Genomic DNA, 69,202 nt, shown 5'->3' with positions numbered 1-69,202 from the left:
GCTCATCCCCACCCGCCCGGCCGACCGCCGCCTCTCCAAGGTGGAGACGCTGCGCCTGGCGTCCAGCTACATCTCGCACCTGGCCAACGTGCTGCTGCTGCAGCAGCGCCGGCAGGACGAGGCGGCCGCCGCCGAGCAGCCCTGTCCGCAGCCCTGCCCGCAGCCCTGTCCGCAGCCCTGTCCGCAACCCTGCCCGCAGCCCTGTCCGGAGCCCGCTCAGCCCCCGCAGCCCTGCCCGCAGCCCTGTTCGCCACCAGGAGCCTCCGCGCCTCGGTCCATCTGCACCTTCTGCCTCAGCGACCAGCGGCAGCGGGTAAGGGCCGGCTCCCGGACGCCTCCTGCGGCTCTGTTGGGGAGGGTGGTTATTGGTATCCCCCGCTGGTTTGAAATTGAACCAGCCAAGGGTTCAGTGCTGTCCTTGGTACCTCCTAACCTGTATTTTTATCCATCGAACAGCACCGAGAAAAAGAGAAACCATCACCTGGTCCAGCCGTAACCGGACTCTGAACAGGCTGAGGGTCTCGCACCACTCCTGCTCTGACTGTACCACTGCACTGGGTAACATCGCCTCACTCGTGCTGCATGTTTACATTTAGATAGCACAGTCCTAAAAGAGTTACTTTTTAAGCCTATGCACTTTGTTTCATATTGTGAGGGGTTTTTTCAGGGTGTTTTGCGAATGAAATTCGCTGCCTCTGTTGAGACGGTTGCACCTGGTGCGGCAGCTATTTTAGCGCGAGAAATGTTAAACCTCAGCAGCCAAGCCCTGATCCTGATGCCTCCTAAACCTGTGTCGCATGATGAAACTTGAACTTCCAAACACACGGTGTCCCCTGTCAGGGGAAGCTGCAGTGAACACGCCGTGCCCTACGCCTCCAGCCCAGCCCGGGCTGCACGCAGCGCTGCCGCCCACTCCTCCAGCTGCACGCCAGTCCCCGGGGACAGGGGCCGATGCCGACAGCTGACATGCTTGAGAGGTCTCAGCGATGCTGGAAGATTATTTTGAGGTGTTCACAGAAAGTCGGAAAACTTCCAGCGAAAGCAGCCCGGTTGGCTGTGCACAGGCGCTGCAACACGGGATGTATCCAGCACAGGAGAGGAAAGGGGAGAAGTGCAGTGTAAGCGATGCTCTTTTCTTATTAACAGGGCGAGTCGTGCCAGTCCTTTAAATAGCACAGGATATTCCTACATCTGCCGGGCAAGGAGGGTTTCCCAAGGGCTTTTACCCATCACCCAGGTAGTTCCATAACTGCCCCGTACATCACTGAGGTTGTTTATCTCCCCTCAGTTTACTAACTTGTATACTTTTTTTCAGAAGTAACTGTAAAAGGCAAATAAGATTTTCTGTTTTCAGGTTTGGACATTAGTGAAGCAGCAAGCTAAAATCTTAAACCCCAGTAATGCTGAGGTTTAAGAAACACAGAGATAGGTTAATTTTGCAATGTTTTTTATAGCTATTTGTAATACAATTAATTAGGCTTTAATTAATCTAAACTCGTTATTTGGGGAGGCACTCTGTAACTGTAACCACTCCAAGTGCTGCAAGGAAAACTTTCCTTTTTCCTCCCCTGATGCCATCTGTGCAGTGCTCCTGGCCAGCCTTGCTGCTCTGGCCAAACTTGAGGGCTGAAGAAGCAGCTCTGTGTTGTTCACTTTCTTTTCTATAGAGAGTTTTCTCTCCTTGCCCTACATAAGTGCAAAGCAAAATCTGGCAGTCGTTATGAAGAACTTGGCAAGAGCAAGGTTGTGGTGTACTCCTACACAACTTCACCTTTTCAGTTTCCCTTTTTTCCTGCTCAACATACAGCGGCCACTTTTTCTGTGGCACAATGAGGAAAAATCTGCTGTACCTACAGAAATGCAGTGAGCTCTTCCTTTGAATTCTAACAAGGCAAAATCCCAGCAATTCCACATCACATCAAGTCTCTTCAGTTATTAAAAGCTACAGGTTGTATTTTCCTGGATTGAGAGGAGATTCTTGTTTTTAGGTTTCTATCATTAATCTTTTTTTTAATGGGGAACTTTCAATTGCTGCCAGATCATGGTCTTTGCTTTGGCACTGATTTGTGAAGCTGGAACTCTTTATAGCTTTGTACAGTGTTTTTTAATTTTTGTGTTGTGTCAGCCTCTGTGTGTGGGTATAGAGCTCTACAAACATACCTTCCTGGATTTATTTTTTTTAATCAATTTGAAAAAAATTGTTTTTTAAAAAGTCATTTGCTTCACAATTAAAGCTGATCTTACAGTTCAGCCCAACATTCTTATGAACACATTAAACCAAAACATCTGACCTCTTTATAGACAATTAACACTAATTTATTCATTTAGCTGTATCATTTCATATGATACCCTAAAATGGCAAAACATAATGCAGTTTCAAACAATTCTAGGAAAATTTTGCATTGAGTATGCTCTGAATTTTGAATTTTGTAGGAAAGACAATAAAATTATTTATTTCAGGTTTTCAAAATGCTGTGATTTTTTTGCAGTTTTAAGAGTTTTTTAGTGTTGCTCTTGGCAAATGAAATATATTTGGATTTAATAAGATATCTTTATACTTAGTTATTAAAGGAAATGAGTACAAAATGTGAGGTCCATTTTTGTACCAAAGTATGAGCTGAAATCTCACAACTCGAAACTCTCATAAATAGTTTCTACAATCCTATAGGAATTTGATGTTCTCCCTCTAATGAGGATTTTATCTCCCTAGTTTTGCAAAGGGTTTATACCAAATACTTTTCAATGACAAAAGCAGGAGCAGGCCCTAATAACTTAGCCTTCTCTCCTGTTTAATGTGGCTCAGTGTACCATTAAATTCTCTCTTTACTCAGGATAAACTGTTGAATTCAACTGGGCTTGGAGATTTTCTCAGGGTTTCAATTACTAAATAATGCAGGAGTTTCAGTAACACTGATTGATCATGGCAGAAATTAGACCCCAGAGCACTGTGGCCCAAATATTTATGGTATAGACAGATAATGTCTATCCAAAGCAATTATAACCGTGATTTCTCTGAGGAACATTTATATATGTGTAACTCTGTGTATTTAAATGAGGAAAATTGGGGACAAGTCCTTAACTTTGCTGAAATTTATTTGTAATGTAAAACTTCTCTAACCCCAGGAGCAGAAAAAAAAAAAGATACAGGATTGAGCTGTTACTCTGTGATGGATTTTCTATAAATCAAGGGAAATAAAGAATTTAATTTCTGGAGACACAGATGAATTGGGAACTTGGATTGCACATTTAAAGAGCTCATCATCATTAGGTGTTTTACTGAGTTTTTACTGTATGAACTTGTGTGTCTTATCAGTCCTATTTTTTAATCATGGAGCAGCGTTATTCATGGCATGCAAAATATAAAAGTCAAAATCTTGAGGGTGTCTGAGAGCAAGTACCTCACTTGAGGTAATTGACCAATGAGGCATTGGAATGATGTGAGTTTTTCCAGAGGTGCCAAACAGCCCCTTGTTCTGCAGATATTGGGGGTTTGACTTACTTGTGAGCACATTCTGTTCTGTATGTATGAACAGAGGCATGCCTGATGCCAATCCCAGCTTTGTTTTCCTGTAAACACTTGGCTATTCAATTTATGATGCATTAATAAAGCAGAAACAGTGAGATATACACCATTTGGTCTCAGATCCTATTAAATTATTGTTAAAATAATCCAAGCATAGTACTTTGTGTAAATCATTGTACATAGCCTGCTACATCACTGTATAAAAACAGTACCAAGCAAAGTGAATAAATCATGTTGTTTGATTTTACAGGTTAAGTTTAAAGAAGCATTTGAACATAGTTCTTAGTTATCTATGAATTAATCATAATGTAAGTCAAAGTAGTTTCATATGTTGCCTTCTATTTTCATTGCTGTTCTACAAAACAGAAGTTTCCTTTCATGGAAAATCTGCTTCTTTACAAAAATCTGTATTTGTTTGCAAAATGTGATTACATTTGCTAAAATAAACTATTTTTGTTACTAATTTAAACAATAAACTGCAAACACTAAGCTGGAAGTTCTCTTCCATAGCCATCTCAAGATACAAGTATTTAATTATTTTCTTTACCTTTTTCAAATCTATCTCTCCAAGATTTCAGCAGCATACTGACATGTGTATGAATGCACCATGTGTGTGCATTGGCAGGAGAGAAGGGAGGTGGGTGGAAGCTTGGGAAAACGAAAAGTGAGCTCCTCTGCTCAGGGCCTGAACAATATCCTAAGTGCCAAACACAGGAGGAGATGGAGGGAGGGAAAGGATGGGGCAAAACAGAGGGAGAAGAAAGGAAGAGAATTCATCAGTGGAAGTTCATCAGGGCAGATGAACAAAAGAGCCTGGAGTGTGAGCAGTCCCTGCCATGTTTCTGTGCTCTAGCCTGTTGCACTGAGAGAATAACACCAAAATTTATATAAAACTTAAACTGACTGCCTAAATAACACCTTTGAAAAGAGAGAATGACGTCTTGATTAATAGTAAGAGCTACTGAATAATACAAGGCGAGGAGAAAGAATTTATGTAAAATTAGCTAAAATAGACAGCATGCTACAAAGGCAAGAGATCTGGGAGATCTCTTACACCAGGAATCCTTTGAAGGTTGAAGAAAAATGTTTTGAATGAATCAACATGTGGCGTGTGAGGGAAGAAAAGAAAATTATTACTGAGATAAAAAATACCATAGAGTTTCATGAAAGCCTAGGGGGGAAAAACCCATTTCTTAATAGTGAGAAGAACTAAACTGGCTGCTCTGGATGTATTTCTTCAAAAACCTTCTCAAAACTTGAATATACATTCATATCCAGGCAGCCCAGGTTCTATTTCAAGTGAAATCCTTTAGCAGTTACAACATAATACAAAGTTTTAGAAACCTTGAAGATTCATCCCACTTTTGACATTGTACAGCAAAGAACACAGGCTTCCTCAGAAGAGGAAGGAGAAAGAGAAGGCATGGATGAATAAAGAGTAACCAGCAGCCCACCACAGAGGATATTCCCCATGAAGCCAAGAAATCTCTCTCTTTGTAAGGATTTGACATCTTGATAGAAGTAAACTATGGTGAACCAAAAAAAAAATATCTCTGTTTTGGTGATAGATAAAATGTAGCAAAATACTTAAGACAAAAGTTGCATTAGAAAGGCCTTATCTACTCTCTTTCATTTAGGTCATTCACATCACAGAAGTGTTGTGAGATTTTAATTAACAATTTGGAAATCGCTATGTGTTCTTCCAAAGGAGGAGCCAATATAAATAAGACAATTACACTGAAATGGGTGATGGAACAAGGAAGTGATAAAAGTAATTCTACTTGTAATGGCATCTCTCTCCAACATCTTATTGTGTTTCCTTCACATTATTAAAATAAGCCCTACTTTCCAAGCATATGTATGCAGATCATTTTTAAATGCAAAGATTGCACGAACAGGTAATTATTTCAATAAGACAGTGGAGTTTGGTGGGAAGGGTAGGCATCTGTCAGGCCCAGATAAGATCAGACAGCTGTGCTCTATCCTGAAAGGGTGCCATGAAGCTCAGTTTTCCTAGGGAAATAACATCTTCGGTATGAAAAGCAGCAAAATGAAGTCTCCAAACAAATAAGTAGAGAAAACGTGAACTCTCAGAGCTCATTTTAATATAAAATACCAACTCTATATCAGGTGAAAAGATACAGCATGAGAAAAGGATAACAACATCTTTACTAAACAGTAAAAAATAAAGAGCAGGAGAATCTTTTCACTCTTTAGTCTCAAATTAATCCCTTATATTAAAAAAAAAAGGTGACTAGCAACAATAATCTCTGCAGAGAGCCACTGGGACAGCACGGGGGTTGGGACACAGGACACCCAGGACAGGCTGTAGGAAGTGGGATGGTTAAAATGGGGCCAAGAAGGTGGAAATCCAACAGCAGTCTCACAACATCTCCATGGAATGGTAAAGCCAGGCTTTCCCAAGGGACACACAATGAAAGCACAAGCAGCAAAAAGCACAAAATGCAATAATTGAATCTTTATTTTCTTTTACTTAAGGAAGAAAGCTTCTCACCACAAGCACTGGAACACTTCTCACAGTTAAGCACTGGAACAGGTCAGCCAGGGAGGCTGTGGAAACCTCTTCCTTGAGAGCCTCAGAACTTGACAGAGTGAGGGCCCAGTTGGGTCTAACTTTGAAGTCAGCCTTGCTTTGAAAATGGAAGATATATCAAATAACTCAAAAAGTCCTTTTCAATCTAATTTTTCCCATGATTTTATGAAATGATGAGCTTAGGGCTCTCTGGAAAGAAAATTTGTAGAATAAAATAAAAAGAAAAATGCAAGGACTTCACAGGAAAAACCCAAACTTTTGGTCATGCCAGGATCTATTATGCCAGACAAGATGAGGGGCATCCAGGTATGCTTATCAAGAGGGGAGCAAAAAAGATTCCTGGAGAAAGCAGAAACCCAATAGGCCTATAAAGGGGATTAAAAAAAATAGCAACAGTCAAGATTCCCTGAATTTTGTCTGAAACATCTGGCTGGGTGGGAAATCTGTTAAAAGTTGTAACTTAGAAGAATATTAGAAGTAGAGAAGTATCTTAACTACTGTGTCTGTGCAAACGAAATGATGGAAGGGACTTGAGATTGTGAATGCCAAACTAGGTAACAGTGAAAGAGGATATCTGTACCTTAACTAATAAATGTCTCCCAAAGACATCAGCAGCAGTGTAAAAAGAATAACAAAAATAAAAATAAAAATAACAAAAGTAACAAAAGTAACAAAAGTAACAAAAATAACAAAAATAATAAAAATAAGTGATGCTGAAGCTTTCAAGGGTAACATTTAAAGAACCTGTGGTGCTTCTAGTACTTGGAGCCTGAGAATATACTAAATACATGCATATACCACAATTAGAGTGTCAGAAATGCACAACAGAAGTTTTAGCATTGTGGAAAGAGGTATAACAAAGTGATTCAAGATATATCCATGGGAAATAGGCACCAGGCTGTAGGGAGCAAGGTCCTATTGTGTGTTGTTTTGTTACCACTGCAACCGATTATTTTTATTTGCCACACTGCTCAAAGAAAACCTGAGTGGAAAAGACAGGCTTTAATAACAGGTGCTGTGAAAGATAACAGGATAAGTGACAGTTTCTGGCTGATGTAAGAGGCAGTCTCTGGAACTCTCAGTATCTACAGCAGTGTGAAACACCAACCCTGGAGCAGCCAAGCATAGGTCAGGCACACTGAAGCACAAGCAGTGGCCAGCAAGACAGTCCTGAAGAGAAACAGCCAACAGCAGCAACCCACAACGTTCCTGCGCTGCACAAAACCGAGCTGAAACCAGCCAGAGGCAGCAGGAAAATCAAAGACCACTTTTCTGCTACATAAAACATGTTAGTGCTTATTTTAGCCTCTGCAATGAGATGGAGCAGAAACAAAATGTACGTTATGGGGAGCCTCTGCATTCCAGCAAATGCCGCAACATTGCCGTGTCCTCCATCACACAATCCTTTGGCACATGGCAGCTGTCACCAACGTATTGCAAATGAGCAGATCCTCTTCTCTGCAGGAATTGTTTCTCTCTGCCATCTTGGTGTGCTTGCCCCTCCTCAAGTGGCTCAGCTTTGGGAAATGCACAGGAAAAATTATTTGAAATATCACCACTGTTAGGAAAACACCGCCGCTCTTGAAATGTTTTAATTAAGATGGTTAAGCTGTTTAATTAAAACTATTTAAAAGGCCTATTCTCATTTTCATTATGAACTTTAGAGATCTTATGGCCTCAAAGAGTACAAAGGGGTCCAAAAGTCTCCATAATGTAAATAAGAATTAGTGAATTTACTTTTACTGGCATTATTTATAGTTAGTGATCTTCTCATGTTAGCTTAATTATCATGTGATTCTAAAAGGCTAATAATTTCACTCCATTACTCTCCAGATCTGCTTCTCTTTTACAAGTAGTTTAACAGATGCAAAAAAAAATAAATTAAAAAAGTAAAAAGAAAAATTAAGAGTCAAAGTAATGCAGAAAATCAAAGCTGTTAAAAGAAGGCTGGGCATTTGCTGAACCAGTGATTCAGAATTTGTTGCTCACCACCTCCATCTGCTGAAAGTTTCTGCCTGTACCAGAAGAAACAGGTCAAATGTTGTAGGTACCACTGCTCCTGGACAGAAAACAGCTTAAAATATATCAGTAGCAGTTCCAAAGAATGTGTTGGTTCTGGTGGGTGAGGCTCTGGTTTCTTTTGCCAGCTCTGCTAGTCCCTTATTCTGCCACAGACAATGACAATGCCTTCTAAAACTGTACAGTCAGGTAATGCTGGAATTTACCTCTTAATATCCAAACTCATCTGACTTTCAACAAGATTGGGGTCTTCGAAAATGAAACTAAGGCTTTATGGGGGAAAATTTGCTAGGATTCAGATGCTGAATAAAAATCACAATGCATACAAAAATCAACATCTACACACACACACAAACCCCTCCTGTGCATGTACTTCCAGATCAACCATGACCCGAACCACACAAGAACTGAACAGTGTGGAAAGGAGCAGGAACAGAGGGACCATCTTTGTGTATTCCAAATTGAGAAAATGATCAAAATAATGCAGAATAATTTGAAGGGATGGACATCAGCTAAGAAGTGATGAACAGAGAATATGTTTGCTACCAGCCTACTTCCACGAAGACACAACTCATTCTCTATCCCTGCTGAACAAGGGCAGACATGTAGAGGGAGGAGAAGCTGGGAAAGACACTCTGCTCAGTGTGTTTTCTCCTTTTGCCACTCCCAAGACATAGAATTGAAATGAACATTTCAGTAACTTAGCTAAAAGCAGCACATTCTGCAATTTCCACTGAGCTGGTCCCCAACACACAACTGCTGTTCCACAACCAAATGTCAGCACAGCAGCTGAGCCACACTCAGGCCTGGGAGGGAAAGGGAGAGCTCAGGAGCCTGGAAGGAAAAGGGAAATCTCAGTGCTGACCAAGGAAAATAACAAAATACACCTTCTGTTTGGCTGCTTGATGACATGGGGTACATGGTTTGAGTTTCCTTGTGAATCCCTGTCAACTACCAAGCAGAATTGGAATATTACACCAGATAATGTCCCAGTCCCAGTCTTCTTTCAGGATTGGTACTCCATTATGCTCCCACTTTAGGTGGAAATGAAACCCACAGCCCACTTTGCCTCAATATGTAAGGATAGGTTTCTAATAACTCTGTGTCACCTTGGAAAATTAAAATAGTACCTCTTGTTCTGATTGTATATGAAAGTATAGCTAAAACAAATTTCATGGCACTGATTAAGTGTCGCGTTCACTAAACTTTCCAATCCCATTACGGATCTTTCTATATTGGTGTTTGCGGAGGCTGCACGGTGAGTAAGAAAAATCAGATTTCAGGTGCTCACAAGCATGACAAATAGGCACTGAAGTGGCCTTGAGCACTGTGATGTAGTAACAGAGAGGAAATTGAAGCATTCAATATTCTGAGGTGTCTGAGCCCTCTGCAGATGGCTCTTGGATAGCTGTTCGTAGTGTAGCAAAAAGAAATCATCTGTTTTGTGAGGGCTTGTTGTTTATTTTGCTTTGACACTGCCAAAATAAATAATTTTAATGCAGGCAGCATAATATGAGTAACAATAATACACACACTAACTTGCAGCTCTTACTTTAGGTGCTCATCTCTAAATGAAATCAATGCAAGATTTAGCAAGTCTTTCATACAGTAACAAATCTCCAGTTCCAGGAGACTACTTTACATTTCTGTGTTAATTAGGAGCTTTGTGGAATTTAATTCAAGGTTGCTGACAGAAAGGCTTGTGATGAGGGGTATTTTAAACCCATGACTGACAGTAACAGCAGTGCTGCAGTTTATTGCCTTAGTTGGACTATGTGTTCTGTCCATCTTCATACCCCACCATTTCATTAAATAACTTGATGCTTAATAGCTCACGAAAAAAAAATATATTTCTGTATGTTAATCTTTGTACCATTCTGTATTTTATAATTGGATGAATAATTAAAATGCAGAAATTGAATTACATGCTTTTATTTTGGGGCCTTTTTCTATCTGGCAAGTAGACCTGTGGAAAGACATTAATTCATAGTTGAATGGATGATCTGAAAATATTTATACGCTATATAATCCATTTAGATATTCACTTGCAGTGAATGAAGACAATATCAGTAGGTATCTGATAATTAGGTGTCATTAGCACATGCATAAAGATAAATTTTAATCTGTTATACTGCACTGAAATTATTAAGGTTTAGTATTTTTAAATTAAGAGCTTCACTGCTTTAGATTTTCATATATATGGAGGTGCTGCAATTCTGAAATAAATTCTAGTATTAAAGAAATCACAAAATAATAGAATAGTGGTATTTCCTCTTTAAATTGTCAGGCACGGCAATTGTGAGTCCCAGCAAAAATTTCTGATTTTTTAACACAAATCTCCCTGATCTTCCAACAAAAATAATTCTGTATCTTCAAATAAAATTAACTCAGATTAGCTTGTAGGTTTCATCAAACATGTAGAACACAGACCAGAACAACAAATTGGCCATTAATCAGTAATATGCACAGGTGTGACCCTGCAAAGGTCAACAGTCAGGCACTTTGTTCAAGTATGGAAAGTTAAAAATAGCCTGTGCCAGTGTAGTTTATATAAATTGGTGATGTACAGTTGCCTTTGACGGTGAGTGAGAGTGAAAAAGTGTATTTAATTACCTCAAATTTAATTGACCTGTAAAGGAGAAAAATATGAAATATGAACAATCCAGCAGCTTTATGAAAGAAATGAAGTGGTACTTTATAAGACTGTTAGAATTTCTATTGATTTTGTGAATAATCGTGTCCTTGATTATTTTATCTCTTTCCACACATTCAGCCATCCTCTGCAAATGAAATTTAATTATTGTTTAGACAGAATCTGAGCACATCCTCAAGCAAAATAGTATAACTAGCAATGGCACAACAATTTGACAGCTCCCTGCAGCAGTACACAGAATCCATCCAAAATCGGATTGTGTCCCAGCGTGCTGCAAAACTACACTTTGCTGCCTCTCCTTGTGCTATCAGACAAAGCCAAGCCAGCCAAAGGATGAAATTAGGTAGCTGTTGGTGGAATTCCTGTTCCTCCCTCAAAGCCAGCACTGTCATACTTAGAGTGCTTTAGCACCAAGCCTGACTCCCTGCTGGTGGCCCTGTCCTTCAGGAGCACAGAGTGAGCTCTGTGTCCCTGCTCAGCGAGGAAGAGCTGAATTAATTGCCAGAAGGAAAGCAGCACGTGCAGGATCGGTGGCTTGGTAGCCACCAGGACACCCCAATATCACAGGGCTTGTGCAATGCAGGTCACAACACTGAGCTGATGCTTCAGACTGGCTGAAGACTCAGGCTGGTATCACAGCAACAGTAATGCCAAGATCTTGTCCAAAGTGGGAAAACCCACTTAATTTTGAGATATTCTTCATGGCTTCTTTCAGAGGAAGAAGAGTTCTTTCAAATGCACCAAACACTGTGCCCAGCCATGACATTTCTGTAAAGGTTGCAGGAGTACAAACAAGAGCTGGACTCAGCAGCTGCCTGTCATCCATGCCAGTTCTGGATGCCAGCATAGAAGACTGATTTAAAATTGCATGATGTGGTACATTTAAAATGTACATCAAAAACCTGAATTTATACAGGCTGGATTCATCCCTAATTTTATAAGTACATCTTGTTACATTTTCCAGGCAGCTTAACCTTTTGAAACTACTACCTATTAGTGGGCCAAAACCAATCTTTTAGGTTTAGAAGGGGTTTAAATTCAAAATATACTTGGCACTTCTGTTTCAAGTAAAGATTAAAAGCTGGTAAAAAAGAGTCTCACACTGAGCTAAACCAACCCGAGAATGGTGTTATAAATATGCAGAGGCTACGGGGAATAAAAACAAAAAAACCCAACCCTTTCTTTCAGCAAAAAAAGCTGCTTCCTTCTCAGGATCAAATGTGATCCAAGAGAAAATGGTGAAAACTATAAAAAATTACACAGAATGAGAGTCTGCAGCAAAATATAGAAATATTCTTCAGTAATATGTGAGAGAACAAGGAAATAAGCATCAGTTCTAGTTTGAGACACCCAAGTTAATACCTAAATACTCACCAAGATGACCATACTCAAAGCCTGAGTAAAGATATCAAACTGCAATAAGACCGAGGAATGGATATCAGTGAACCTAAAGGGAAAGTAAAGCTTGATGTTCTCAATTTGAACATGTCTAACAGTCACCATTAATAAAGTCTGATAGCATGATTTCTCTAACAAACCTAATTCAGGCTTGAAAAGAGAAAATACACTGTGTGTGTTTTGAAAGGTAGAACAGAGTCACTTGGGAGCTACAAATTCACGAGTATGACCTCGGTAGTTTGTGAGTCTTTAGAACATACTTTGAAAGGTTTGATATAATGCAGATAAATGGAGATAAAAAGGATGGTCCTGTACAATGACCAGAAGAGGTTTTATTTGTACATTTTCTCAAGAGAGAAAGTACAAAGGAGAAAAAAATAAAAAGAAAAAAAAGAAAAAAAAGAAAACCAGAACAAGACTCTACCCATACTTGTAGGCAAATGAGCATATGCAAGTGGAAGCTGGAGCCCTGGAGTTTTCTGTAATATTCCATGTGCAGCTGTGAATGCTTGCACTAATGCCAGTTAATCTGCAGAGCTATGGGCTGAGGGAAGGCAGTGTTGGCCACAGCACTGGAGTCATCTACTACTCTTCAAACACTGAAACCGAATCCTTCACATCCTCCTGGGCTCCACCAGAAGGGAGCAGATGGAGCCTCACTAAGCTGCTCGTTCAAACACAAATGCAAAATAAAGCAGTAAACATTAGGGTTTTGACACAATACCAAAGCAGAGGAACAGCAATAGTTTTAGTAAAAGTGCTTCTCACTTAAACCTTTCTCTGATGTTTCCAGTAGAGTGAGAGTTCATGGCTTAAACCAGGACTAGCAGCATACAATTAAATCCGAGTAAACATGGTTTATATTAAAAAGCAATTAAAGCTAAAGAAAAGACCCTTTGCAATGGCATAGTCTGACTCTGCTTTTATTTGATACACCAATTTCAAGCAGCTCTGCAATTTGTTGTTTGCATCCTTGCAATTAAGGCTCATCCCTGACATCCTGCACTAAGATGATGCCTTTCAGCTTGCTTTTGGTTTGTTTTTTTTGGAAAGGTCTGACAATTTTCTCTTTCATTCCTACTCCAGATGAAATATGGATTTTTTTCTCTTTCCAGCAGTCAAAGCTTTAGAGAACAAATAAAATGAGGATGAAAAGTTCTTCTTGCTCAGCTTTTTAATTAAAAGGTTTTTCTGCTTTAATTTTCTTTCTTTCTTTTTTTTCTTTTTTTTTTTTTAATTCATTGAACTCATGTAGGGTCAGTAGTAAATGGGCCATTCAAGTATCTCTTCTTCCTGAAACCATAGCAGAAAGCATCCATCCCTTTGGGATAAACAAGCTGAAAGAAGACTTTCTTTTGTTTCTCTTTCCCATGACTGAAGTGAAATTGCTTGCACCACTGGATTATAACTTCATTTTAAGAGTTTTCTTAATAAACATAAAGTAGGATTCAGACTACACAGAAAGATAGATAGGACAGAAAAGGAGAAGGGATCCACAAGGAGAATAAACCTCAAAAGAATTTTCTCCTACTTGGTGGATATCTTATTCTAAATCTGACATCCTTCCTCCTCACAGAGCAATTCTGACTGCAAACCTTTCCAAACCATCTCTTTCAAGCTGAGGGACATTTTCACACCATTTTGTGATCTGATGCATTCCAGCCACTCACAGGTGGCCTCACTCTTTGTTAGGATGCATTCCTGCCTCACTTTATTAAGTACCTTGAGGATATTACTTGTTGCAATACAGTTGGGCAAAGAAGAGAATGTGAAACAAAGTCTTGATTCTGAATTCCCTGGCCAATCTTGTCATTCAAATAGAAATAAAGAGTAGGGAATAAATCCAGAGAGGAAAAACAGAACACAGTTTTTTGTGCTTATTCAAAGGATAATGATGTCCTAGGGGAGACAATAAAAGAAAATGAAGCTGTATGAAGGACACCTCCAGTACATCTCGTAAACCTTGTAGGAAAGCACAACAAAATCAATAATAAAAAACTATTTGTGAGCTTGCTAAATAAAGCAAGCTAGGAACAAGACCTTTGAAATGCACGTATTGTAAACTGAGTTCTAATACTTCAAAATAATTATTCATAATCCAGGTTGAGATTCAAGAAGGATATTTACCCAGTGCTTACCTCTTCTTTTGTGCAACCTGACTTCCTATAAATGATCAGGGAAAGAGAAACATGGCAAAGCTGTTCAGCATAGTGCACACCATGTACTGTTCTGCACAAAACAATGCCTGCATTTGCCCAAAAGCTGTGTGAGTGTTTAAGGAACATCATCCATGTGCTGTTTTGATCTGCATGGATTGTTACTCCTGTTAAACCTTGGTGATTTTTATGTAAGAGGAACAGCAAAATGAAAGTGCAGAATACCAGTCTCATGCTGCACTGTTTCACAAATATACTGGCTACACAGAGTCCAGAAGCATCCCAAAATCAACCTTTTGTAGCAGATATAACAGTGTATTTTATATATTCTACTAATTTAAAAGGGACAATCAGATTTTCATCTGATTATAACAATTATCTCTTTGTGCTGAAACTAAGCACAATGGAAATAGTCTAAATGGATTTTGGAAAGAGTGGGACAAAGTCACAGAGTGATCTGGAGTAATGCTTGACAGAATGGCAGGAAGGAATCTACAGGTTTGCTATAAAATATATGTATTAAAGAGAAAAAAAACAACAAACCAACACATACCTCTAGCCCAGTACTTCGGCACATAAAACAACTTATCATTAATGATCACAATACACCCCTCTCAGTTTTAAAAGACAAGTTCCTAAATACTTATGCAATGCTTTGAACTCTGAAAGTCTTTTAATTGAAAGAGACCTGCACACCTCAGCAGTACTTAAATGTTTTCAGGTAATCCAAAATTCATCTGAAAGTTCAAAGAGATTCATGTATAAAGTATTGGCATTTCAAGTGACCAACTCTTAACCTGTCAAATTATATATCTTAAAAACTACAGCAAAAATCTCTTTTTAGAATACTCTGGTCTGGTCATGCATTGCAGTTTATCAATAGCAGTAAAGCTTGGCAAACACAGAAGCTGTGGTTGAAGTTCATGTCAATATAACACAAGGTCCAGGAAAGACTTGCTGTCTCACTAAAAGCTTTTCTAAAGATTTAACTAGAAAAATGCTAATGCTATTGTAAGATTTCTCTGCACTGCACCCACATTCATCCTGCAAGAGCTTCCTGCACATTCTCACAGAAGTTAAGCATAAATGTAAGTAATGAATACAAAACAAAAAGTCCTTCTGCAGTACTACAATAAGCACAGCATTTACATTTCAGGAACTGCTGAATGATAACAATCATAACTCTGAAATTATTTACTGCAAAATGTGGGCCACTAAAATAACTCTAAATACACAATTCTCAAGTGCAAGAAAAGTTCAAGGAGAAAACCCCTAGGTTCTTATTCCTGCATCATATATTATAAATTAAAAATTAGTTTTATCCAAGTCTTAGAACATTTAATAATTACATTTCCATCTTCTATTTTTCCCTTGAGGTGTGCTTCATTACACAGGTGCACAACTGAGTAGGGATGCTCTGACTGACCTCTCCGTTCTCCTAAGAGTCCAAGATGAATTCCCACTTACTATAAATGATCAAAGTTTTATGGACTAATGACAGTTTAAAGTACTTTTTTTTCCCCACTTTTACTGCAGTCCTGTCATTAAGACTAACAATCTAAAGTAGCTAAGAGAATGAGTAAGCAAGATGATTTACACAGATGATAGTGCAATGGTAAGAAGTGGGGAAAGATCCTTTCAGATTTTTTTGTAGCTGAAGCATTAAAAAGATTTACACCAAGGTCTTTAAGTGAAAAGAGAGCATTGCCAAAGAGGTCTGGCAAGCTCTTCTATCAATAAAATACTTTGCCCCATAAATTTAACCAAACTCTCAGCTTAAAACCTGATTAGCACTACAAGGACCTTGCCTTGTTACCAGAGAAGCCCACCAGCCCAGTATCCAAAGGGTCTGATAAAAATCAGACAAAATAGCAACACTTCTATAAAATTTTCACCACCATGGCATCTCCCATACTTTTTATTTTCCCACGATGCTACGTACAAAAGCTTAGAAAATATTTAGCATGAGAAAGCACAGGCTCTAATATATAACAAAGTCATATTGAAATTACTTAGGGCTGGGCACAGCAGTAAAAACTTGTATGTTTCTGTACCTGGCTGATCTGTACCTTTATAGCAAGACTTACAAAAATCATGCCATAGGGTTTAACTTCTTTCAGAATGCTCTTCAGAAATAGGTCAATTTAGAACAAGCTTGTATCTTTTCCATAATCCAAGTCCTACTATTTTTGTTCTTCATCAGAAATAGCCTGAATCAGACCTGAGTTCAGGCGTAGGGCAGGTTCCCATCAAGGTTTAATTTTATGGCTGTACCAGTACATGCATTTGACATTTGAAAGCAGAAGTATTTAATACAGTTCACAACAAAATTGCAAGGCAAAATCACAGAAAGAAAACTGGAGGTTTGCTGTTGCTCAGTATAACAGAACATTATTTGTTTGGTGCTAAAAATGGGCTTAAGGTTGTAAGCCATGAGTGTTTTGACAGTCCTTGCTTCCAGATCAGCTGTTCATGACATTTCCATCAGCTATCAACTTGGATTGCAGCCCATCCAGATCTAGAAAACAGGTGCCATCTAGTTTTGGACTTCACCCAAAAGGAGTAGGGAAGATACTCATATATGTCCTCACCCTCACCCTGAAAGTCTGAATAAAGTGATAAACTTTATATAGGGAGCTCCAACAGTCAGATTGTAGCAGGAAGAAATGCAAGGGGCCAAAGGGGTGAACAAGCAAAAGGGCCTGTTGATTTCTTGGTCTTTTTATGGCACAGCAGCACAGGTATTTCTGCTGAGGGCAGCAGGTTGTGCCCATGCAGACATCTCTGAGCCAAATTCTTTAATTTCCAAACAGATACAAACAAATCCATAGAAATCCACTTGGAGGGAAGCCAGGTTTGCCTATTGACCAAGGCCCATGTCCTGTGCAATTCTACTCTGAATCAGGACACAGCCTTGGATAACTGGTCCATCATAGTAGTGCTGAGTTTCTATGGAAAAGGTTGATAAGCAGCTGGATATCATTCAGTAATTGTTGTGCTCCTTTAACCAAACAAGGCTGGAAGACAAAGCCACCAAAAACGGAGGAACCTCCCATAACCAACACCCTTCCCAGACCACTGCTGTGATTTGGCAGTCCACAGGCAGCCAGAAGTGTCAGGAATTTAAACAATTCTGGTTACATAAAGGTTACAAACCTTGCTGGCAGCATTTACAAACACAGAAAGAGGCAGATCCCATTCCTCTTTCTGCTCAGCCTTTCCTCAACCAAACTTTAGCACTTGCAGGTCCAGTTTCCAATTCTCCAATTTTCACCCAGGTCTCAGACTAAGTACTGGACACTTGTAGTGTCACAAAATCCAGGTATTGGCATGGTAAAATAACACCAAAAAAATTAATAGGGAGCCAACATGCATCGAAGAAAAGTCAGCCTACAAGTCTTACTCCAAATATTTTATCTTCATCAAAGAATTTATTCCTCTATCCAACCACAGATATTATCTACTGCTGCCTAAAATACAGTTAGTGTTTCTAACAGTATTCTGATTGAGATATAGAAAAAACCACTGAAGGTTAATCATGAAAGTGCTTGCCAGTGTTCTTTCTTGGTCAGAATTATCAGTTTTATCAAATAAATTCACTATTTCAAATTATAGGAGAATCTGTGCCAGCATTGCATGTATTCATTTAAAAACAAACGCTCACATGTGCATAGGAAGCTCCAAAAATGGATTTGTCCTAAGCAAGAAACAGGACAGAATGTGACCTTCATGGCAACAAATATTCAACTGAATGCAGAGATTTTAAGCTGTTTTAGGAAAATGCTTGTTTCACATTCAGCAGTTTGGAGAGGGACTCCTATTCTGCAAATGCAACTACATCAGCTCTCCAATGGCAGATGGCAGGAGTGATCATAAACAGAATGATTTTACTTTCTGGTCAGCATCCAGTTGTCAGGATTTTTTTATAGGTTCCTTTTTCATTGAAATGAAGGAAGAGCTGCATCGATTTCTTCATTCACATACAAAATATATAGGAAAAATTAGGAAGAAATTCTCATAGAAACACAGCATCTTCCCTCTCACTCCCTGCCTTAGCATCTTGTACAGCAGCCTGGGAAACCAAAACAGGTCATGCATTGAAAAACAGTTTTCAGAACAATTCATTAAAAGCACTGAAGAGTGCTTGTTGCTTTCATGTTCTCCCCCAATGATGCGTTGACTGCACATCATGTATGCAAGCGTATATTCCTTACAGACCTGGTCCCAAGAGAGAGTTAAAAGTGGGAAGACATATTATTCATCCAAGTATGAGAAGTTAAAAACGTTCAGAGGGGATTACAAATGTCATTTTTCCCACTGATTCACTTTCATGCTAAGTCCTGTTCACTGCACACGTTCTCACAACCATCCCCTTTGGCTGCATAATTGTAGAACCATCTCAATCCCAACTGTCTTCCTTGAGGGAAATGCAGAATATTTCTCTTGTTTTCAGTGCTTTGGGAAAGACACAAAACCTATTTATACAGAAATTGTTTCTTCTCTCCCATGTTTTTCCTCTCACGTGAAATACAACTTTTACATCCTGCCTGTATGAGTTGTGTACAACTGTGATTTATAGCACTTGTTTCATCCACTTTCATTGCAGTATTTTTTTAACTCCGAACAATTTTTTGTTTGTTTTGTTCGACTTTGTATTTCAATTACTGGGTTTTCTCCTACAGCCTATGAATTTAAAGAAGCTATGGGAGTGACACTATTTGTTACAGAGGCCTGTTGTCAGTAGATGGCAGCATGTGGCTGCTTAGCACACAGACTGCCAAAATTCTTACCGGGGAAACAAACTCCCAGACATCTTTGTAGACTCCTATCCCTACATACCTTTTCCAGCAAAATACTGCAGTCATGTCTCTTACAAAATCCTTCAGGGTCTGAGTCAAACTATGCAGTTTTCCTTGATTCTTGGTTTGGTGTTTGGTTGAGGATTTTTTTTTTTCCCCAAACAAAAGTGCAGGAGAAATTAAAATATTTCTGTAAAGCAGAGATAATCTGGACAAAGTCTCTTGGTACAGATGCTCAGAAAGGCTTGTAAATTTGGAATTCCAGCCCTGTATCTGAAGTTCAAGACATCAGTTCTAGCAACAAAACCAATTTTTTTATCCTTGCCTCTTCACAGCTTTTGACTACACAGGGTACTTTCCTGCTGTCAAACCATAAGCACACATATATAATATTTCCTCTCTTCCCTACCTGTATAAAAGGATGTAGCAGTGTATCCAGGACTATAGAACTAACAAAATTTCAAATAATGAATTCCAAAATTTCACTCCTCTCTTGACTGGTTTTTCATACAATAATTTAAATGGAAACAAATCCCAAGTTAGTACCATGTACATATTTAATTCCCTCTAAATTCCTAATTCTTTACATTCCCAGAACCAAAATGGGCTTGAGAAATGTACACAGCTATTTGCTCTTGCAATCTACACTTTGCTTCTCTGAGTAATTAATTATATTAAATGCTGTGGGCAACATAACAAAAGTGTATTTCTGTATGCAAGGTTTATTTCAATTTATGTGATGTGGTTCTTTCAGGTTAGGAAATTTAGGGTATATTCAAAACAGAGTTTTCACAGTGGATAGAAACAACCTCTCTCCTACCTGGATACATCCCTTTCACTTTCTGGCAATGTAGAAGCTTTAAAGTGTATTTTTCTGAAAATTTTATAAAAGTGGTAAGAATCCACAAACAGCTCATGCATCCCCCTGTGCCATATTGGTTCTACAGCCAGAATTACTTGGTCATTTCAAAATAAATGCTAGAGAAACAAGAAGCTATTTTAGGTTGCTGGTGTGTTTTTCTTACCTGACATGATTTCATTAGCCTTATTCTGTCCCTCAGAAGCAGCTAAAATTCCACTTTTTCGTCGTTGCAAGTAGGAGCTGCTTCAGCACTGTGGGGAAAGAAAACTCTTTTGTCAAACAACATAGTGCTTTTAAATTACAACATATCACACAATTGATCACAATAAAACAAGGCCTCAGAAGGGCCCTCCGACACATGAGAGCTCACAGATGTTTTTTAAAGCAGCAAGTCCATTTGTTTTGAGCCTGTGAGGGTATGGCTCCCAGGGCAGAGGCAGGAGAGCTGGAGTGCACTGATGGAAGCACTGCCTGTGAATCCTGTGCTCCTGGGGAGGCTCATCTGCTTCAGCCACAGGCTCCTTCAAGCCTCTGAGCTCTGAGCACCCAGATCAGGGCCTCTCCCTCCCCAGTCCTGCTGCCCCAGGACTCCCAGTGTCTGTCAGGAGGAGTGTGTGCTCCCCCAAGCTTCCCCTGGCAGCTCCTCAGATTATTTAATCTCCAGAAGTCCATCTGTCAAGGAACAGAAGTTGAAACCAGCTGCTCATCCATGGAGAGCATCGCTAGGCAATTATTGCCATAGACTATCTCAAAAAGTCACAATTTCAATATGCCTTTGAAATTTGGTGTGCTTTGAGTTGCAATAGATGAACTACAAAGAAGACTGCAAAAACCTTTTGTATTGCTAGGCAGTATTAATAGAGTAAAATGATGGTGGGATTTAAAGATCCCAAGGTAATGACAATTAAAATGGCATCAATTATAGCAAAGAATGGCAGTAAAAGATCTGCATCAACCTAAAAGTGTAAATACAGGGAAACCCAGGACATTTTCTACTTCTCCAGGTTCTAATGCTGCCACAATATTTCCTACTTGCACCTATTGTTCTGCAGTTTCTGTGCACACCTTATATGCAACATGGCAACTGACAACACAGTTCTTTATGTCTTTGATAAATATTCTTCCCATCCTTTGATTTCTTTTTCATGACCTCTTTTTTCCTTATTACCTTACCATTAATCTCTATGTCCTCTCTGATTTCTCCCTCCAGGTGTTTTCTCCTATATTTCTTCAGATCTTAATAAATTTGATGTATAATAACACTGGGGTGAGGGAAGGATCTTCTCTGAAGCAGCCTTTAAGAAAGATAAGGTTAAAAGAGGGGCAACAGGATCTAATGTCATTATATATTTAAATAGTGCTAATAGTGCATGTGCAGGCATGCCAGAATTCACCAGCTGTCCCTAAAGGTACAAGCCAGCTTTCTGCCTGCTCACATTATAGCCCAGTTTAACCTCTGCTGGAACATATCTCAGCACAAATGGATTGTAAAACCTCCTTCCCTACAACCAGTCTAATTTATCTGCCTTCAGAAATGTTTGGAGTTTTTCTGTAGAGAAATTCAAAGATTACACTCAAAGTTACAGAAAATTAACACAGTAGAAGTTTAATAGTTGAGTTAAAGCAGAGTGGAAGAAGTACCATAACAGAAGAATCTTCATAGATTATCTATATGTATATGGAAGATATAGCTGTATATTTATATATATAATCTAAATATTACAGATATTTATATATATATATACACATATATCTATATAATAAAATTGATAATATTTTCTGTGGATAAACTACGATGCCATCAAAATAAGCAGAATTTGACATAAATTTGAATGGGAATTCATACATGGGAAATAGTTCTGGACATGGAAACATGCAAGAAATTAAGGCACAATTTAGCAGAGGCAATAAGATAATTGTGCTGTGTCCAGCTAAAAGAACAGCCATTGAGTTGCAGGTAATGATATCTGATCTAGACAGTTTCAGATGTTTAGGTTAATTGGCATTTAAATTCAGCTAGAAAACAACAGATCAAAATTTATGAGTCACATTCTCACCCTCTGACCTCACTATTAAGAAGCAAATATAGTACCTACAAATGAGAAAGAGAATTAATTTCTAGAGAAGTGTGCGAATAGGAAGAATATATTTAATTTTGGAAATGCTCATATGGATGTTCAACTTCTAGTGTTTGCAACTAGCTTTTTCAGGCTACAACATGTAACACTTGATTGAGTCTGTGTCTGGAAAGGATTTAGTCTTGTCTTGAATAACCTTCTGGCAGCCTGCTGTGCCTGTACCTCCCAGTTTTCCTTCAGACCTTCAGCAAAAGAAGTTTGGTATCATAAAAAATTTCCTTTAAATTCTAGTCAGACGAGCAGGTATTTGGTTAGAGCTTTTTCCAGCCAAGAGAAATTATATGGCTGCTCATTTATAAGTATCCTTTAGCTCCAGAGCCCTTATAATTTGTTTAGGTTTATAACATACATCATGTATCACCTTCAGTGATCTTCCATAGCTGTGCCAGATGCCATCATTGGAAGACTTTGGCAATGAAGTACCTTCAGTTCAGCAATCCAGCCAGACTCAGTAGTGAGTGCTGTCCTGATGAAGTCTCTGTTACAGACACAGAAACCTCAGGCAAGATTTAACTTTGGAAAATTGTTGGAAACCTGGTTTGTGTGGCAGTACTGGAGGTGGAAATACAATTTACACTTCATACACTATATAGCAAACACTAGCACAGCTAGAAGGTTAGAGCTGCTCCACATCAAGAACAAAATACTTCACTCTTCTGTTTAAGCCTTCATAATTTTACTGTTAAAATAAAATGTCTCAGGTTTCACCCAGTCTTTCATAATGTATTTTCTGACACTGCCTGCATAGGCAGCCCATGTCCTTATGCAAGCTCCTGTACCTACAAAACTATTTCATTTATCTGTTTATAAAACAACTTCTCAGTTCTGACACTGCCAGAAAAGTTTCAAATAAAGCATCTGTCCTTCTTGTACTTTCCCTGCATTCACCAGTGCTTTGGAAATGAAGCCACATCTCAAAAATCAGGCCTGGATTACAAAAAGGTAGTGCAGAAGCCAGCAGTGATGCACTGGGCTTCAAAAGCACAAAAGGTCTGAAGATTATTTTTAATAACCTGGCCTCATCTTGAAGGAGAAGTAGAAATTAAAAAGGAGAAAAAAAAAAAGAAAAAAAAAAGATGAGGAATGAGATAATCAGCGTAGATAAACCAAAGGAATGATTTGATGCATTTTGCTCTGCAGTCAAATTATTGGGTACATAACACTCACACTCAGGGTCACTTTAAGCAACTTCTAACAGGCACAAAGAGATTTGGGAAGCAGGGGACGCACCATGTAAAAGTACAAACCAATTCACTACTGTCCAGTCCACAAAAACAATTGCTAGGAATAATGAGCTACCAATCCAATCCTTGAGAAGTTCACTGCTTCAGAGGTGACTCCAGATCACTGCTCCAAACAACATTTGCCAGCCAGGAAGATCATGTGAGGAGACTCTTCTCTATTTATCCTTGGGACAAGGTTGAACCTTGGTGATGCAGAGCTGCCATCTTAGCTTGTTTTCTTCTTAGAACTATGTATTTTTCCATGGTTTTTTTTCCTTTCAAATACTTAAGCTGCCAATTATGCCCTTCTCACCAACTTTATCTCTACAGTTTCACCTTGTTTCATTGCACAGCTCTATTCTGTGTAGGCTTTTCCAGCTCTTGCCATCAGGTCAGCAGGTTTCTCAGAAGTCTTAGCTGGGGCTGCACAAACGTTGCTGGATCTTGGATCAGACAGCTGAACCACTGGGAGGAGGGTTACAGTGACAACAGACTATTCCAGAAAACTATTGGCATTCTCTTATGAAGAGCCATCGCTTTTATTGTCAGATCACGTTGCTGCGAGGGAGCAGAGAGCAGCAGCACACACTTAATAAAATAAAATAACCTCTTTGCATCTCATTCAACTCTGACACAGCAGTGAGAGCAGCAGAGGATTCACACAAAAGCAGACAGAAGTACGTAACAGACCTCTTCATTTGCACTAAGAAGTTAAGCAACAATAAGCCTACTTAGGCCTGCAGATGGTTCAGTGCCTATAATGCTTGGCTTGGGTTTTAATGCAGAAATATCAAAAGCTGTTAGTGGCAATGCTGAATGACCTCCTGCCTACAGTCAGTGATTTGCTTTTAATACTGAACACGATCTACAGAGTGACTGATCATATTTTGAGTCTCATTAGGCAGTCACAAATGGAAGGGAAGAGGCACTAGCTAACTCTCTCTGCCCTGCTGAGCAATAGCAGGATAAAGCACTTCCAGCCCTCACAGATAAGAACCTGCACACTCTGGGAATGCAGCAGCAAGAAAAGTTTGGTGTGTGCAAACAGCCTAGGCAACATGTGCCAGATGTGACACTGCAGGAAAAGCACAGGAAATAAAAAAGTCATCATGGATATAACAACCTTCTGTGTGGCACTCTGTCCCTCTGGTGAGATGAAGAAATTTCCATATCCTACCAGGCAATCACATCTATCTGCATGACCCCACTGCTTTGTTCAGTTGAACAGCTAAATGTTTTCCATCTTTTCTCAGATGGAAGGCTCTCAAAATGACACAATATTCCAATACTGTAAATCTATGTCAACTTATAAATTGTATGTTATCTGAGGAATTCCTCTTGACCCCTGAAAAGAAATCCATAAACCTCTGGACATCAGGTCAGACAAACAGAGCAGACATAAAACTCCTCACTATAACTATTTTTTTTCTCTTTTTAAGGTCCCAGCACCCATCTACTCCTTACAGTAAAAGCTGTCTTGCAAAACCAACTCTGTAAAGCACTTTGATTTTATCCTGAAAACTGGTTGTCACAGAAAATTAACTATGCTAAGTGTATCTAGAAAATTGTCACAAATACTGTCACCTTGAGGAAATTGCAATTACTAAACAAGGATCCCTGGTAACTTCAAAGCTTTTGGACATAACTTTGAAGAAGTCTGTGTATGTCAGATTTCACCTGTCTATATTTATGTCCACTATTGCCCTGAAATGACTGGAGCATCACTACTGATGAGAAAGAACAGAGCACCACCTGTTTATACCAATTGGTTTTGACTCCTACAATGAATTTTGAAAACACTATTGAAAATTTCTACTTGCTGCACTTAAATATTTGCAGTCTACAATGTGCCTTAATGATGAGAAAATAAGGAGGGAATTACATGATGGCACAAAATCCCGATCTTTTATAAATTACTTAATCCCACAAATCTTGTTTTCCTTAATCCATTACTTTTTTGATGACACTGGCTGACTGAAAAGTTACAGTAGCACTTGCCTCCACTAATCATTGGATCAAAGAAGTCTGATAAGGTTTTAATTTTGGGAACACTACTGAAGAATGCCTTTTGATTTGAGAAACCTAACTTTTCTCATCTAGATATTTTCTTGTCTTCTTCCCTCCTGATTCCACTCTCAAAAGAAAAATTGATCTGTCAAATCTTTCTTTCTATAACTGAAACTTTTAAAATTGGCAGAGGCTTTCATGGGTCTTTTCAACTTAGTTTTACAACCATAAAAAATTGACAGATCTCTGCAAGAAAAATGAGAGCATGATAGATTTGTCAAAGACTCAGTGGATAAAAATGAATGCAACAAGACATATATATGCCTCTTTCTGCTGTAAGTGAAAGAAAAGCTCTTCAGAGTCCACCAACAGGAACAATCTGTTCCTCATCCCTCAGTCACACCAAGTTTACGGCTTTGTCTCCCCATGAGCAGAGGGAGGATGTCTCCTGCTCAGTCCAGCAGCACAAGGCCTGGAGATATTGATGATACCCCAAGATGCAATTTTGGACTCCTATACTCTCAAAGCCAACTAGGCTGATTTCTACCGCACTCTCCAGAGCAAATTTGCTCTGTTCCAGTTCTCTAGAAGGTTATGTAACTTTCCCTGCTGTATTGCAATTTTCATACAGGTATCTATGCCCTGAGCTGGATGGTAAAATCTGAGATCAACACAGAACAAACTGTGCTGTGACCTTATACAAGAATTCAATAGGTCCCTCAAAAATCACTGTTTCTCCCCTTAGATAACCCAGCTGGTCTCAACTGAACCATTTTTAGACATCTTGCCCTTATTGAGATGGGTTTCAGAACAAAAGGCAAAGTTAAACAGCATTGACTGGAATACTTGGCAACTTAATTAGAAACTCATGCCCATGTCCTGAGTTTCTGGTCAAATGAAAAACAAAAACAATTTCCCCAAGCCAGGCTTATTCAAACACATTTCCTTTATATATATATATTATTATTTTTAATTTTTTATTTATTTTTTTTTTTATTTTAAGCACCTGGTCTCCAGAGATCACAGACTTTTTGAAAAATATCCCAGGAAATGAAAACCAAAAAACAACATAAACTACCTTGTTTCACAGAAGACTCCTGAGGCCCTCTGATTTATTCCAATGCTGAACAGAGCACCTTTGCAGCAACTTTGCCAGTTCTCCAAAACAACTGTGCCAGAAACTAAAGTTTGCCTTTCTCACACTCCACATCCTTAGAGGGAAGCTGTTTCTCCAAAAGGTCAAACAAAGCATTTCTTTCAAGTTCCTCAGTGGTTCTGGTCTGGATTCTAAAGAAAAAGAGGTTTGTGTTGGTTCCCCACTCCTGAATAAACCTTCCAAAGGTAATTCCCTCCTCCCCCAACAGCAGTGACCACACCTGGCCCAGAAGGGGAAAGTGAAGGAATTGTGCTTTTCTCCATCTCTGCTTCCTGGTGACAAGATTACAGGCAGCATCTGAGAAACACAATTTCCTTCCAAGTGGCCTGACATGAGGAAAGCTCCAAAAATTCCCAGTTTTTCTGGGTTACAAAAACATCTTGTGAATAATTGCTTTGGCTTTGTGGAACATGATAAGGAAAATAAAGAATTTGTGTCAATTTTCAAACATAACCAATTATGTATTTAACCTAAGAGCTCGTGCTTTTGTCAACCTGCTCTAATTGTTCTGATAACAGAAGGCGCGTTCTGGATGTTTTATGAACAATTTTATCTCTCAAGGCACCAAAGGCCACTGGGACATGTGCTGTGCAATAAAAATAAAAAAAGAGCAACACAATCTGACATCTGCTGATAAACAATGTGAAAAGAGATGCAGAGCACAACGTCTTCATCCGTGATTCAAGTCACTTACGTTAGAAATTATGTAAATAAAGACATTCTTATTTTGTACAATTTGGCCAGGAAAATGATGGGTTTAAAAACCACATGGGGCCTCTTTAAGGCATAATGTGATAAATTTCTCTCTATCTCTGAAAAAGTTCACTTGGGCATGTTATCATCCCTTTAAGCTATTTCTATCCCTATCTTGCTGAAACTCTATTAAAAATATTCTATTGGAGTTGTCTTTTAGAACTAGCCAGAGTTCATCTTGATATTAGTAATTGTATATGTTTTATACAGGTATTTTCTTATCATTCCCTATATGAAAGGTGACAATTTTAAAAATCTATCTTTTTATATAAAGATTATGACTTAGAAATGTAATAAAATGAAAGGGAAGTGGATTTGGAAGCATCTGCCAAGCAGTATTTTTTTCAGCACTAAATGAATATAACAGCAAATTTAATCTCTCAAGTCACAAGCAAAATTTTAGCACAGCTCTGGGACCTTTTTTCCCATATTATAAAGTTGGACTTTTTTAATAGAATTACACAGCAAATATTTTTGTCATAATGCATATTTGCATTATTTATCTGTTGGGTTAAATATGAAGTACATGGTATAAGAATAGTTTATACATGTTCTATGGGAAAATAAATAATCAAAAAATTAGATTCTCAAAAAAACCCTGAAAACAAAAACAAAACTTAAAACTGAAGCAATTTTAGAACTCAGAACCTTAGAGATAAATTAAACAGGGTAGCCACAGCATAAATGAATCTCACATGAGGATTCACTATAAATGAGAAAATGTTCCTTTGCAAGAAATTAACTGATTAAATAATGTATCAATTTCCGATGAGCAAAACATATTAAAAATTTTGAAGGTAGGGAAAAACCCTTGAGGGTGTAAATGCAGTCACTCTGCCCTCAAATGCTGTGATTGCTTTCTTTGAATATTTAGTTCTGCAATAACTCTAGCTAGTATGACTTCTAAAAACTATTTTATTTAATAGCTCTCTTTAACCAGTTACAGACAACCCATTTTCCTTGAAAGCACATTTTCATCATTACTTCTTCTCTTTAATGTACCTCCCAAAATCTTTCCCATTTTCCTGTTTTGACATTTCTAAAATAGTTTATAAACTTTGGGAGTTTAACAGTGCTGAGTGTGTTGGAACTATCTAGATAAAAAAGCAGCTTAGCATTTAAAGATAAGCACGGATCACCAAAATAAGGCAAAATAGTGATAATCAAAATTAATGGTATATTAGAGGTCAGAAAGTGTAATAAACTGAGAGTCATAAAAGATCATGTGAAAAAGTAGCCAAGACTCTTCAGCCTCACCCAAAAGTACATGGAAAGGAAAAAACCCAAGGCATTCCTCCTTTGGAATGAAATCAATCTCCCTCAAATTCACCTCCTACTTCAGCTTTCAATTTGAATGAATATCCTGAATTTAGGATATTCAAATATTACTAATCTAATTACTAAAAGGACAGGAGAAATTGGAAGTTGAAAGATCATGGGTAAAACAGAATTCCAAAGGCTGCTCAGACAAGCAGAGATGTGGAAGTGGACAATTCTCACTCCTAAACTCTGAAATAACCAATGTGGGAAACTGCAAGTCAGAGAGAGATCAGTAATAAAGCTATGAAATCAGGAATGGTATAAATGTAGAACAGCAAATGCAAATCTAATTCCTAAGACTATGAAGAGAAACACAGCATCAGCAAATATGAGCTTTAGAAATGTGCAGAGCTGTTGAAAGCAACACGAAGGAGAAGGAAAACAGATTGGAAAAACAGAGAAATAGAATATGGGATAAATTCATCTGGGTTTTGGTTTGTTTTAAGGTGTTGTTTTTTTTTTTCAGAAAGGTAGATTATTCTAGGATGACAAATATTTCATTACCTGCCTTTGATTAGGTTACTAATTCTATAGACAAAAGAAATAGAGTAATTTATCAGCACTTCATTCAAAATATGATTGGATGTCATGGAGGGAAACAAATAGGCTGGAGAGGGTGATTAGGAAAAAGTTGCAAAGAGTAAGATATGGTTTAATAGACTGTGTTCAAGGTTTGGAAGGAAATAGGGTTCTTCAAGGATTGATCTTTGGGACCACTGGTATTCAATAAATTAATTAGCTATTCAATAAATTAATTAGCAATTCCAGCAAGGTAGGACCTTGCTGTTGAAATATATTGCTCATAGAACCAGCAGGTACTCAGTAGTGTGAAGGATCTGGATAACACATTGGAACAAGTGGAACAATCCAGAGAAAAATATAATGGGGATGCATTCTAGACAAGGAAAATACAATCACAACGTGTATCAAAGACTCTCTTTTCAACAGAGATAAATTAGGCATTAATGATGTTCCACAAGATTCCAGCATCTAAATTCTACTGTTCATCTACATTAAAAAAAAAAATAGATTTATTCCAATGGGAACAGATAAAAGTAAAGTTGTACTAGACTAACACAGGAAATGGAGTGCTATTGCCTGAGAGAGACTGCCTGGCTCACACGATTAATAAAATTTGAGAGGGAATCTGTACCTTATAAATTTGTTGGGCTACACATTATAATTAGGAAGAAGAGCTCATTAACATAAAGCAGTTGACTGTAAAAGGATTCAGCTATCAAGTACAGTAAATTTGAAAATAAGAGGTTTTCAAATGCCAGAGGTATGAATTTTTGGAGCATGAAAGTCCCCTACTCCTAACTACCCAATTTAAAGATGGATCTTGAAGAGTTTCCAAAAAAACCCACACTTCACTGTCTGCAGTTAAGGGAGATGGACTGAATGGCACAGGCAGCTCTTTCCGGTCCACTGTTCCCAGTAGCTGGAAACAGAGTGAGGAGTCTTAGGACTAAGAGAAGTAAAAGTTGATGTCAATAAATTAACACAGAGAAATGGGACTTGAGACTTGAATTGAGGTTGAAAATGAATGGGTTTGATGCTAACTACAGGCATCAAACTTGCTTGTGCAGACAAACTACTTGATAAAGGAATAAAAATTACTACTGACTTCTTGCAAAAGCATTAGAGACCATGTGTTAATCAGGTATTCTTCACTGTCTTGTTGCAGCCAAGATGGTTTAGCAGGATCCTGAGCTTTTAGTTTATTTTTTCCACAGATGGTTCATCAACCCATTTCTAGAGAGATTAGGATTACTTCCTGCAGTATACGACCATTAGTTCCTGAGATGAAACAACTACGAGTTATTGTGCCTTAAAATTAGACCAGAAAATTTGCCCATCCCCATTTAAATGACATTTGAAGATCATGCTAACATGGCAAAGCGATGGAATGCAAAGCACAAGCCTTCCATTCTCTTCTTAACCAGCACTACTGTGACTTTTCTGGCAAGTAATGCAAATAACAACAATACTTAGCACTTACTGTGCATGATGCTTCTCATCTTCAAAGCGCTTTACAATTATTTATTGCTACTTAATCTGGAAAAAGTATGATTTCAGGCCGGCTTCTGGTAGCTTGTGTGACAAAGTTAATGCCATTTGAATCGACTCTGTTTGTATTTAATAGGATAGAACTGCAGTATTTTAGTTTCAACACTATTGTTCCATTAGAAGCCAATTGCAGAAATCCAGCTTTCCCTGAATTTGTAGAGCGCAGACTTTCTTTGTTTTTTTTTCTTTTTCTTTTTCTTTTTCTTTTTTAAATACTGACGAGATCTATATAAATACTTCATGCGAGTTTAGCCCTCCCCATTCTGACTCATGGCTCAGGAGCCTTCGGAGCCGGTGCACAAAGCGGGGCCGCAGTACCGCCTGCGGACAGCAGAGGGAGCCCGAGATGTGTCCATTCGCCAACGGGGCCCCGCCACCGGCCGCAAAAAATGCAATTTCGGCACCGCCGAAAGTATCATTTCTCACTATTAAACATACGCATAGCAGCGTTTGACTGTTTTCCATCCAAGTTTTTGGATTTAAATTCTAATGCCGGTAAATCCTAACATATTTTATTCTGATCGTTCTGTGTTAAACAGGATATCAAATGGTGGCACTGAAATAACGTCGGGGCAATCCCAAGCATATGTAAGTGCAGGCTGGGCGGAGAAAGGATCGAAGGCATCCCCAAGGAGAAGGTTGATGTAAAGCTCAACATGACCCAGCAATGAGCTGTGGCAGCCCAGGAATTCTCCCGTGTCCTGGGCTGTCTCAAAAGCAGCGTGGGCAGCAGGTGGAGAGAGGGGATCCTCCCCGCTTCCACTCTGATGACATCTCACCTGCAGTACCACATCAGCTCTGTGGTCACAAGGTACAAAGGACACAGACCTGTTGGAACAAGTCCAGAGAAGGTCACAAACACGCTCTGAGAACTGGAGCAGCTCTGCTCTGGAGCCAGGCTGGGAAAGCTGAGGGTGTGTGGTCTGGAGATGGCTCTGCAGAGACCTCAGAGCCCCTGCCAGTGCCTAAAGGAGCTCCAAGAGAGCTGGAGAGGGACTTCAGACAAGGGTCTGGAGTGACAGGACAAGGGAGAATCACTTCAAACTGACAGAGAGCAGAGTTAGAGATTAGGCAGAAATTCTTCCCTGTGAGGGTGGTGAGGCCCTGGCACAGGTTGCTCAGAGAAAATGTGGCTGCCCCATCCCTGGACATGCTCAAGGCCAGGTTGGATGGGGCTTGGAGCAGCCTGGGATAGTGGGAAGTGTCCCTGCCCAAGGCAGGGGATGAAACAAGATGAATTATAAGGTCCCCTCCAACACAGATTGTTCTGAGAGTCTATGATTCTATGAAAAAGAATTTTTGAATAGTGCTACAAAAAGTAACTACATTAATTCCATTATAACACATTGACTCAGTAACCATCACTAGTTCAGTTTTCTCTGAATCTTTGAATCTACTGCAAATGAATTCATTTTACGTTGTTCCTTTATAAGTAGATTCTTTTGCTATAGATAAAACGTTTTGTCTAAACTCAAATGAGTGATTGTGGCTTATGGCTCAATCACATCGACATGATACTTTTTACAAGACACCTTGCAACAGAGATAGGAGGGGAACCAGTGGAATGTAACCAAACAACCACAATTACTATCTGGTAAAATCATGGCTGCTCTCAAGTGCCACAAGAGGGATTGGAAAGCTGTTTCCACTGACAATGATTTCAGCAGCTGAACATAGAAGGGTTGTCAAAATGTAACCTGAACACAGACCTAGTAAGAAGATGAGGCTGAGAATTAAGAGGAAAGTAATCTGCAAATGACAGGCAGGGTTTGGAAACTGAAACCACTACTTCAGTCCGGTGGCAGAGAGCTCACATATCACATCACGGGATTACTGATGAGCAAACACAGGTGCTGCCAGGCGTGACACAGGTGTACCTGCTGCGGTGGCCCTGCTTCAGCCCAGGCTGGGTGTGTGGTATATGTGCCAAACCCGGCTGGGGTCCCCATTCCACACAGCCTCCTGCACCCAAAACTTTATTTCCCCTTTCGAGGTTGCCACCTCTTACACGGTTGTCATTTCTGCAGCTCAAAACACTGGGACACTGCTTCAACCTTTTCACGGCTACCTCAACAATGGATCTAGCGAGTATTCATTAAATTATGTTATTAAATGGATCTGACCCCAGTGACTTCTTCCGAGATGGGTCCTGCAGCCTTCGGGGCTCTCCGCAATCTCGGACCCCATTACCCAGACCCCGCGGCCCTGCACAAGGAGCCCGCTTGAACATGACCCCGGGGCAGGCTCAGTGGCCCCGGGACAGGCTCAGTGGCCCCCGGGGCAGGCTCAGTGGCCCCCGGGGCAGGCTCAGTGGCCCCCGGGGCAGGCTCAGTGGCCCCCGGGGCAGGCTCAGTGGCCCCCGGCCGCCCCACCGTGTCTGCTCACAGCTGGGAAGTAGAAACACCTCGGGTTTCCCCACAAGGACCGTGGCTGCCCAGCCGTCTGTGGGTGCCGGGGGACAGATTCCCCCAAAGGAAGGAGCTGTGACGGGAGTGCCCTATAAAGCCGGGACCGGGCTATGACCGTCGAGTCTCTTCACCTGTCTCTGCTTTCCTTCGGCGGCGGGGCCGGGCAGCCCAGGGCGGCTCCCAGAAGCGCACCCAGGCTCGGCTGGGCGGCCGCGGGCGGAGGAGGGGCCGCCGCCTCTTTAAACTTGCCGTGAGGGCCGGGCCGCCCCGCCCGGGGCAGCGGGGTCCGCTCAGCGCCCGGCGGGGACGCGCCGCCCCCGGCACCGCTCCCCTCAGCTGCGGCCCGGGCGGGTCCCTCCGGCACGGAGGGCGGCGGAGCGGCGGGGCCCGGCCGCGGCCTGTGAGGGGGCCCCGCCGTGCCCCGCGGGGGGAGCCGGGCAGCGCCGCCGCCTCCCGCCCGCCTCAGCCCGCCTCCCGCCCGCCATGGCCGCCCGCGGAGCCGAGCGGCACCGAGCCGAGCGCCGCGGCAGTGCCGGGGTCTGGCCGCTGCCTGGCAGCGCCCCGTGAGCGGGGACAGCGGGCGGCGTGTCCCTGCGCTCGGTCCTGCCCCCCGTCCTCCTCCCGGAGCGGCGATGAGCGAGACCCGCGCCGGGGGAGTCGCCGCCTAGACCGGCAGCCAGGATGGTGCCCCTGCAGCCCCTGCCCCTCGTCGTGGTCCAGGGCGTCCTCCAGCTCGTAAGTCTCAATCCCTGCGGCCCCCGGACTCTAACGGGGGGCTCAGGGTGCACCGGTGCCTTCCCTCCGGTGAGGGCGGCGGGCGCGGTCCCCTCTGGAGCCCGACCCTGAGCAGCCCCCCAGACTTGCCTCCCGCAGCCTCTAACATGATCTCGGTTTTCTCTTTCTTTTTCCTTATTTTTTTTTGTTATTATTTTTGAATTATTTTTTCTTATTTTATTTTAATTAAGCGGGTTTACTTCTGTTCGCCCCGTTTGGGGATGCGGGACGCTCGCATGCCCGAACACAGCGCGGCCCCGGGGGCCGGGATGCGCCGGGAGCCGCCGCGGAGCTGGAAAATAGGGATGGGAGGGATGCGTGTGTGTGTGTGCCGAGCATCACCGAGACTGCCCGCTCCCGGAAAGTTTTCTGCTGGCCTCAAGCGCCTTTTTTTTTCGCGTACAAGACATAGCTGGGTGTGCAGGTAGAGCCACCTGCGCTCGGGAAGCTCCCCGTTAGTTTCGTCTTGCTGCAGCGCGCCCCAGGTGTTTCCTTAATTTTTATCAGAAACTGTGGGACACGCGGGTGTTACGCTGAATATTCCTCTGCATGCGGTGGGGGAATGCGGGGACTGACGTGGCGGCAAGGTGAGGTGCAGACTGCGAAATTCCGAGTTCTGAAGGGAGGGTGGCAAAGCGAGGAGCGCGCCTGGAGATGGGCGAGGAGCTCAACTTCTCCCACAGCCCAGTGCCTCGTTTGTGGGGTGCTGATGGTAGGAAACAAACGGATTGATGTTCGTGGTCATGAGGCGGGAGAGGTCATAAGGATAAAAAAAAAAATGTATTTGTAAAAGAGTTTGGTCATCTTCACTTTTATTTCGAAAAGATTTTACCTGCACTTGCTGTTTTGGGGGGAGTTTGGTGTTACTCTCATAAATACCTCTGCTGCAAAAGTTATGCCTCTTCCCCAGCTGCCTTGGACGCGAAAGTTTGTCACGAAGTAGTCAATAGGGAGTGTGTAATAAACCTTGAAGGGATTAAACACCCTCCTTAAGAACTGAAGTCTAGTATTACAGCGTGAGGTGATTGATTAGTTTTTGAGGAAGCTTATGTCAAATTCTAATCCGGTTTTGGATTGTGCTTGTCGTGTAATGTTTTTTGCTCCAGCACTTTATCATAGCAATGAAGTAGCGAGCTGCAGCCCTGCGATAAGGCGCACATTTCTTTCACACCCCCATCCTTTTGGACAATAAAAGGCTGTTTACATTCTTCACATTCTTGCAGCCCAGTTTCCAACTAAACAACGCGCAGGGGTGAGAGATGGGAAAGGAGAGCAGCAAATGGATTACAAAGTTGCTGAGCAGAAGGGAACTAAATAAAAACTACTTCCTCACACCTACAACTTCTCTCACTACCACCCTTCTTTTATTATTTTTTCTTTTCTTTTTTTCTCACTACCACCCTCCTTTTATTATTTTTTTTTTTAAGAGCTACCAAAGGGATCAATTGAAACTCGTACCATCAGGGATGGTGTTTGTTGTGAAATGTTTTATGGATGATGTTGGGAAGTTGCTTGCTGTGAGTGAAGACTGACTAAATGAAGCGAAGTTGCTGCCTTGAATCAAACAAAAATCATAAATAGCCACTGCAGGCTTATTCTCAGGTGGATGTGGCACTCAGCTCACCCTGGAGGACTCCTTTTTCTTCTGCATTCTTTAGAAACAAACCAACAAGGTTTTGCAGTCAATTAGTTTTATAGCTTATATCACTTAATTTAAACAATAAATAAAGCAAAATGACAATGTGTGAGATTTTTGAGGGGTTGTAGGTGTAAGTACTGCTAAAAAGTTGTATAAATGCATTTTTTGGCATATTCTTACCAGAACATCTGGTTAAAGTTACAGCTTGTTATAAATTAAGAAATATTTGATGGTGGTGGTAATGCATTGAATGCAAGTCTATGCTATTCTTTGTTCTATGGCCAGAATTTGGAGGGACTGGTGGCTTCCTGAAATCTGATTAGCAGGTTTAGAAAGGGAGGCATTGGTATTACTGATTCTTGACTTTTTCTTTCCTTTTTTAACCAAAAATCAATGTGGATGATATTAATACTATAGTGAAGGCTCAGCATTTCAGCAAGAAAAAATCCTGGATTTCAGTGATGCAATACAACAGCATCTTAATAAAACAGAAATGCTACCATCAAAGCCTTCCTGATGGGGTAATCTTAATTTTTAATAAAACCAGAGATGCTAGAATAGGAATATTTTGGCACTGCATTTCAGTGAAGGGAGAAGTGCTTTTTATTTTAATAGATTGAACTTCAAATGCTGTCTTGCCTTTGAAATACCAAAGTGTGCTGTCTACTTACCTACTTCTTAAAGATGCATAAATTAGGATGAAATCCATGTGAAACTTCACAAATTTGAGGAGATTATGGCAGAGTGTCTCCTGAATTTCCGAAGGCAGTGTTAGGTGATTCTTTTTATGCTGTATCTAACATTGTTCAGTCAGAAGTTCGTGTTTAGTACTTTTAATACAGCATAGATGTATTTTTGTGACATGTTTCTAGATTATTATTTGGATTAATAGATGGGGTAGGCAGCAATAGCACATACATAATTCCTAAAATATTTTGCATATTTGGATAAATTAAGCAATAAGGAAGTCTGCTGTTGAGTCAGGTTAAGGTGCTAACTTGCTCCTGTATAAATACATTAATTTTTAAAGCCAGGTTTGCCTTCTGTTGACAATATGGAGCAAAACAACAATTTGCAATGCACAGTCAGTGCATGTCTGGGCTATTATTGATAAGAAGATGAAAAATTGCTGTGTTGTGTTATCATTAATAGGTGCTCTTGCTTTACTATTAATTTTCAGTAAGCTTTTCCAATTGTCACATAATTGCTGAATGCTCTGTTAGTTATCTCTTCGGAAGTAATGGAGTTCTACATGTTGAGAATTGAAGTGAGTGAAGCATAAGGATAATGCAGTTTATAGAATCCCTGCTAGTGTTTTGTTAAGTCAGCTTTAAATGCCTCTGTGGAGGGGGGGTGCTTCTTTTACTTCCCTGCAAATATGAGTTGTTATTTTGAAGAATTCTTGTTGGAACAAAAAAAAAGCTGTCACTATCCCTTTGTCTAGGCAAGGTGTAGTTACACACACTCTCCCAGGCAGGACCTGTAGTTCTGTAGGGTAATCAGGCACTGTAACTATTGGTTTATTCTCACATCTCTGAGGTCTGCGATTAAGAAAGGATCACAGCAGCATTTTCCAGTGCTTATAGTCAAAGTTGCTTCAGTATTCTATCAATAAACTCTCTTCTAACATTAGCATTGGGCAGAGTTGTTACTGCATTAGGAATCAATCATTTTACAAACCCTTAAAAGCAGATGATTTTTTTTTTTTCCCCCCCAACCCATGATGAGAAATAATTAGGAAAAAAAAGACAAAGGTTGTTAATTTAAGATTTTTCTCCACCAAGTTTGAAGTATAGCATTTGACATGAGTGAAATTCAATGACAGATTGTTTGTCTTGGAATTTCAAGGGCTGAAATTAACTATAACTGAAACCGTTTTTGACAATGAAACAAAATTTTCACAGAGGTTTGGTTTTTCTTAACAGAATTGAAGGTTCTTAGTAAGTTCAAGTGAAAGAATATTTGCTGTAGTACAAGATACTGCTTCATAAGAAGAAATATATTAAAAGCTGAGCTAAAGCTGCCTTTCCATTTAAAATATGCATACCCTGTGAGGTGTTGAAACACAGAGATCTCTTCCTTCTGGCTACTTTAATTTTGTCTCCATAGCCTTGCAAATGTGGTCCAGGTAGCATGCCCTTGCAGTGAGAATCAGAAATAGGCACCATGCAAGAATCTCAGCACCATTTCAGAAAGGTAAATGCTTCCCTCTGGTCATCTTGAAGTGCACAGATGAAATTCCATCTCCCCCTTAATTTGAGGGAGAACTTTGTCATAAAATGTATTGGACCCAACCTTTCATTTGGCTTCCTTTGGTAATTTTTTTTTTGATGCTGTAGGCATTCTAAGCCTATGTCTCCTTGTGTAATGAAGTAATGTAGGTAACCCAAGAATTGCAGGTAATTTGGAGTTGAAGACAGATCAACAAATGCTGGTTTCAGCAGATTGAGAATTTATTACCCTGAATAAGGAGTTGTGTCTTAAGGTGGATGGGGTCAGGTTTAGTTTACACAAGAGGTTCACAGCTCAACCTGTCCTTACATCACATCTTTTGACCTAGTTCCACGAAACTGGTTCCATGAACCTTGTCAGTTTATTTGTAGGTTGACTGGGGTACAGGAAGATTACTTATCCTGTTTAAAATATGCACAGCAAAACTTGATTGACTGATGTCCAGTAGGCCACAAGATCCCCCAGGCTTCCCCAGCACAGGGCACATAAAATCAGAGTCTCAATCTTTCCATCTGTAACACACAAGGAATTTTTCTGCCATTGTAAAGCACTTTGAGAGATGTCAGAGCTGTGCTGTAAGTGTAACAGACAGGGAAGTGAAACGGAAAGATTGGTGAAGCCCCAATGCTAAAATAGGATGCTCTCATCACCCCCACCTTTCTGGTTTTCCTCCTGTGCTTTGGTTTCTGCAAGAAGGGAACTCAGGAATGGGAGTTGAACGGGAGCAGCAGAAACCACTCGCTGACCTGGACATTGACAGCAACAGAGTTCTGCCCTAGGTACACCAAATTCTTCCTACGCTGTTAAAATTTTTCCCCTTAATCAACACTTTACAAACAAAACTGTAAAAGGAGAAGAAAGAGCTGCTTGGAAAATTTGCACTGACGTGCCAGCAAGTTGTCTGTGGTCTGTGAGCGAGGTGTTGACCTTTACTTGGTCCAGGTGTTGAGTAAGACACGGTAATTCTTGGGCACTTCTGGTGAAGAGCTGCAGTAAGGAAAGATCAGTGCTGCTCTGTGCTGAATGGTTTTAAAACAGAAGCTGAGATTCCATAGGTGAGGACTGCATCTTGTATAGAAATTGAGTGGTTCCAGTGCTCAGGGAATCCTGTGGCTTTGGATCTTTCACACCTACTTGGCAGTGTACCAAAACGAAAAAAGAAAGGGTTTTTTCGGGTTTGTGCTGCGCACTTAGCAGGACAGTCCCTTTGCTCTGCTAATCTGTCTTCATGTCCTGATTTCACCGTACCCATAACAAAGCACGAACACCGGCCACAAAATCTTTGCTAGATCAAGTCTGTCAGAATTGGAAATCAGGAAGGTGGAAGTTCCCATTCACGTAGGTGTTACAAATTCATCCTGAACCTGACTTCCAAAAACATCCTATTTTGAAGGAGCTTTGGCCTTTCACTTCGAATCTTAAATATGTTTATATTTATTTCCCCAACCCCATTCATCCTTCCATTATGTTCCCATTCACTCAGTTTCCCACTGGGTTTGTAGCTGTAGTTTGTGTAGTGTGTTTAGGTACTTAAAGGATCATTCAGCGTGAAAATAAGGGGTGGACCTGCTAGGCAGTTTTTGTTTCCAGCAGAGCATCGCTACTGTGAAGTCCAGTCTGCAGGCCAGGACTTGGAAATCAATGCTAATTCCATTACTGTAGGGAATCTCCTTGTGGGCTGCTGTTCTGTGTCTAAGCTCAGTTGCAGTTAACAAAGAGGTTCAAGGAAACAAATCAGGAGTGTGGAGGAAATGAAGGGCTATGAAGTTGGGTCAGCAGTTAAGACTGAGTAGTTTTGTCTTTGCAGCAGGGATTGCAGTGCTGGTGTGATGCTCTGCTCTCCCTGGAATGGCAGTGCTTACTGTAAATATAGAATTTGAACGATTGACTAATTTAAGATGGATTTAAAGAGTTGTAAGAGCTGTAGTTCTTGAAATAGGTTTGCTCTTTGTTCCAAATGACTGGTAGTAATAGAAGCTATTATTAGCTGAGAAGTGAAAATGAAAGAATAGGGAGAAATAAAAAAATAAAGTGAAGAATCTAATGTCTCTAAATTCAGGTTTTATGTGCATTGGGGCCAATTATGGTTATTGTATCATTGCAGTACAGATTTGAGGCTACTCCAAAAGCCCTCATTCTGCTTCTCCAGATCCAGTGTATTTGGTTTATGTTTACAATCAGCTGTGAATTTCTTGACATCATACTACTTGTTTTAGGTGATGACTAGGTATTTCTAATATCATCAATCACCAGTCTGAACGCAACCTTAATTTCATCTTACTTTACCCATTATCTAGGAAAATAAAACACTGTGCACAGAAGTGCTCCTATATTTGTACTGCTATTAAGTAGATTTAAGGGGTTTTAATGGAGAAGGAGCTAGCTGTGCTTGAGGCTGACCTGGTGGAAAAAAGCCCTTGGAGAGAGAAAGATGATGGATGTAAAACAGCCCTGTGGGCAAGTGGAGTGAGCCTGAGAAATTTCTGCAGGCAGAGGACAGACAGACTGACTTTAACTAGGAATATTCCCACAATAACAAGAGTTCTACTTGTGATTGAAACCCAGGAGGGTGAAATATCAGAACTTGAAGTTTTTGTCCTTTAATGCTGCCTCTCTTTTCCTTGCAAGCACCTGCTCGTTGATTCTGTTGTTCCTAACGTGTTTGGAAAGTTGAAATTCCTGTTCCCAGTGGGAATTGAAGAGTCTCATTGGCAGTGGTTTGTTCTCAAATCCAACAAAGCTGTTTATTGGTGAGCACATGTCTCTGCCACTGGGAGTCTAAAGCCAGGCAAGCTGCTCCCAAGTTGAATTTTCTCCTTACTCCAGGCACTTGGGTGGTTCCTAGAAGAAAACTTCTGAAATTGTAGTACAGAAATAGACACATAACAGTAATTTCGTAGAGCACTGTAATTGGAGTTCATGGCACTTTGTAGTCAAGATGTGTTTCACGTGTGTCATCGTTATTTTGGGAAACTAAAGAAGTAAAACAGAGCCTAGAGGCAAATTTCTTATCTTCACCTCGGTAGATCAGAAGAATGTTCTGCGGAACTGACTGTGTCCTTCCGTGGCCCATCTCCACACAAAGGCAAAGAGCTGCTGAAGCTGATCTTTCCTGGCTGGCACCAGAGGCATTTTCGGAGTGATGTCGTTTGGATCCAGGCAGGAGTGAAGCCCGGTCCTTCAGTTTCTGGAGCAAGCAGAGTGTCCGGGGTGGGGGCTAAAGCCTGCGTTGTTTTCCACTCATTAAACTAACACAATGCTAATCAGCTTTGTGGAAAGATTCGCAGTAGATAATGTTACTGTGGCACCACTGACTTATCCGGTGTGTTGGCCTGGGCCACTTTAAACTAGGTGATCGAAACACCTCAGTCTTTTTTGAAACCGATTTCGTTTTGCTCATTGATTACTTTCAGTTCTGTCACCATTCGAGGCAAGGAGAAGATGGATGCTAAACTCCTTGGGCTGGGACAAATCCTGTGGTACGGCTGCTGTTGTGTGCCAGCCTCTGCTGCCACCCTCTGCTGAGCTGCTGTGTCGATTTCCAGACATCGAATTACTCTTCCAGGGCTGGAAACGTCCCGTTTTGAGTTAATTCTGAATCAGACTGCACTGTTTTCTGTGCTGAATGACAAATCCATCAGTCTTTTTCGCCTTCCCCTGGCTTGGATCTGCTCACTGCTGTGAAGAAGTTTCTGGCCCTCCAGGGAGTTTTTCTAAGCTGCATTCTGCTGTGAGCTGCCTGCTTTTGCTCCCTTTGTTTCTCTCTCAGACCGTGCTCCATCTTCCCGAAGTTTTTTTTTTTTCCAAGCAGAGGATGCTCAGTTCCTCTGGGAGAACCAGCAGCTTCCTTGCTTTCCTCTTCCTTCTGGAGATGCCTCTCAATCCAAAGTACAGCAGCCCAAGAGCAGGTGGAAAGACTGCCTTCTATTCCACTACTCAGCTTCACTCTGCTTTACTTTTTTTTTATTTAAATATTTAAAAAATATTTTTAGTAACATTTTATTTAATTTTTATCCAGGAAAAAAATTGTTAGAGCTACTTTTCCAGAATCTATTAGTGGTCATGCATTCACCCCTCGCTGACAGCTTCTGTCCAAGCTCTCTGGTAGCAAATCAATCCAAAGGTTTATCAGCTTTGGGTCCTAGGTTGTATAATGTAGTTCCAGAATGTTTCCATTTCAAATTGTCCATTTTTTAACTCATTTGTCACGATTCCAAGTCTGAGTGGATATCCACTTTGAAAGCACATGACTGGAATATGATGAGAAGAATTGGTTTTTAAGGAGCAAGTTTTATAGAACTGTAGATGTTGTAGATTCTGCCCTAAAAAGCATTTGTTTCAAAAAAGCTTATACTTCCTCTCTGTGTGGGGACACCCTCTGCCAGTGAAGGTCTCATTGTGGCAGTGAGCTGTATTGTGTAAAACTTAGATCCAGACCAAGAGGTGCAACAAACTGCATTTCTACCACATTACCATCCTGGAGCACAGAAGGTTTTTAGTTTCTTCATGCTTTCTCTCCTTCCCCCTAGAACCCATAATCCCAGATTTTTTATTTTTTTTTTTATTTTTTTTACATCCATTTTGGTGAAATCACAGTTAATACCTTTCCTTAAAGTTCTTAAAGAGTACGAAATTTATTCTCCTCCATCTCACTCTTCAAGTCTTTTCTTATGTTTCTTCTGACTAGAATTCAGTATCCATTTTCTGGCACCAAGTTAAGCTAGTTTAAAATAATACCAGTGTGTTGGGTGTCTGACAGGGGAATAAATTCATTATTGAGTTAGGACCTATTTGATTCAAATTAAAGAAAATGCCTTTAAATGTAAGGATGAACAAACATGACATACCTCATACTCAGACCCATTTTATGGGGTTTACCCAATAATCCTTTTATTCAGACACGTGTGACCTCTGCGTTATCAGCAATGGGCAGCCTTACACTGCAGTAACCAGGGAATTTAAACTCCATATTTTATTCAACAAAGCCTTTTTGTGGGTATTGGATGGGATCTGTTACTCTACTTGCTTAGACTGAGGGTTCAGTGTTGCTATTTTTATTACCTGGTGTTGAACAATGGAGGAAAGAATGAATTTAAAATAGCAAACTTTGTATTTATGCTGACTAAGGGCTCCATTCTGCAGAAATTTGCCTTCTGGTGAGTTTGCAATATTCTTTCAATGAACAGCACAGTTATATTTTTGGTGGAATAATAAGATTAATATGGGGACAAATATAAATATATTGACTATTGTATCTTTCTTTTGTTTTGATGGATTGGATTGTCTTGTCCATCCAGAGTAACTACAAGATTTCTTTTTAATTTTTTTCACTAATGCTGGTAACTATGAGGGAGATGGAACTTCATTTTATTTAGATGTTGAAACTGTAGTCCTGATAATACAGCTTAGTAGTCATTGACTGACTTGTCCTACACCAGTGAAATCCTTGCATGCTTTTGGGAGTATTGAGATAAACTCTGTCTGTGATCAGTTATTAATAAAGCCTGCTGAACATGTGCCCTATGTCCCTATTCCTGTCTCATCCACTACAATTATCTAACAGAAATTTAATTATCCTTGGGATCACCAGTTCTGATCCAGCTGAAGTGCACAGAATGGTTGAACAGCTCTTTGAGTGATGCTGGGCAACAGCATCACAGGAAGCTAGATTTTCATGGTATTTGAAAACTAGTATTTGAAACTATTCTGATTGCAATACAAACTGTATTGCAATCAGAAGTTCACCAGGATTTCCTGGGGTGGCCATATTTTGGTATTTTGGACAGACATGTAGAGGCTACAGAAGAGCTTGTAATTTTCCCTTGGCTGTAATGGAAACATGGGCTGTTGTATAATTTGTTTGGTTCTGACTCCTGCTCAAAATACTCACCTGGAAAAGGACTAGTGATCAATTTTAGTAAGGCAAGAAAACCTATGTAAATTCAGTTGGTTTGTTTGGGTTACTTTCCTTGTTTCTTCAATTTGAGAATAAAATCTTGACTAAATATGGTCAGGAGTTTTCTTCAGTCACTTCTGGAAAATTCAGTCATTAAAAGATAATACAGAGGTTATCATTATCATGACTTTGAATTAAACACCTGCAGATTGTATATGGTACCTGAGAATGAGATTCAGCCAGCTCCCCACACAGAAGGAAAGGTCCAGAACAGGGATTGCAGGGTTGCCTGCTTCCACTTGGACTAGGAGACTTTTTAAAGGTTGCTGGGTGGCTTAGGGTAGAACAGTTTTTAGTGACTGATGAATAAAGAGGTGATCTCTCCATTCTCTCTGTACAAGTAAGTCAATGCTTATCCCCTGGTTAGGATGGCAGAAGGGAAAATGAGCTTGGATCTCTCAAGAGAGTATCAAATTTATCAGGGGAGACAGTATCCTACAGCAGGGTGCTCAGTCCCTGCCCTCAACAGGACTGAAACTTGCTTGGATCTACCTTGAAGAGACACAATAGGTACAAATGTGTTCATTTCTTTTGGTGGGAGGTGGAGTATGTACAAATCCAGTGAGAGCATGAAGGTGACTTTTCATGCACCTACATGAGGATGTTCTTGTTCCTGCAAAGCGACACTAGAAAATAAAATGTGGTAGAAGCATCACTGCAAGCAGTTTTCCCCTCTTTTTGCAACCTTAGTCAAATGTGTGTGAAAACCACATCCTGGATTGGATCCTTCAACAGAAATCAAGGAAGGAATGTGCCTGGGTTTCTATCCTGGGAGAGCCCATCCATGGATTTGCAGCTTGGGTGCTTGGTGAGGTGTGCCCTTAAAGTAAAGGGAATTTGTAGTCTTAAAATGTAAGGACTGTTGGGTCATATGTCATAGTGTGTAATTTTAGAGACTGTAGATTTAGGCACCAGTTATCAAACTGGGGAGGAACTGCATTTGCTGTCAGCAAACTCTCCCTGCTCTTGTTGCTCTCCTTATCAGATGGATACCTGGAAAACTGCTCAAAAACATCCTGTGATGTAGGATTGCTGATGCTAAACACTTCCTAGGATTCTTCCTTAGTGCTTTTTAGAAGGTCCTGTGATAATCCCTAGGAAATCTCACAGCTGATGCTATCATATTGTTTAGTTTTTCCTGATACTGTGCACAAAGTTTTCCTAATTCCTTCCCTTTATGCTTAGCTATCTTCTTTTCTATCACTCTTGAGACACTTTGTTCAGGCTGCATTATTTGCATATTCCTGGGCACCTTTTCCTCAAAGATCTGCAACATTAGCACTGAGTCACAGCAAGTTTTGCTTCTTTATTTATGTTTTCTTCTGCTTCTGAGCGTTCAGATTAATTTTTTTTAAATTTTTTTTTCCTCTTTCCTGTTGGTTTTCACAGAACATCCCACTGGAAAGATATGTGCTGACCCAAGTTGCTTAGACATCTTTATATCTTATAACCCTAACACAGAGGAGTCTTGGCAAATATGAGAATATCGCAGATTAAGAAAATGGGCTAGATTCAGGAGGAAGGCATTATAGTCTGAATAATTCTCTTGGAATGTTTTTTCTACTTCAAATTGTGATGCTTTCACTGCCAATTTTTTTTTTTTTGGGCATGTGATGTAGACAGGTTGGGTTTTTCCTGGACATCTGCAGCCTGCCCCTGAGGATGGGACACTGTGTGTGCTCTGTGGATATTCTGAAGATGTGAACTACGTGACTGTATTATCACCATGCATGAACTCACAGGCACAGCCACAAAAAAAGGAGGATGAACACAGCTGGGAGGTTTTGGTCAGCTCATAGCTTAGGGAGAACATTCTTGTATCTAGCAGAAACATTACCAGTCTCTCCAGTGAAGTATTTCCATTACAAGCTCTTCAGGGGTGTCAGTGCTCTGAGTAAAATTGATAGTGTCTGAAAAGAAAAATACCAGCAGGAAATACAGATAAAGAGATTGTACACCTAAATGTTTTGCTTGGTCCTTAATTTCCTATTAAAGAAATATCCCATGAATTCCCAAGGGACACATTTCTTTGCAAGCAGTGACAACCTTTGTAGCTGCCAGTGTGTAAGAAAAGCTTCTGTTGAAAGATGCTATTAAAGAATCACATGTTCTGTGATATAAACCTGATACTGCTTCAAATTTCCTATTACTGAAAGAAATACATTTAGAGTAGTCTGTAAAATAGTCCTTTTGCCTGGAACCACCACCTTTTCTCATACAAGTCATCATCTTTAATAGATAAGCTTTCCATTAAGAGCTAGAGAAGGTGCTAGTTTTTCTTTCAGCAGTTAAGAATAAGAACAATAAATGTGTGGGGGAAATGCATCAATTTGCTTAGGAACATCAAAGTGTGTTCCTATCTGAAATACGGAGAAATCAGTTCAGACAAGGCTCCAAGTGTAGAATTATTGACCCTGGAGGATAAGATACAGAATAACCTTCCTAGGCTGCACTTTGTCAATTTTAAGTTGTGTTTGCAAGGTGAATAGTTTAACAGTCTCATCTCCCCTCACCAAAATACTAATAGTAGGTTGCATCACATCTTTTCCTAAAAGTTTTTTTTTCCCTTTATAAATTACACGGCTGTAAAAGTATATTAATGTTCTATGTATCTATTAATCTTCTGTAAGATAATATGAATAAATCCAAGTGATTGATGTAACTCATAAAAGCCCATAATTGTCTCTGATCTGGTTGCTAATTTCATTATGTGGTCTCAAGTCTGGAGCAAACTGGTTGAGCCCTGTCTGTGGTGTGTCAGAGTCCTGAAAGCAGTGGGTGCTACATCCAAGTGAAGAGTAAAAGATTAGACCAGGAGATCACAGGGTTAAAATCACTTTTGTTAATCTCCTTAAATATAAAGATAAATCTCATAAATTAACGTTTGAGATTAAATTCTTCTTTCACACAGTGCTGTCTGTCTGCTCTGTGATATTTTGAAACCCACCAGGCAAAAAAAAAAAAATAAAATTCTGTTTTATTCAAAATGCTTTTAAGCCATCTATTCAAGAAATGTACTGTCTTCCTGACAACTCAAATAGGAAGCAGTCCTGGATGTATTTCCAAGCAAGGAAGAACATCTCATCCTGTGACATATTCAGTATGTGTATGTAAGATGACATCCTGGGAAGTTAGCAGGTGAATTCTTTCCTTTAAGTTTACCACACAATACAAATATGGCTTGTTTCAAGGAATGTGTACATTAGAAACAAGAGGAAAAAAGGGTTAAATTCAATTAAATTCTGCCAATCAAAGTCTAGAATTCATATAATCACCTTTGGTCCAACATCAACAACTGTCAACAATATATTTTGAAAACAACTTTTAATGAAATCTGGAGCAAACAAGATTGTTTAAATCATCTTTGGGAAGATTAGTTTCCAGAGGGAGTTATTCTGTTATACTGTGATTTCCAGTAACTACGTCAAATCTCTTCAGTAGTGATAGTGATTATGGATGGAGTGATTCAAAGTCCATCTGTGAATTCAGTCTGCAGTCTTAGAGGAGAACAAGACCCTCCCTTGTTTCTGATGTCTGCTTAGAGTGTGACTCATTAACCACTGCTTTCTAAGCCTCGGTCCAGCTGCTTTTCACTCATTTGTCCCCTCATCAAGGCAGCAAACATCCCAAGTTGGAGGCAGAAGCTTGGGAGGCTGTGTCAAAAACCTGGACAAACTAGGTGACATTCCTCTGCTCTCTCCTCACCCACAGATCTAGCTTTTTGATAAATATTTGGCAACTGGTTTAGAGAATCTTGAAAAATTTAGTAAATCCATGATAAATCTATGCTGTCTATTCCCAGTCATCGTCTTCTCCTTCCTTACCACGTCAGACTTGAGAGAAGATGTGCTCATGATTTCCCAGGGGGCTGAAGTGGCTCTGAGCAGCTGGTAACCTCCCAGATTGTTTTTAGCCTTTTCAAAAAGAGTTGTTGTACTTGGGGTCTTTCCTTGTTGTCAGGGCCCTCTCCCAGTCTTCAAAACCTTTCAAACCTGATAGTGAACAGCCTCACAATAACATCAGCTGGCTCTTTCAGAACACTTAAATGACAACACACCCTCCAGGCCATGTTTGGGTTCAGAGTGCTCAGGGGCCCCCAATTCCCTGCTCTTTCTGACCGATAGTAAGGATTGCATTTGGAATAGAAGAAAACTTCAGAGGGCTTGAATTAGCTCTGCAAGAGCCAGATGGATTCCTTGGAGTTCTATATGATATCACTGAGATAGGCACTGGTAGTTTTGTTTAATGATGGATGCTAAATGATTATCAAGCCAAAATTTAAATTATCATCTGGAAAGGAATAGTTTTCATTCACAATTTTGTCTCTAATTTAGCTAGAAGGACATGGATGGTTCAGGTCTCTTTAGGAGATCTAAGCTTTATTTAGAGATAGGTCTTAAGTTTGGTCTTCCAAAATCAACAGAGAATTGCCCCAGAGACAGAAGGAAATGTTCCTTGTGGACAAGGATGCCAGGGTGGAGCAGAAATGGGTACTTGCCTGGTGACTCTGGAGCAGTGCTGTAAGAGCTGCTTCATTCCCCACCTTTCTACAGTTTGAATGTGGGGTAATGTTCTATGTTAGCAGCGTATGAGAATCAACAAACATTTGGAGCATTAGTGTGGGTTAGCCCCATTTTTTTCCTAATTGAAAACTCAAGAATGGTTTTCTTAAAATATGGATTATTAAATTATTCACTTGTTACATTTTAGCAATGCCTACAGATAGAGAAATAATATATTCTTAAGGCAGGCACAGGAAGATGTGTAATTCTTTGTAAGTCTCATCTTTCTGAATTCAAAGTTTTATAGAGAGCAAGCACAGAGGTAAAACTCCAGCCTGATCTTTGACTCAGACTAACAACTTCTGCTCCTGCAGAAATGATTCACATTTTTAATATTAGTTTGTGTTCTTTACATTGAGTGCTTGTAGAAAAATAATTTGAGAAATTCTAGAAAGGCAAATGAGAACCTGAAAGCATTTATAATCTGAAAAATTTATCAAATGTAGGGATATTTTTCAGCTACGGAAAGAAATCATCATTAACCACAGTCGAGCACTTGCAGTTTTCTGCCATGCAGGAACTTCATTCTCCCCTCAGTCTGAGAGCTGATGTAGTGACAAGCTGCAGAGAGATGACAGATTTCGCTGAGGATTTAGAGTCTGAACACCTGTGCAGTGTCATGCATTTAAAAATAGAATGTGACAGCAAAACACATCAACCTTCTAATGTCCAAATGGAAACCACGGGGGTTTTTTCTTCAGCTTTTATCCAGAGAAATCACTTTCAATCATCACTGGCCAAGTGAAAATACAAAGCAAGTCTGTTTTGTTGTGGTCCAAAATAAACAGGAACAAGTCAGAATGGTAGGTACAGGTGTACAGAAAATATTCAGTAATGCCCATTTCTTTCTCCTCAGCTGTTGTGCATCTCTGAGGGTGCAGGTTATTAATGGTCCAGAGCGATTTCTTCAGGAAACCCTCGGAGGTGGGTTAGGAGAGAGCTGCCAACCAAAGCTGCTTTGCTTACCTTGACTTCTGCGTGAGTCACTCAACCCTCCAACGAATGCATCAATAAAAACAACCAACACATTTTTTTTGTTCCCTATAATCTTCTCTTTGGGAGAAAAAGAAGCATTAACCAAGGGCAAAAAGATAAAAAGAGGCTTGCTTGATTGCAGGGTTAGATGTGTGCATTCATGTGTGACGCAGGCTCTCCTCTGGAGGAGCCTGCGTCACTGGCAGTGTTGGAAGGGAACATCTCTGCTGCCCATCTCCCTTAATAGTATCCTTGAAACCTTAATCAAATCGAAAGCACATAATCTGTTTTTTTCTTTTTTTTACAGAGGGAACAAAGTTTCCCAGTCTGCCAGGGCCTCTGAGCCCTCTGCCAGGCTGCTCTGCTCTGTTCTAAGGTTGAATGTAATTACTGGGCAGCACCATGGGCTGCCCAGGAGCCCAGTCCATCCCATTTTTCCCATTATGCGTTGCTGACCTTCCAGCAAGTGCTCTTTCTTCAGCAAAACCTTTGTTTTCAGAGATCAAATGTTTTTTCCTCATCTTGGGTACAATATCTTTGAGAAGTGGTTTTGGCCTCTAATCCTATTAGCTTTGTTTAAAAGGACATTTATTCAGTGTTTTGGGACAAGATTTTTATGTGATTGTATGACAGGGAATTAAAGAGGGTCCATATTTAGCTTTTCTGTGCTCTCATTTATGGATGAGAAAGACAGAAATCTAATTTAAACTCAGACAAGAATTAGCATTTTGGATGACAAAAGCTACATACACATGAATGGGTTGCTTCTTAAAGTCAATGAAATAAATTAGACTCCCTGTTTAGGAGCATCTGGCACCCTTAGAACCCAGTTCATATAATGATGTCTCTGTTTGTTAAAAAGAATTATGTAACAATATGGTTGATTTATTTCAAGATGATTTGCTTAGCAAATTAATTGGACTATGTAGTATACCAGAGCACAAAAAAAAATAAAAAATAAAAAATTTAATTAGCTCATTTGTTTGTGGATGACTACAAGTACTGCACATCAGGCTCGGCTCCTTTAGAGGTGAGCAGCCATTTGATCGTGTGAGGAACCAATCCTTGTCAGCTTCCACAGAAACCGTGCTCCCAGCCAGGGAACAACAGCACCATGCTGGTGTTCAGGTGTTGTCAAAGCCCACAGAAACCTTCCTTGGAATCCAAGGAGTGCCCCATGATTCCTGGCAGGCTCAGGAGCCTTCCTGGAGAAACAGCAAGGCACAAAAATGTGCCTTGAGGAATAAAACTCGTTTTCTCCCTCTGTGGCTTCTCTTTTCTCTTGAGCTGATATTCCACTTTCCAGCTCCCAAATACTATTAGGATCCCAGAAAATTAGCATGCTGGATCCAGGTTTTATATTAATCCTGGTGCAGAGTTTTATGTCCTCTCTTTCCAGGATGGCTACTCGTACATAAAAAACAGGCATTTGCAACACCATTTGACTCCTTCATTCGGTCACCACCTCCCACCTGAGACAGAATAGTACTATTATTATTATTATCATAATTATGGTTATTATTTTTGTTTTAAGAATAAAAATAAACCTCCGTGTAACATAAGAGTAACATTTATTGTAATGTGTTCAAATTACTTAATATCCAAGTAGTATTTTCAGAATAGCACTTGAACAGTTCAGCGTTTGAACAGTGCTTCAAATAACTTTCAAGATCTCTCCATTTTCTTTCAGTTCCAGATGCAGCCAAGAGATTGCTGACATGTGGGCAAATTCCACTTAAGTGTTTATTAAGTTGTTTCTATACTCTAATTTTACACAAATTTAAATGAAACTAGAGGTGTGGATGTTGATTTCTTTTGTGCTGTTAAAATACTCTGTGTCCTTCATGATTTCCTTTTTCCATTTCTAATTGAACAGCGAACTCCCCACTTCTCTCACACCCCACAAAGCACACAGAAAAAAAAACCAAGAAAAAAACGAAATTAAAATCAGAATAAGGATTTGACTTAAAACATAAAAGGAGAAATAGGGCTGAAATTCCATACTTATCGCACCCTGTAGTTCCTAGATACAGCTGCACATCTGGTGTGCGAGATAATGCGCTGTTTAGAGACCATGGTAGAACACAGAAAATTGGAAATGAGTTTAAAGCCTTAACACTACATTTCTTCACTACTGGGAGCAAGTAAGGCCTTGCTTTTCACTCTTTTTGTAGGTTGTGTGATTTGATTCCCTCTGGTTTTTTGCTCTGTAAACAATGTACACATGAAGGAAATTGGGAAAGGAATAGTTCTGTAAGAAGCATTTTGTGCAGAACAGCTGAGAAGGCTTGTTATCAATTCTCAGACCATATACCAAACTTTAATTGTGATATTAGTCACAGGATAAAAGAAATAAGAAATGCTCAGTTGAGGACATGGGTAGAGCAATAAAAATAGCAGGTATCTTGTTCATTCACTTACCACATACTATAAATCATTAAAAGCATAGGTGGTTTGCCATTCTCTGCAACAGAGGATATTCTCTCAGGACAAGCCAGTGCTACAATTCACTTTTGCCACAATCACACCTCTCAGTTATTTGCATGTTCCTAGCCTGTAGCTATCAGACAGAAGTTAAACCTGCAGCCATCGTGCTTCCCTGTTACCTCCTTCTGAAACTCCTGGGTGTCTGCATGGGTTTGACTTGTGGTAAGGAATATTCTCCTCATCAGTCGTGCAAAATGCAAGACTATTTTACAAAAATTGACCCATGTATAGTGCATTAACTTTGGACTTAATGTACAGGAAGTCAGGTACATCTCTAAACGTAGAACAACAGAACTGATCTGACCTTTTAGTACTTCCACACAGTGGTGGGGGCATCACAGCCTGGCTACAAGGCCAGGGAAGCAGCATCCCAAACCAGAAAGAGGAGCAAACCGGGAGTGTAGTGACCCTTCCTCTCCCTCCAGCCAGTTTATCCCATGTATTGACTGAAATGGAGAAAAGCAGCCAAGAGAATTATGTTGTTGGCACTCCAGAGAAGACATCTCCTTCCAAGTATTGAGCAGCAATGAACTGCACATCAGAAGTTTTTGGGAATTTTGATCCATATTCAGCTGTCAGAATTTTTGCAGAAATTTGAGCAAAGTTGAACCAGAGCTTATCTTACAGGACATACATTTTGTCTGCACTAACGAGGTGTTGCACTTTGCTGGCTGGACAGAGATCTGCTGAGATCCTTCTTTTCTGGAGCATGATGTGGAAATACTACCTCTGTTCAGTGAAGTAACATAATCAAGCTCCTTGTTCCCTGAAGGTGGGTGATAGCCATCCTGATAGCATCGCTGAGTGCAGCTATCCTGCTCTCCTCCATGCATGGCTCGTGGACAGGAGAAGCTGCTGTGCCTCAAACAGGAGCTAGAAGGTTCCCAGCCTCAAACCCAGCTCTGAAGAATGGGGAAACCAAATTTATTTACCAGTTTCTGAGGCAAAATCAATAGCAGACTACCTTGCATATAGTCTGGTAAATTTGATGGTTGTGACTAGTCCAGATTTGGTTTGTACCAAAGGCACACAGGGAAGTGGCACAGGGCTGTGCTCCATTTGTCTTTATCCCTGCACCATCACAGGCAGGTAGGACAGGAAAACAAGCCCTTCCTGAAATGGTTCATCACGAGAACTGGCACTCCTGTAGGTATCAGAAGCTGCAATGTAATTTGATGTAACAAGTTTATTGGCCTGATCATGGAGACTCAGAGACTTATAAAATCACATTTTTATTACTGATTCAGTCACGCACATACATATTTATAGCTTTGTAATTGATCACATAGGGCAACATATTAAATTTTAATACAGGGAATTACTTCCTGTCCCTGTTAGAACCACCTTTTGTATTCACAGGAGACAGTTTAAAACATTTACAGCGGAGTTGCTTTTATGTCTGTCATACACTTATTACCAGCTTTGGTCTAGGCAGTTACATTTAGATTTGTTTCCTTCTTTGATCTCCACAATCTGTGGGGAAACACGCATTAGGAACAAGAAGGATTGCGTGACTTTGGAAGCCTGGCATCACTTACACATCACCAGTTCTTGTAGCCTCCCTTTATCAGCTCACATCTCACATCTCTTGTTCTAAAAACCTGCTCTTCCTAGCCCCAGAATGGTGGGGTTTGAGATTACTCAGGGCACTTGCTGACACTCACTCCCAAACCTATTCATGACCAGTGCTTAGTTTCTTACACAGACTCAGAATTTGACAATTTAATGAAAAATACCTCACTTTGTCCTGTTCAGTCAGCGTGTGAATTAAGCAGTAACTATAAGTCTTATTAGCAATTTTGGGTCCTTCTGAACTGATTTATTCAACTTTTTAAATAGTAGTGAGAACTGACTACTGGAAATTGGTAATTTTCAGAGTATATCTTAAATTAGCAAATTCCATTTTGGAAGCAAATTCATTATTTGCCAGGGAAGTCAAGACTGCAGTCATCTCAAAAAAGAGTAACTCCAAAAGAAATCTGAAAACGGAGGTGTTTATGGAGCACTTTGGTTTTGTTACCTTGGATGGTCAAGTCCTGGAGTAGGGAAAAGTCAAAGGGGTTGTTAGGGGAACATGGATAGGAGTATCCATGGGACCTTCCTGGCTGAAGGTGACCCTGCCCATGGCTGAGGGTTGGAACAGAATGATCTTTAAGATCCCTTGCAATCCAAACCATTCTGTGATTCTGTGATTATCTAAACTTTTGAAGAGGGGGAAAAAAAGTTCTGTTTTAAGTGAAGACAGACAAGCCAACAGAGCTGAGATTTCTCACTGAGAGCTTATCTAAACTGAAAGGTTCAGGCCTTTGGGGTTTTTGCAGGTTTGGGATCCAGCTGGCTGGATCCACTGATCCACTGATATTTGCATTCCAGTTTTCATTATTTGTGTTAACACAGGAGAGATTATTTCAGGTTATGCTTTTATAAAGCTTTTCCTATGAAACACCACTGGTGTACCTCCGAAGAGAACACTTCCCCCTACTCTGTTTCTAGGATTGTACATTTTTGGGGGGATGTTTCAGACACATGTGCCTTAAAAGCCACATGCTAAAGTGCCAGTCCCCTCATCCTCAGCCCTCCTGGATTTATCTGCTGTCAGGGCTTGTTTCACCAACTGCAAGCACCCTGCTAGTACAGTTCTTTTACACAACCTGGAAATGTTATTCTTTATATGCCAATTGGAATACATTAAATGCATAGTGAAATGAGACCAAATTAACACTTGGGTTTATGTGCACTGTAATTCAGAGTAAAAGAAAGATTGGAAAATGTAAAGATGTGTTGAATATGCTCCCTTCTTGTTTGATACAGATGTGGAGCAAATAGGTTTGAAATTGTATTTTTGCATGCAAATGACAGCAATTTGTATTAACTCCTATTGTGCAAGAATGTAACATTTTCATCTGATCTAAGCCTTTCTGTCTTCAGATCCTCTTTCTGTTCTTACAGTGCATTTACAAAGATTTAGATATTAATTATCTTGGTAAATTCCTGCAAGGGAATAAACCAGGCACATGTTGTGACATTCTTCCTGGCGATCTAGGTGTCAAACTCATCTCCCTTTGTTAAACACAAGTCATGGATTTATTATATCAGGGCAGATGACTGACCAACTTCTAATTAAGCTCTGTTAAAACTTACATGATGACTGGATTTCAGATTTGAACCTTGTCATTTTCAAAGTGTCTTAAACCTGTCATTTTGATTTTTCCAAAAAGGAATTCTGATTTTCCTATTCTTGGGGACACACAAAATGGCTGAATAAATTAAAAGGGATTAAAATTTGGTTTCAATAGGACCTTACAGTATGAAGTCACTGTTAGTACACCATTATGAAGAGCACAATGACTGCAGGCGTGGCTGACTCATGCCAGGCAAAAGCTAATATTGTTTCACCTTAAAACTTAATAATCAGGCAGCCTCAGTCAGTGATTTTCTCTTCTTTAAGAGAGTAATTCATTTAGGAAAGCAGCATGCATGTGTGTGTGTAGGCAGCAGTGAAACACCTCCAAGTGCCCCCATGTGCTACCTCAAGCTAAGTGCTTTGAAAAGGAAAAAAGAATTTTAATTTAATTTAGAAAACTGCTGTGGCCTTCCACACATTCAGCAGGGAGGACACAAGCTGTGAGCAGGCGTAGGGACAGGCAGCTCCACACTGGCTGCATGGTGGGGAGGAGGACAACCCTCAGCCTGGCCTTCATCCCAAACCTGTGCTGTTGTCTGAGTAAGTGGGGAAAGGCAGTGAGAACGGGCTTGCTCAGCAAGGGACAGGTTTTGGTGCAGTCCTGGGGTGGTGCTCACCACCAGGCTTTTCCTGGGCCTCCGTCTTACTGAGGAGATGTCAGTGGAGGAGCTTCTCCCCAGTGTGTGACCCTCACATCTCTGGGCTGCATTTCCAAAGCAATCTTGGCCGCGTGGCTGCCTGGTTCACAACATTTGAGCGGCAGTGGGTCCCCCTGTGCCTCCGTGCCAGTACCAGTCCCACCTGCTCCTGCACTTCCCACGTGTTTCTGTCACAAAGCCTTGAAGCAGGAATATTTTCGTTAGGGAGATGCCGTGGATGCACTGAGCAGCCCCGAGAGCTTGGGTCTGACCGTGCTGCTCAGGGTGCATTAATGGCAGCGCACGTGGGCAGCAGGGTTTCCAGGAAGAAACATCATCCCTGAAGAAAACAATAAAAGTGTTCTCTGGAAGAGAGCTTTTAACCTGAGAATATTAGTCAATCTCCCCTGTCCCTGGCAAGCTGATGGACTCTTGGATACATCCACACACTTCCTTCAAACAGCAGGAGGATTTGGGAAGAATTCACTGGATAAGGCCAGTTAACTGGTTCTGTAGAAGGAGCTTGGGGTGACCACTGCTTTCCTGAGACATCAGTGCCAAAAGCACTTAGGGCAGCTCTTTTCCACTGGGAGCTTTCCACACTGAGCTCTGTGGTGACCCTGCCTGAGCCCAAGAGTGGTGCCAGAAAAACACATTTTAAAGCTTTAAACAGTATTTCCTTCCTAATGCAGCTGAGGGTTAGGAAAAGTGCACGCTCTGACAAGATGCACTAAACTGTGACAGCTGGGGCAAAGCCCAGAAACTTGGGATTCGTTTCTGTTCACTCTCCCCTAGCTACAGTTGTCTCCCATGAAAGGCAGTGGAGTTTGGAAGCTGTTCTCCAGGAATGGGATCTTTATCTCCATCACATAACCGGCAGGTTGTTAGGAAATGCAGTCTGCAGTGAAGCAACACAAAAATCTTATGCTTGATTTAAATAATGGTGTTCATTGCCTATTAAAATGTAACTTCTTGCTTTTAAAAAAGATTAATTAAAATGTACAAGAATGCAATTCAGTTACATTTAATGCTGCAGCCCAGTGCTCACTTTTCATCACTCATTCCCAGAAGAAGCATTCAGGGAAGCACAGCATTCTCAGTTCTGCCATTAAAAGCACAAATGACTATCAAACGCGTTCTTTTCAAAATCCTGGCTCAAGTATCACCATTGTTAGATTTTTCATAACATATTACTTTGGTCATTACTGTTTTGCAAGATAATTGTATCAGTGATCTAACTTTTGACAGGATCCAAAGTGGCTGAAAATAGTTCACTGCAGCACCTTTGTCTTTTAAAGGCCATTTGGGGCTTGTTATTTTAATCCTTGAGCAGCCTGATTTATCACTTCAAGCATCTGTCAGCTGTGCTTTGTCTTGAAATTGATAGTGATAGTGTTACTGATTTTTCTAGAGCAGCTGGTAGAGGTTCATTAGTTAAGCTCTCAAAGGAAGTAGATAACTGTAATATTTTTCTTTGTTAATCATCTCTTACGCGTTGCAATAATACAGAGCTTGAAATCTGCTAGAAATGCACAGCTTCTCTCTGTTTCTAACTCGTAGGAGCATCCTTTCATTCTTTTAATCTGGTTTGATTATTAAAACTCTCCTCTTCATAATGCAGTAAAAAATTGAATAACTGCACATGAGTGGGAAGAGAGAAAACCAGCCTTTGCTGTGTCGCATTTAGCACAGGGAGGTCATCGGGGTCTCCGAGTTCACATCCAAACATGAAACAATTCCAGAGAGGAGATGAAGGGCTCTTCCATAATTGATTTTTAATTTAAACTTTACAAGGCATGGAAAAAAATCTCATGACAACTTCAGTAAAGTCAGGTTCATTTCAAACAGATACAGCAGTTTTCTGTTCATGCACTTTCCCTGCCACACAAAACAGCCTTCATGCTTAACTGTAATTCTTAAAACAGATTTCTTTAAAACTGATTTTTCCCCTAGAAATCTTTGAAAGCCAGGCTTCAGCTGAGCACCACGGTGACTCCTGCCCAGAGCTTCCAGGGACCCGAGCATCTGGGAAGTCTCCTGCAGCTGAGAGCGTATCAGCGCTAGCACCGGTTCCACCGGCAGCGCTCACACACAGATAATTACCGCTTGAAATTAGTATTTTAATGAACTGATCCCGGCAAACGTAAAGCGAAATCTCCCAGGCATTAAGGAAATAAGCAGGAGGGGAGATTATTAACTGTAAAGTTCAGCAGACGGCTGGCTGGTCGGCAGGTGCCGGCTTGGCAGAGGGGCTGAGCATCCCTGCTTCCCTTTGTGGGAACAGGAGGCTGGGCTGGGGTTTGCTCCTGCGAGCTGCTGTGGTTTTCAGGGAGAGGGTTTAGTGGGACTTGGCAGTGCCGGATCAGTGGTTAGACTGGATGTTTTTTACAGTCTTTTCCAACCTAAATGACTCCATGAGCTGCACCTGCAAAGCAGGACATTTTCAGTTTAGATTGAAAACACCTGGCACATCTCACAGGATTTCCAGGTGAATAGGATTGTCTTCTAAATGTCTGCTAAAAGTAGCTAAATGCCAGATCTCCACCCTAAAAGCACATCTCAGTACCATAAGACACTAAATATGTCCATTGGACCAGCTCAGTGCAAACTACATTGTGAGAATTCAGCCTGAATTTCAAGAAAATGGATGGAGTGACTGAAAAAGCCACTTGAGAATCAGTGTGGGTTATTTGGTGCTAATATAATAATAATAATCTAAGTTTTCTGTATCTATTGTATCTCATTTTGATATTTTTATACAAGACTTTTTCAGATTCTTCACAGAAGGGTTTAAATTTCTGTTACTTCCCCGCCCTTTCAGAATGCCTCATATACAGCAAAGAACTAAAACTACTTAGTGATATCTAAGAAAAAATTTTAAAAGTTGCTCCCAAACATACAAAAAGACCTAATTTTTATCTCAAAGATCTTTAATTTAGATTTAAGGCAGTGGGAGGGGAACCCAAAGAGTCAAAGTCTTCAAGAAGAGAATTGGTTCGCATATTTGGCAAGAAACATTTCTCAGAACAAATTTTCTGTTCTCTCAGCAAAAAGGTAGATCAATTCAATGCATGGATATAATTTAAAAGCAATCTATGCTCTAAGCAATTTATCCGATTGTGGCTGGAGGGAACACTTCAGATAACCTAAAACTACTTGTCAGGGTTGTGAAAAGGCACAGTTTTGAAATAGGAAATCTTTGCAGGCTTTATTTTTAATTTTCACTCTTTTCTTCTGCTGCTTCTTCCTCCCAGTTTTGTTTCTTTACTGAAGTGGTGTTTTAGTAAAATAGTATTTTGATTGCTTGCACAAATTGGAGAATTTTAAAATGGGAGTTTTTTCCCTGTAAAATATGGCATTGAGTTTGAACTGTCAATTCTGTTTAAAAAACATGCAATGAAATTGTATCTGGGATTGGAAATTTCTCCCAGCATATCCCTTTTAGATTTGTATTTTTGTCTGTGGGTTGTTTGGATGTTATCTATCTCATATTCTTGTTAAACTAAAGATTTCTACCTCTACCTTTGCTGGCCTTTAGGTGGATGCAGGTGTAGACAGAGATCTTTCTCCCTCAGATGGTTTGAGGAGGAATGGCAAATCCCCTTTCAGTGGCCCTATCTGGCTGAAGGTGAGCCCAGGTGTGGCCAGGTGGCCAAGAAGGCCAATGGCACCTGGCCTGTGTCAGGAATGGTGTGGCCAGCAGGACCAGGGCATTGATTCTGCCCCTGGCCACACCTCAAGTGCTGTGTCCAGTTCTGGGCCCCTCAATTCAGGAAGGATAGTGAAGAGTTGAAGCATATCCAGAGAAGGGAACGGAGCTGGGGGAAAGATCTGGAGCACCAGGAGCAGCTGAGGGAGCTCAGGGGGCTCAGCCTGGAATAAAGGAGGCTCTGGGCTCTGCTCCCAGGAAACCAGCAACAGGACAAGAGATCATGTTATTAGCTGTGCCAGGGGAGGTTTAGGTTGGACATTAGGGGAATTTCTTCACAGAAATGGTGATTAGACACTGGAATAGGTTGCCCAGGGAGATGGTGGAGTTACCATCCTTGGAAGTGTTTAGGGAAACCTGGATGTGGCACTCAGTGCCATGGTCTGATGGAAATGGTGGTGTTCAGTCACAGGTTGTACTCAGTTATCTCAGAGGTCTTTTCCTGCCTTAATGATCCATTGATTCTGTTTACAAGCAGAAGATGTAATGGACTGCAAGGTTCAATCCTGGAGGTTTTCTTTTCTGCTGATGCATCTTCTTATTTTATTTTTAACTATACAAGTTTGGGTAAAATTGTTAAAATAATCCAGTTCTGTTAGTTATTGAACAGGGGATTTCTGACTACCTTCCCTGAGTGAAAGAAAGTTGCAATAGCATTTAAAGATTTCTGAATTGTAAGCTTCCTAACTTGTCTGGGGGACTTTGAGAAGTCTGAGTACTCTGCCACTGTCCAGCTAGAGATCAGCACCCCTGACTCCCATAATGGATATCTTTCTGGATTTGGCACGCTGAACCCCACAGTCCCTCTGTATCATCCAGTTCAAAATGAAACAAATCAAACAAATGAACTCTGAATCTGTGGCTTAATTTCATCTTTGCACAAGAAATGTTCAGAAGAGTTAATCATTGCCCCCAGAAGAGACAAAAACAGGTACAAGAACCTGCTAGTGTTCATTTACTTACAGTTGAGCAGGGAGGAGGCTGTAGAACCTAGAAAGACAATTTGGGTGCCTGAGGAGTGAGGGCATCCTCAGTTACAGGGTTCAGCCTCTCTTCTGGATATTCACATCCCACCACCCCACCAGCAGCTCAGTGCTTGGTAGAATCACAGAAGGGTTTGGGTTGGAAGGGATCTTAAAGCTCCCCTCATTCCAACCCCAAGCCATGGATGGGCAGGAACACATTTCACCAGACCAGATTGCTCCAAGACACATCCAGCTCGGTCTTTTGGCTTCATTGCAAAGCAGTTCCACAGCATCCTGAAAAATAATGCTGTGACTGGATGGAACAAATGTGGCACTCTTACACAGTCCTGCTGAAAGATGTTGCTTAACTCCCAAATTCCTCGCAGCATTCCTGACAGCAGTCACATCCACAGCCATAAAACCCTCCACAGCCTCTGTCTTTGAAAAAAAAATTTAATAATCAGTAAAGTTCAAGATCAGCTTGTTGTGATGAATTATTAGAGCCTGTCATCATTTTCTTGGGGGGAAAAAAAGACTAAAATACTATAATGGAACACAATTTTATGGTTTTTTCCATTTAATTGATGATGGGCTGAGTTTTTATTAATATTTCTGGGCTCCAGTGTAAGATGCTGAAAAAGCTAATATGAGATCATTGTATCTGGTTAATGTGTGTGCTTTGCAAAATTGATAAGCCCTGTCAAGACATAAATTATTTAAAATTTGATAAATGTGTTGAAATCACTGAATTTTCAAACCGATAAAGCAGAGTTATTTCTCTTCCCTGCCACACACCCCCCTTCAAACTGGGGCTTTTGTGCAGTCACTCGATGGGGCCACATTATCTCAGCCTGTGAGGCTCCAAAATCAGCACAGGGAACCCTGAGAGGTGCCCTGTCCTGCTGCAGAGGGGACACGAGTGTAAACCCGTGGGACACTTGGGCATGGAAGCAGCATAGAGTGAGGAGACCACTGGAATCCTCCCCCAGTATGAGTTTTTCACTGGTGAAACTGGGGGATGGAGGGATGGTGGTAGCCCTCCTCTCCAGCAGTGGGATAAAAAGCTTCCAGTGAGCAGCAGAATGGTGCTTCAGAGCTGTTTATTCCAACAGACCAATTCATTTCAGCTAATTGCCAAGAGTTTTTAAATGATTCCTGGCAGGGGTGAAGCTAAAGGAATGATTGCTGGTGATTGATGAATAACCTGGATAAAATTCCCAAAGCACCAGAACTATTAACTCTTGCATGGGGACACCTGCTTTTATTTAGTGCCTTGCCTACAGAGAAAGGCACCAGAGTGAGTTCCAAATGAACCCAAATTTGGGCAAATAGAGAAAATAGAGCATTTGCTGATACCAGTGTCTCATCAGTGTCAGCTCATTTCTCAAAAATAGCTCCCAGGGAATGTTATTTAACCCTGTGCTGCTCTGTCTTGGTCAGGATCGTGCATGGAAGGGGGAGAATTTGAAGAGCAATCACCATCTTTTAGAGGAGGGCACAGGAAGTACCAAAGGTTTGAAGTTTAAAACCCCATAAATATAAACCACACCACACTGATTTGAGCTGTTCTCAACATTTACGCAGCAAAAGAAAACAGTGAGATGCGCTGTGGATGGGACCAAGACTGTGTTTCTTACTGGAAAATCTCTACAGGCTAATGGAAATTTTAGGGTAACTGGGTGCCATTTTACAGCCTCTGTAATAGGGAAAAAGATTAGGTGTTTTCTCTTTGGAAATTGATGGTTTGGAGGGAATGGGAAAACACCGGTGCAGCAGAGGAGAACTCCAGCAATCGCCATCTGTTTAAATGGATACACTAACTTCCCTAAGCTGGTATTTTTCAAATACCCTACCAGCAATATTTTTCACTATAGCAATGCATTATAGTGAAATTGAAAGATGCTGAGGAAGTCGTTTTTTCCAGCATGTGCTGCATTCTTTTAATACAGATTTTTTTTATTGCCCGGAAATTGCTAACCAATGTGAATAAACAGCTGAACAAAGGCATCGGCCCTTCCTCACTAACAGCAAAATGCAGCCACTGAGGGAAGGGCCTTGGGAAAAGCGAGTGTTAGAGTCGGGTTCTCTTATATTGCAGAAAGCTTTATTCAAAACAGGGAAAAAAACTACACGCCACAAAGGTTTTACATTACAAAAGCACAAACATTATTCACGTCTCTGAACAGTGTCCCCTCGCTCCTGCTGCTGCGGCGGGCACTCAGCAGAACCGGGCGGTTCTTTGTTAAGCTCTTTTTTTACTGAATATTTGAAAAACACAACCAATTTACCACCCCGAGCCATGAGGTCCCTTCCCCGCAGCCCTCGGCGCTGACAGCTCTGTCAGCTCCTGAATCTCAGCCCTGTAATGAAATCACTGGAACAAGACAGCACTAGGATGGAGCAGAGTCAAGAACTAAGGCTGTGCAAGACTGGAGAATCCCACAGCCTTGCAAAATACTTAAAGAAAGAGGAGGAAAAAATACTCAAGTAAGATACAGCTTTCTGAAGTGCCTAGGGATCGTTGTCTGGGCCTTAAACAGGAGTATTACATCCTTATAATTCAATTCATCAATGATTTCACTTTCCTGTGTTATGAAAGCTGTTTTGTTGCCACATGAAATAACCCAGGTCACTGTAGCTTCAGGGGTGCATTTCATTATCCCATGAGTAAACCTCATTTGGTGTAACACATACATAAATAAAAGTAGCAGTAGTCTAGCAAGGTGCAATTCTGTGATTTCACCATCATGGTCTTGAAATACCTGTGTCCTGATACGTTATTGATGTGGCAAGCCTGCCTGGCTTTAGCATGTGTTAATGTTTCCCACCCTTCAGCCATCCCCAACCCTATACCCACATATTTCTTCTTTTCCTATCAGAGCCTTCAGGAAGGCGCTCCTGGGAAAGCAGCGCTCTGCCATCTCATCTGGTGTGAGAGCCCCCAGAAGAGACATACACTGAGCACATGGCTCAGTGTCCTCTGGATCTCCTCATAAAAGGCCAGGGGAAAAAAACCAAAGAGCCATTGCAGGGATTTCAATAAGCATTGCAGAAGACAAGTAGCCCTGAAGGATATTTGAGGGTGTTCTTGTGCCCTTGCCAGAGGACAGTCAGAGCTGGGTGCAGACACCAGCAAAGCCAGAATCCCCTGTGAACTGAACAGCTTCCTTTCCATAAATTTCACCTTAAAATACCCAACCACTTTTCCCTCTGACTCAGTTACTAACAGCAATGCCAGCTGTAGGTGCCCATGGTTTGAGTGGTCATTAGCATTTTAAATAGCATTTCATTTAGCCATGCAAATGAGGAAAGTTTCTGGTATTCCAGCACTGCCAGGCCCCTGGGCCCAGCTGCAATCTAGAAATGGGGCAGAAAAGCCTCTTTTTTGTGCTTGTCAAGGCCTCAGGTCAGGTTTGGGATGGGTGAACATGTGCAGCACTTCTTGCTTCATGTGAACAGAGTAGAGTCAGTTCTCTGCAGCAGGGGAGTGATTTCCCTGGCAGTGGGGATGGCCAGTGTTCTCATCATCACACAGCTGATCCTGGGCTGGTGACAGTCTTAAGAGTGGCTGAAGAACCACACATAAACATGACAGAGCTTCACCAGGAGCTTTCCATCACAGCAGAAGTGATGTTTCCCCCAGCATCATTATGGCAGTGCTATTTGGCCTGGTACAGATCAGCATCTGTCACTGTTTCCATTAGAATCTCCTATTTCCCCGGGTTCGTAGCTTAGCCATAAAAAAATATAAGATAGAGGCAGAAAGTTGACATACAAGGTCTCGGGCTGAGAGTGATCACTGTTGTCTTTTCTTCCCCCGCTTTTAATCTGAAGAAGGAAATAATGTATTTCTGCAGAGATGCACCTGGCCCACTGCATTTCCACCCAGCCATGGATTTATTTCTAGTAAAAAATAAGAGATAGGACGAGTGGAATGGCCTTAAGCTGAAGGAGGGCAGGTTTAGACTGGTTATTAGGAAGAAATTCTTTACTGTGAGGGTGATGAGGCACTGGAACAGGTTCCTAGAAGTGTCCAAGGCCAGGTTGGAAGGTGTCCCTGCCCATGGCAGGGGTTTGGAACTGAATGATCTTTAAGATCCATTCCAACCCAAACCATTCTGTGATTTTATGATTTAGCAATAGTGATGGTCACCATTCAACATTTAAGCTGTGAATGTTGCTGCTGTTCCACATTTCATCTTAATTACTGCATTGGGGGTGATCAGGAAGGACATGTGGTAGTGGGTTTGGGCTCTGGTTTGGATCCTATTGCTGCAGAACAGGCCCCAGTGAAGATTAGGGGCTTTGGAGTTTCTAATCTTTGCCAGATGATGAAATGAAAAATTGCAATTTATAGAGATAACAGCTAGATATTGTAAAAACAGAACCCTCCCCTGTGAGGAGGCAGAGGTGTAGGAGCCCCTTTGGGATCAGGAGCAGAGGGAAAAACAAGCCCAGCATTGAGGTTTCCCTCATGAGACAGGAAGCACAAAATTCCACCCCACACATTCCATGTCTGCGCTCCACGTTTTGGCTGCTTTAAGCAAACTTCCACTCCGTAATGCTGGAGAGTGAAAACCCCATCCCTGCATTAGTTATACTGGGATCCACCACCTGGATCCTGGCACTGTCAGATCAGTGATGAAGCAGGAGGTGCATTTTGCCAGGTGCCAGCAGCAGTTTGTCACCAGGGACACAGGCAGGACAACAGTGTCCTTTCTTCTCCCCATTTAAGCGTCTCTTTGATCTGTTCACACATTTTGTAGAAATAGTTGCAGCTAAAAAAGTTTTTCTTTTGTACATTAGGACAATGGTGTAAGACAGTTCTAAAAAGAACAAACCCTAAAAACACTTTCTCCAAAGCTTCTACTCAAGATTTAAAGGAGCTAAAAAGTCAGATGATCATTTCTATACTGTTGAAACAGATCTTGCATCTGACCTCTGGATCATACATTCAAGTTCTGCATTTCAGGGCTTCTCTTCTGCATTTCCAACAGGGCTTCTCTGCCAGAGAGAACAGGAAGAACACATCTGGGAAATGTGTATCTGCACTGAGTTGGACTTTTACTGAGACCTGTGTGTTTGACTCTGAAATCTTAAGGCCATTCTGTCACTACCAGAAGGAGGTTTTGCTTTCTGATTGCAGACTCAGCTTGGCCTTGTCATGGATCTTAAAACTGAGCTGTGCTGTGTGGCTGGGAATGCTCAGCACTTCTGGAAGGCTGGGCCATGCTAAGCACAGGCAGCTGAGCAGCTGAAACCAGCACACCAAAATAGGGCCGTGTTCTCTGTGTCAAACTAAGGGCACAAACGTGCAGACTAAGTTTGGATCAAATGGAAAAAGCAACACCAGAAAAGACAAATATGCAATAAACAGTTTAGGAGACAATTACACCAGCAGAACAGGATTTTAAGCCTAAAGCAGCTGGAAGGTTGTGGGGAGAGAAAGGAAGGGACTGGAAAATCCTTCTGTTCTGTTTCACTCCATCTTTTAGCAGAGGGGCCACTTTAGTCTTCAGGGTTTCCACTTTCCTCAGTCAGATATTCATCTAACAAATCTCGAGCATGGGGCCATCAACCTGTCCAGAGGTTTATCCATTTGTCCCTGTGGATGGCTCCTATTGAGGTTTTTGCATCTTCCATAAGCTAATTTGAGTAAAATCCTTGAACTTTCATAGGGCAGTAGAAATTACTCATTACAGTGGTCCAGGTGACTGATTCAGACCCTACAGATATAAAAATAAATATTAATGGTTCCTTCTGTGTCCTGGCTGCTTTGTCTCCACCCTTCACACTGCTCTCCCTTTCTGTTTCGGAGCAGGTGTTCTGTGACACCAGTCGGGTCGTGCAAGCCGCGGACGTGCTGGACTGGGAAGACAAGGATGCTGCAGAGACACTGGTGGACAACGTGGTCCATTCCAGGATCATCAACCCTTTACGCCTCTTTGTTAAGCCATCTCCAGTGCTGAAACACGGCCAGGTATCCTACTCAGACAGCATAGAAAACTTTTGGGATTGGTTGTCCAACATCACGGAGGTTCAGGAATCTCTGGCTCGAACTAAACGCAGACCTATAGTAAAAACTGGGAAATTCAAGAAAATGTTTGGATGGGGCGACTTCCACTCCAACATCAAAACTGTAAAGCTGAACCTCCTGATCACGGGGAAAATCGTCGATCACGGCAATGGAACCTTCAGCGTTTATTTCCGACATAACTCCACGGGTCTGGGGAATGTTTCTGTCAGCCTGGTGCCACCTTCCAAAGTGGTCGAGTTTGAACCATCTCCACAGTCCACGCTGGAGACCAAGGAGTCCAAGTCCTTCAACTGCCGCATCGAGTACGAGAAAACAGACCGCGCTAAAAAAACTGCCTTGTGCAACTTTGACCCTTCCAAGATCTGCTACCAAGAGCAGACCCAAAGCCATGTCTCCTGGTTGTGCTCCAAACCCTTCAAAGTCATCTGCATTTACATCGCTTTCTACAGCGTAGATTACAAACTGGTGCAGAAGGTCTGTCCCGACTACAACTACCACAGCGAGACACCATACCTGTCCTCCGGCTGACCCGGCCTGGGGCTGGGGGATCAGCTGCAAAAATGAGCATTCCCGTTAACCTTTTGGAGAAGAATATGTTTTCCTATCAGGTTAAAAAGTCTCTAAAAACTGTAGCTGTGTTTGTGCTGTATCGTAACTAATCCAGCTGTTTATGTAACAATCGTTTTCATTTGAGGCCGTTGCATTTTAGCTCTCTCGTCATTCGTAAGGGAACTGCCAGGCAGGCACGTGGCAAAAATCAAACAAAATTATGTCTGTAATGAACGTTGATCTTAAAAATCACTTTTTAAAAAACTCCATGGCAGAGGGGTTGTCTTTTACTTGAACTGGACAGCACTTAGCAGGTCCTATTTCCTTTGGGAACTTTAGGTGACAATAGAAAGAACAAATTACAAAGCAGCCTCAAAGCTGCTCATACTTCAAATAAACAGCTCTCCCACTGATATCATGAAGAATGTTACACAGAGGGCTCAAGTAGTCAAGTCTAAAAACTAAGAGGAAGTGCTAATTCTTTGAAAAAAAGGAAAGAAATCTGCATTTTTATGAGTTGTAGTAGCTGTAGGTGTTCATTGAAGTGAAGAGTGAGTAGTTCTTCCTTCAGGCTTCCTACCCATGGATATGCAATGATGTAATTAGACCTCAATGAGCTTTAGTTTATTAGACCCCACAGGTGTGCACGTGTGGTGTACATTCCTTCCTCCTGTGCCCACCACTGGGTTTGATTCCTCTCACAGAAGCACAGCCCAGTATTAGTTTTGCAGCAACAGAGAATCTGTAAATACCTGGAAAAAAGATAATCTTTGTTTAAGTCAACCTGGTCTAGTGGAAGGTTCCCCTGCCCATGGCAGGAGGGCTTGGAACTGGATGATCTTCTAAGATTCGTTCCAACCCAAACCATTCTGTGATTCTCTGAAGTCTGAACTGTACCAGGGGCTGGCTTCCAGGCAAAGGCAGCAATTATTTTGCTATCCAGTCCCCAAGCATTAAAGTGCAGCAAGGAAAACACATCACAGCACAAGGATGATACCTGAACAAGCAGCTTTCTCCTTCTTGGCACCAGTTGTTCCCTTAGCTCTGCACTGCACAACTTATGTCAAAGTATCAGCCATGACAGAGAGAGAACAATGAAAATCTATGCACCTCCACCTCATAAAGCGGGTTTGAAACTGTTAACACCAATACTCAGCCAGGCTCTCCCCTAGTGCAGAACCAGCTCCCTGCACTGCAGTTACAGCAGGGGAGGGTCCAGCCGTGGTTGTGCTTCACCAGGTGTTGTCCCACTGCACTCAGGAGTGGTTGGCTCTGGGCACGCAGGTTCCAGCACCATCCCCTGTGCTTTCCCTGGGGATTGATCGGCTGCTGCTGCCAATTTGCTCTCTCGATGTCACAGGGCCTGTGGAAGGAGCTGGCTGAGGAGGTGCTGATTGCCCCCAGTCAGGCTCGAACAAGGATTCAGGGAGTTACACACGGCTTAAATAAAGCACTGTTGAAATACTCTGGTGATGTGCACACAGACAAGTGACTATGGCAGCTGGAAGGACTCACTCATGAGATTAATTCTGATTTCCTTGGTAAAGACTCACACAAAAAAAAATTACTCTGTTAAAAATATAGGAGTAACTGGGTGATTTGTTTTTCTCTTTAGGTGACAAATTTAAATGTGTGGTTTAGTTTGATCAATAATCTAAATGTTTTCCTTCATCTTATTTCATACAGAGTCTCTCCTGGCCTATAATGATGTTTTTTTAGTTTGCCTATTCCTGTCAATTCCAACAAGTTGGTCTACTTTGTATTCTGTATAGCGTGTCCTCGCCCCAGCTGTACATGAGCTTGGATTTATTGCTATGAGTTCAGTGGTTGGTGCTTTTGTAACTTAGCTGTAAGCCATGATTTTATTGCCATGTGTTTTTACTCAGCACTGTAGGCAATTAAAAGAAAACCCTACATGCTATTTATTGTAGAGTATGTGGAAACCATGTATGTATATACACTTAAATATGTGTACATATACAGAACATATGTGTACATGTATTTGTATGTAAATAAAGAGAGTTTATTAAATCTGGCACTTGCTTGTGGCCTATTTAATTTTTGGTTTTAAATGTTAAATGTATGAAGACACAAAGTAAAACTAAGGCACAGCAACGTCTCACTGAACATTTTTGCCCATCTGGAATTTGTTTTTTTCTGGGAGATATTTAAATGTGTGCTATAGTGAACTGTGTACAAGCCTAGGCAGAGTAGGTTCAGCAGCATTCCATGATATTTGAGAAATGAAGCACATGTTGTGATGAAGACAATCATTAACTGTTTAATAATTGCACCAGGTACATTAAAAGTGAAGGGGAAAGTTTAAATTGGACATTTCCAAGCAGGAACATGCTGGGAGAGAGGGCAGCTCGCTCTGATTCAGCCCTTGCTCAGTTCCTCATCCAGAGGGGAGCTGGATTCTGCTCCTCCCTGGCTGTGGCACTTCCCTGGCTGAG

The 69,202-nt window shown here is 41.0% G+C and overlaps 2 protein-coding genes and 1 long non-coding RNA gene across 3 annotated transcripts in view; 2 read left to right on the top strand and 1 right to left on the bottom strand.

Annotated features, from left to right (window-relative positions):
• The window catches only part of LOC107207247 (von Willebrand factor D and EGF domain-containing protein-like), a 192,817-nt gene extending 192,321 nt beyond the window's left edge, over window positions 1–496 (top strand). The window contains exon 27 of the mRNA XM_033516200.1: window positions 41–496. Coding sequence (XP_033372091.1) covers window positions 41–496 — 456 coding nt within the window. The remainder of the gene's footprint in view (window positions 1–40) is intronic.
• Window positions 497–5,677: 5,181 nt separating this feature from the next.
• LOC107207174 lies at window positions 5,678–26,606 on the bottom strand. The gene is made up of 4 exons (XR_004498396.1): window positions 26,411–26,606; window positions 21,138–21,259; window positions 20,128–20,215; window positions 5,678–7,594 (listed from the first exon to the last, which is right to left on the bottom strand). It is a non-coding gene; the product is annotated as an uncharacterized LOC107207174 (long non-coding RNA).
• Window positions 26,607–33,518: 6,912 nt separating this feature from the next.
• Window positions 33,519–68,782, top strand: NXPH2 (neurexophilin 2). Its single transcript, XM_015634995.3, has 2 exons — window positions 33,519–33,774; window positions 65,982–68,782. Exons 1-2 carry the CDS (start codon window positions 33,721–33,723, stop codon window positions 66,723–66,725), a joined length of 798 nt encoding a protein of 265 aa, XP_015490481.1. The 5' UTR covers window positions 33,519–33,720; the 3' UTR covers window positions 66,726–68,782.
• The last annotated feature ends 420 nt before the right edge of the window (window positions 68,783–69,202 follow it).

This window comes from Parus major, chromosome 7 (genome assembly GCF_001522545.3).
Source record: "Parus major isolate Abel chromosome 7, Parus_major1.1, whole genome shotgun sequence".
Lineage (NCBI taxonomy): Eukaryota > Metazoa > Chordata > Aves > Passeriformes > Paridae > Parus > Parus major.
Note: the sequence above shows the minus strand (reverse complement) of the source record. Positions and strands in the feature narration are given on the sequence as shown.

What these genes read in the sequence shown, in the direction of transcription:
- NXPH2 (XM_015634995.3), top strand. Translation starts at nt 33,721, where the DNA reads ATGGTGCCCCTGCAGCCCCTGCCCCTCGTCGTGGTCCAGGGCGTCCTC. An exon ending in TCCAGGGCGTCCTCCAGCTC is followed by an intron (nt 33,775 to 65,981) that starts GTAAGTCTCAAT and finishes GTTTCGGAGCAG; the next exon opens with GTGTTCTGTGACACCAGTCG.